This window comes from Medicago sativa, chromosome 7 (genome assembly GCF_051527215.1).
Source record: "Medicago sativa cultivar Bolivia chromosome 7, Bolivia_mono, whole genome shotgun sequence".
Taxonomy (NCBI): Eukaryota; Viridiplantae; Streptophyta; class Magnoliopsida; order Fabales; family Fabaceae; genus Medicago; species Medicago sativa.
Window position 1 is genome coordinate 7,682,023 of NC_140755.1, and position 72,089 is coordinate 7,754,111.

The 72,089-nt window shown below is 35.7% G+C and overlaps 1 long non-coding RNA gene, 1 other non-coding gene and 1 pseudogene across 2 annotated transcripts; 1 reads left to right on the forward strand and 2 right to left on the reverse strand.

Annotated features, from left to right (window-relative positions):
* Window positions 1–10,772: 10,772 nt before the first annotated feature.
* Window positions 10,773–10,880, reverse strand: LOC146903936 (small nucleolar RNA R71). Its single transcript, XR_015020907.1, has one exon. It is a non-coding gene; the product is annotated as a small nucleolar RNA R71 (small nucleolar RNA).
* Window positions 10,881–22,538: 11,658 nt separating this feature from the next.
* On the reverse strand, window positions 22,539–25,444 carry LOC146903937 (uncharacterized). Its single transcript, XR_015018659.1, has 5 exons — window positions 25,118–25,444; window positions 24,944–25,019; window positions 24,562–24,678; window positions 24,276–24,476; window positions 22,539–22,747 (listed from the first exon to the last, which is right to left on the reverse strand). It is a non-coding gene; the product is annotated as an uncharacterized LOC146903937 (long non-coding RNA).
* A 15,153-nt stretch (window positions 25,445–40,597) lies between these two features.
* LOC146903938 (large ribosomal subunit protein eL38z/eL38y pseudogene) lies at window positions 40,598–50,561 on the forward strand (annotated as a pseudogene).
* Window positions 50,562–72,089: the final 21,528 nt, after the last annotated feature.

Below are 72,089 nucleotides of genomic sequence, written 5' to 3' on the forward strand. Positions count from 1 at the left end.
AATGGCCGCCCTTATGGACTCTCAGCTTTCTATGCTCCCAACACCGCGGCTGGTATTTCTGGTATTGCTAATCAATGACAGATTCCTGCAACAACTTTTGCTTCTACATCTACCTCGATGCCTCAAGCAACTACTGTTGTTACCGATCCTGTTGTACACACTATGCAACATGTAATCGATGTTGATACTCCGCGTTGACAGGACCCTATAATGGAAGCTATGAGAGAACAGTTAAGAGAGCTAGCTGGAGAGATTTGCGAGGTCAAAGCTAGCCGTGGGAACGGTGTTCCTGCTAAGGCTCGTGATATGTGCCTGGTATCCCGATTTGAGGTTCCTAAGAAGTTCAAAGTGCCAGATTTTGACAAATACAATGGATCCTCTTGTCCACATAGCCATGTCATTCGGTACGTCCGGAAGATGGCCAACTACGCGGATAATGATGCGCTAATGATCCACTGCTTCCAGGAAAGCTTGACGGAAGATGCAGCAGATTGGTACACTGGCTTGAGTAAAGACAATATCCATACTTTTGAGGAACTCGCTGATGCTTTTAAGAGTCATTATGAGTTCAACACCCGCTTGAACCCGAATAGAGATTCTCTTAAGTCTTTGTCTCAGAAGTCAGATGAAACCTTCCGTGAATATGCTCAGAGATGGAGGGGGCAGCTGCCCGTGTTTCTCCTCGGCTCGATGAGGAATAACTGACACAGACATTCTTGAAAACTTTGAAGAAAGAATATGTTGAAAGAATGATAGTCTCTGCACCAAATAATTTCTCCGACATGGTTACTATAGGGACTCGTCTAGAGGAGGCTGTCAGAGAAGGCATCATCATTCTTGAAAAAGGTGAGTCCTCAGCTAGTGCGCCAAAGAAGTATGGTAATGGCCACCATAAGAAGAAACAATCTGAAGTAGGGATGGTGTCCGGTAACCAGTCTACAACTGCTATCGCTTCTATTAATGCTGCTCTGTTACCCCTACCCTACCAATATATGCAGTACTCTCAACATCCTTTCTTCCCACCATTCTACCAGCAATATCCTCTGCCACCGGGTCAACCACCAGTACCCGTCAATGCCATTGCTCAGCAGGTACAACAGCAGCCTCCTGCTCAACAGCAACCTCCGCAACAACAGGGCCCTCGGCCCAGGCCTTATTTTCCACCAATACCAATGTGGTATGCTGATCTGCTCCAAACTCTACTAGCTAAAGGGCACTGCGTCACCAGGCCAGGCAAGCCTCCGCCTACGTCATTGCCTCCTAGGTTCCGACAGGACCTCAGATGTGAATTTCATCAGGGCGCGCAGGGCCACGATGTTGAAGGGTGCTATGCTTTGAAGTACGTTGTAAAGGATCTAATAGACAGAGAAGGATTGCCTTTTGAAAATAGTGTTCTACACGTTCTTGACAACCCGCTTCCAGATCATGCAGCTGTTAACATGATTGAGGCTTTTGATAAAGTTGAAACATCTCAGGTTCTTCGAGAAGTCCCCGCTTTAGATGTCCGTAATGTTGCTACTCCTTTGGTGCCACTACATGTCAAGCTTTGCCAAGATTCCTTGTTTAACCACAACCCTGCTTCCTGTTCAAAGTGTCTTCAGAATCCTATGGGTTGTTGTACTGTACAGGGTGACATACAGAGCCTAATGGACAATAAGTACTTGGTTGTCGGCGACGTTTGTATGATTGTGCCGGTGTTTCACGATTCTCCTGCCAAAAGTGAACCTCAGACAAGGAAGGACGAACCCTTGGTGATCAGGCTACCTGGCCCGGTATCTTATGCCTCCACTAAGGCAATCCCTTACAAGTATGATGCGACTATGATTGAGAATGGGGTAGAAGTGCCTCTGGTATCCCCAGCTGCGGTTAGTAACATTGCTGAAGAAACTACAACTCTGAGAAGTGGAAGGGTCCGTCCACCCTTGTTTCAGAAGAAGGCTGTTGCACCTGCTGCCACAGTAACTCCACCGGTTGCTCCTCCTGTTGACAAGAATGCCAGCCCATCGGGCCAGTCTATTGAAGAGTCTAATCTGGACGAGATTTTAAGGCTCATCAAAAAAAGAGATTATAAGATTGTAGACCAACTGCTGCAAACTCCATCAAAAATATCCATCTTGTCTTTACTCCTAAGCTCAGAAGCTCATAGGAAAGTGTTGATGAAAGTGCAGGAACAGGCCTATGTTGATCATGAAGTCTTCGTGGATCAGTTCGATAGAATAGTGGGTAACATTACTGCTTGTAATAACTTGTGGTTTAGTGACGATGAACTTCCTGAAGCAGGGAAATACCACAACTTAGCTTTGCATATCTCAGTGCACTGCAAGTCTGACATGATATCCAACGTGTTGGTGGACACTGGATCATCCTTAAATGTAATGCCTGAGTCTACACTGAGACAGTTGAGTCATCATGGAATTTCTCTGAGGGGGAGTAGTTATTTGGTTAAGGCTTACGACGAATCTCGTAAAGATGTTCTTGGAGAAGTAGATCTGCCAATCACCATTGGTCCGGAGACGTTCCAGATCACTTTCCAGTTCATGGACATCAATGCTTCTTACAGTTGCCTCCTCGGAAGACCGTGGATTCACGATGCTGGGGCAGTAACTTCCACTCTGCATCAAAAGCTCAAGTTTGTGAGGAATGGTAAGCTTGTCACCATACATGGTGAAGAAGTGTATCTGGTTAGCCAAGTGTCATCTTTATCTTGTGTTGAAGCAGGGTCCGCTAAAGGGACGTCATTTCAAGGCTTGATTGTTGAAGGTGCAGAACCCCGAAGAGGTAGTACTACTATGGCTTCATTAAAAGACGCCCAGAAAGCTGTTCAAGAAGGGCAAGCTGCTGGCTGGGGCAAAGTGATACAGGTTTTGGAGAATAAGCGCAGAGAAGGCCTCGGTTTCTCCCCGACCTCGGGAGTTTCAACAGGAACTTTCTACAGTGATGGGTTTATTAACGCTATTGCTGAAGATGTTGTTGAAAGTAGTTATGTGCCTACGTTTGTTGTACCAGGAGGCACCGTGAGAAATTGGGAGGTCGTTGATATTCCTTTAGTCATGCATAATTCCATGTAATGTGTCTTGTTGCTCATGCTTTTCTTTGTTTTCAAAATAAAAATCCTTTCGCTCTGCCCCAGGGTGAAAGTGATGTCTTTGTAAGGGCATGTTTGTTTCAGCATTCCCGTTATCAATAAAAGTTGTCGTCTTTTCCGCGACTCTTTGTTTTTTACTTTTTAGTGCCTTTTTTCTTGGAAATAATGGTAATGACAGAAAAAACCAAAACGTCTTTATTTTCTTATTAATTTCAAAAACAAATATGCATAAAAAACCTTTTTCTAAAATCATCCCAATCATATTATACAGATTGAACCATAACAAACCCATTGAACACAGTGACCCTACAGTTCCTCCAAATTTTGAATTCCCTGTATACGAAGCTGAAGATGAGGAGGATGACGAAGGGATACCGTATGAGATCACTCGACTGCTTGAGCAAGAAAGAAGAGCCATTCAGCCTCACCAGGAAGAGATTGAGCTCGTTAATCTAGGTACTAAAGAGAACAAGCGGGAGATCAAAATTGGTGCTGCACTTGAGCCAGAAGTGAAAAAGAAGATTACTCAGCTTCTCCATGATTATCCAGATGTCTTTGCATGGTCCTATGAAATATGCCGGGTCTAGCTCCCAAGATTGTGGAACATCGGATACCAACAAGACCTGAATGCCCTCCCGTCAAACAGAAATTGAGAAGGTCTCGTCCATACATGGCTCTTAAGATCAAGGCTGATGTGCAAAAGCAAATTGACGCGGGTTTCCTCATGACAGCTGAATATCCTGAGTGGATTGCCAATATTGTACCAGTGCCAAAGAAAGATGGGAAAGTACGAATGTGTGTTGATTACAGAGATTTGAATAAAGCCAGTCCAAAAGATAACTTCCCATTGCCTCATATTGATGTGCTCGTTGACAGTACTGCTCAATCCAAAGTGTTCTCCTTTATGGATGGTTTCTCTGGCTATAACCAGATACGAATGTCACCTGAAGATAGAGAAAAAACTTCTTTCATTACTCCATGGGGAACATTCTGTTATAAAGTGATGCCGTTTGGTTTGATAAATGCCGGTGCAACGTATCAGAGAGGTATGACTACTCTGTTCCATGATATGTTTCACAAAGAGATTGAAGTATATGTTGATCACACGATTGTGAAGTCAAGTGATGAAGAGCAGCATGTTGTGTATTTGAAAAAGATGTTTGAAAGATTAAGAAAGTATAAATTGCGGTTGAATCCCAACAAATGTACGTTCGGTGTAAGATCTAAAAAGTTGCTAGGCTTCATTGTCAGCCAAAGAGGCATTGAAGTTGATCCTGACAAAGTCCAAGCTATCAGAGAGATGTCGGTCCCTCAAACTGAAAAGCAAGTCAGAGGCTTCCTCGGGCGCCTGAATTACATTTCAAGATTTATATCTCACATGACTGCTACCTGTGGACCAATTTTCAAATTGCTCAGAAAGAATCAGCCTGTTGTATGGAATGATGAATGCCAGGAAGCTTTTGATAGCATTAAAGAATACTTGTTGGAACCACCTATCCTTGTCCCGCCAGTGGAAGGAAGACCTTTGATTATGTATCTGTCAGTGTTAGATGAATCCATGGGTTGTGTTCTCGGTCAACAAGACGAGACTGGAAAGAAAGAGCATGCTATCTACTATCTGAGCAAGAAATTCACCGACTGTGAGACTCGGTATACAATGCTTGAAAAGACTTGTTATGCTTTAGCCTGGGCTGCCAAATGCCTGCGTCATTATATGGTGAATCATACAACTTGGTTTATATCCCGAATGGATCCAATCAAGTACATCTTTGAAAAGTCTGTTGTTACTGGAAAGATTGCACGTTGGCAAATGTTGTTGTCTGAATATGACATTGTGTATAAAGCTCAGAAAGCAATCAAAGGAAGCATCCTTGCTGAGCATCTTGCTTGTCAACCTCTTGATGATTACCAACCAATTAAGTTTGAGTTCCCTGGTGAAGAGATTATGTATCTGAAAGCAAAAGACTGTGAAGAACCACTGATCAATGAAGGGCCGGATCCCAATAGCAAATGGGGGTTGGTATTTGATGGTGCTGTCAATGGTTATGGTAAAGGAATTGGGGCCATTATTGTAACTCCGCAGGGGCACCACATTCCTTTCACTGCTCGAATAACTTTTGAATGCACGAACAACATGACTGAATATGAAGCATGCATCTTGGGCATTGAAGAAGCCATTGATATGAGAATCAAGCATCTTGACATCTACGGTGATTTCGCGCTTGTCATTAATCAGATAAAAGGTGAATGGGAGACTCATCATGAGAAGCTGATCCCTTACCGTGACTATGCAACACGTCTGTTGACATACTTTACAAAGGTTGAGCTGCACCATATCCCTCGTGATGAAAACCAGATGGCTGATGCTCTTGCTACTTTGTCTTCCATGTTTCGTGTGAACCACTGGAATGATGTGCCCATAATCAAAGTGCAGCGTCTTGATAGACCCGCTCATGTGTTTACTATTGAAAAAGCACCTAGTCAGACTGACGAAGATGTGAATGATGGAAAACCTTGGTATTATAATATCAAACAGTTCTTGCAGAATCATGAATATTCACCTGGTGCTTCCAATAGGGATAAAAAGACCTTGAGGAGATGGGCTAGTAGATTCCTTCTGGACGAGGAAATCCTATACAAGAGGAAATATGATATGGTCTTGTTGAGATGTGTTGATGAACAAGAAGCTGAGAAATTGATGCATGGTGTACATGACGGTAATTTTGGGACCCATGCTACGGGTCACACTATGTCAAGAAAACTGTTAAGAGCCGGCTATTACTGGATGACTATGGAACGTGACTGCTACAAACATGCCAAGAGATGCCACAAATGTCAAATCTATGCTGACAAGATACATGTGCCTCCACATGCCCTCAATGTTATCTCTTCCCCATGGCCTTTCTCTATGTGGGGCATCGACATGATCGGAAGAATTGAACCAAAAGCTTCCAATGGGCATCGTTTCATTTTAGTGGCAATTGACTACTTCACCAAATGGGTAGAAGCCGCTTCCTATGCTAATGTGACCAAACAAGTGGTAGTGAAATTTATCAAGAATAACATCATCTGCCGATACGGTGTTCCCAGCAAGATTATCACTTACAATGGTTCCAATCTGAATAATAACATGATGTAAGCTTTATGTGAAGAATTCAAGATTGAACATCACAACTCTACTCCTTATAGACCTCAGATGAATGGTGCAGTCGAGGCCGCTAACAAGAACATCAAGAAGATTGTTCAAAAGATGGTCACTACTTACAAAGACTGGCTTGAGATGCTACCTTTTGCCTTGCATGGTTACCGTACTACAGTGCACAGTTAACCTGGGGCAACACCCTTTTCTCTGGTATATGGCATAGAAGCAGTTCTCCCCCTGGAAGTGGAGATTCCATCTCTTCGAGTGATCATGGAAGCAAGATTAACTGAGGCTGAACGGTGTCAAAGTCGGTATGACCAGTTGAATTTGATCGAAGAGAAACGCATGGATGCTATGGCTCATGGACAGTTGTATCAAGTGCGAATGAAGAATGTTTTTGACAAGAAAGTTCGGCCTCGTGAATTCAAGGAAGGCGAACTTGTATTGAAAAGAAGGATAAGTCAGCAACCCGACGCAAGGGGCAAGTGGACACCTAACTATGAAGGTCCTTATGTTGTCAAGAAGGCTTTCTCTAGCGGTGCTTTGATCCTTACACACATGGATGGTGTTGAACTTCCGAATCCTGTAAATGCCGATATAGTCAAGAAATACTTTGTCTAAAAATATGAAAAGAACAGCGTGGTAGGTTGAAAACCCGAAAGGGCGGCCTAGGCAAAAATGCGCTTCCCGGTGGATCGAAAACCCGAAAGGGCGATCCAGGAAAAAGTTAGGGACAAAAAAATGAATATGAAAAAGCTCGCTGAGATTGTACGCAACTCAGGCAAAAATGAGCGTCTCGATGAGCCGAAAACCCGAAAGGGCGGTTCATGCAAAAATGAGATTGATAATGAAAGACAAGTAACTATATCCGGCAAATCACCATCACCCCTTGGGGCATCTTCAACTGTCAATGATCGTCTTCATTAGAAGCTTCTGTACTTGTGAATTCAAAATTTCTATGAAATGTAGCGGTCATCGTGTTCAATGTACCACCAACCAATAAAATTACCATTTTCCAAGCTTTGTAAATCCGTGGAGTTATGCCTTTGGCTGACTCTCACTCTGCTACATCAATTTGAGTATGTGCTCTTGTTTGAAATTCTATTTTCTTTCAATTTTCAATGCTATATACAAAATATTTTCTTTCTATTTGACAATGTCAATGTCTGAAACAAACATCTTTGAAAATTGAAAAACCTTTTTCTGTCTATTTTGAAAGCAAACCTGAGCAATAGGGTACATTACAGTGAAACATGCATGAATAAATGTGTGTCAATGTCTATTTCAATACTTGTTACAAGCAGGTTGTTCCCTAGAATGGTCTGTGGTCAATGGCAAGATTGAAAAAACAGAACGAAAGTAAAAAATGAAAATAAAAATGAAAGGCTCGCTAAGTCGAAAACCCGAAAGGGTGGCTTAGGCAAAAATGAGCACCCCGCTGATTGACAACCTGTGAAGGCAATTCAGGCAAAAATGGGGCAATGAAAAGAATTTATTCCCGGTGAATCGAAAACCCGAAAGGGCGGTTCAGGCAAAAATGGGATTGAAAAATGAAAGAATGAAAAATGAAAGAATGGGAAATGATGTAAAAGCATTGACCACAGATGCGAACATCAAATGTTTACCCAACACTGACACGCCTAGCAATGGCAATCTGTCTCAAGGAATCTTCCAAGGTTCCCTCTTCTGCAAGTTTTTGTATATGTAATGTGATATATTGCCCTCAGCCATGGTTTCGATACGTCTCTCAACGACGGTCTCTCCAAAGAGGATTCCATGTGTATATGTTATAGCACGAGCCACCACGTGCCCAATCTTCCAATGTTTTGTCTGTCTCTGTGAAACTTCTCTGCCAAATTGTAAACCAATCATGCATTTCCAAGCATTCATACATGCATAATTATGCATTCTATGTGCTCATGCATTTGTAAAATTGTTATACCATACATACATGTTGCATTTTCTATCTCAACTTTCAAATCAATTCAATGCCTATGTTTCTTTCAATCTCAATTTTCGATTCAATGTCTCTGATAATGTCTCTGTTAATGTCTCTGTTAAAGTCTCTGTTTATGTCTATGTGAAAACTCCTGCGAAATTTCCGTGAGCCAACGTTACTTGGCCATGTTTCTACTTGCAAATTTGATGTCTATGATAAAATCTCTGTGAAAATTTCTTCTGGGCCAACGATAATGGTCATGTCCATTTTCAAGTCAAGTCAAGGTCGATCTACTCTCAATGTGTATCTTGCTAAATCAAGTTTCCCATGTATCCTGCTATATGTTTTGTTATTGATCAAGTGGCTAGTTCGATCCAAAGAACAACTTGTACCTGCTTATATGCCTGTGTTTCCGGTCAAACGACAAGTTCGATCCAAAGAACAGTTTGTACCCTGCTTATGTTTTGTTATCGGTCAAACAGCAAGTTCGATCCAAAGAACAGTTTGTACCTGCCTGCATGTTGTGATATTGATCAAGTAGCAAGTTCGATCCAAAGAACAGCTTGTATCTTCCTATATGTCTATGTTTCCGATCAAGTGACAAGTTCGATCCAAAGAACAGCTTGTACCCACCTTTTGTTCGTATTACTTGGTCAAGTGGCTAGTTCGCTCCAAAGAACAGCTTGTACCTACCTTTTGTCCCCTGGTTTGTCTACCCTGTTAATGTCTACCTTGATTCCCAGTGATATGACATGCTGATGAGTCATAGATAGTATTATTTATTGCCTTATTTAGTTTAGTTTTATTTTATTTTAGATTTTATTTTATTGCATTTTATTTTAGTTTAGAATATTTTACTTCAAATTGTCTTTTATTTTATTTTAGGAATAAATATATGGTGGAAGATGCCTTGGAGCAAAAGAAAGAGGACTGGAGCAAATACAGCGCAAGAATACGAAGATACGGGACAAAAATAAGTTCCCCCAAACTCAGAAGCTTGGCACGGCCCGTGCCAACATGTGGCACGGCCGTGCCCGTCCCCAGGATACTCTTTTGCTGCTTTTCTTCAAGCCCAAGTTACCCTGTTGCAGCTTTACTGTTTTACCCTTTTAGTTGCTTAGTTTCTAAGTCGATTGTAAAGCTATAAATAGAGTAGCTCTCCACCATAAACAATCATGCTTTACTTTGTTTATTTTCAATTGCTATTTTAATAAAAGTCTTTATTTTCCCTTTTACTTTCTTTGCAATTTACTTTACTGTTATTTTCTCTCTTCTTCCCCCATGACTACGATGAACATGAGTGAGTAGACTTCTTAGTCTTAGGATTATTGGGGAGTCTAATGACTCAATCCTAAACAAAACATGTCTAAACCCTAATTTCTATGTAACCCTAATTTCTAATCTAGATTCACCGTCTTAACGTGGATTAACAATTATCAAACTGTGGAAGCGAAAGCGGAGGGTTTGATAATCGTTAATCCATCATCCCAAACATCAATTCATAAAGGGAGAGCGGAGTCTTGATGTTGGAACAAGTGAATCTAGACAATAATTGCAAAACAGTGAAATAGTCTTTGCAATTATTGAGACAAAGAGTAGTTTCAATCCTCTATGCATCTTCTAGTAATCATGTCAGCAAAATAGGCTTGGTTGCTAGAAGTAAACTCTCACCGGACTTTCATCGGAAAGGTGAGGGGCTAAGGGAAACCGGTCTTTAGAAATTAGTGTGTAAATCATGAAATTAGATGTTTAGGTTTTGTCTAGTGAAGGATTAGTTATTAAGATGAACCAATGATCCTAAGGCCCTTTATTATTATTGTTTTTACCTTCAGCAATCAAACTCTTTCTTATCAACTTTCTCTCCTCTAATCATTCATTAAAAGTTAATTAAGTTGAACAACTCCCTAGCGGGAACGATAACTCTACTTACTACTATTACTTCAATAGGCCGTGCACTTGCGGTTTGGCCCTATCAAGTTTTTGGCGCCGTTGCCGGGGAGTTGTTGAAATTTGATTAACTTTTTAATAGTGATTAGACTAAAAAAAAAAATCTTTTTCGTTGTTTTATTTTATTTTATATTATTGTTTCTTTCAAAAAAAAAAATCTTTATTTGATTCTATTTTATTTTATTTACTTCAAAAAAAAAAAATCTTTCTCTTTATCTTATTTTATTTTATATATAAAAAAAAAAATCTTTTTCTATTTCTTCTTTTGCCTTTAACTTCTTGGGAAGATAATAACGATATGGCTAAGGAATGCACTCTCATAGAGTATGCAATCCCATTTTCAAATGAGTCATACGATGCTATTGTGTACCCAACGGTTGATGACAATTTTGAAATAGAACCTGCACTTATTGAGTTAGTGCAGAAAATCAATTTTTCGGATCACCCACTGAGGATCCGAATCTTCATATTTCAATTTTTTTAAGACTCAGTGGAACTGTGAATGCAAACCAAGAGGTCGTAAGGCTGCACTACTTTCCTTTTTCCTTAGGGGGAAAAGCTAGTGCTTGGTTTAATTCATTGAAACTTGGTTCTATCACTTCATGGCATCAAATGAAGCAAGACTTTCTTGCCCAATTCTTTCCTCATTCTAAAATTGTTCACTTAAGAAAACAAATCATACAATTCACTCAAAAAGATAGAGAATCTCTTTACAATGCGTGGGAGCGTTTCAAAGAAATGCTTAGACTTTATCCCCATCATGGTTTAGAAAATTGGCTTACTATGCACACTTTTTATAATGGCCTTTTGTATCCCACAAAAATTTATGTTGATGCAGCTGCAGGTGGAGCTTTGATGAACAAAACATACACAGAAGCATATGCTTTGATCGAGGACATGGCACAAAACCACTATCAGTGGACCTACGGAAGGGACACCACTAATGTTGCTCCTTCACCCTCTCAGAAAGAGGTAGGTATGTATGAAAATTCTTCCCTTGATCATCTAGCTGCTAAAGTTGACGCACTCACACAAAAATTTGATAAAATAAATACTAGTGCTGTCACACCTCCCCCTGTATCACCTCTTTGTGAAGTTTGTGGTGTATTTGGCCATATTGGCATTGATTGCCAACTAGGTAGTGTTGTTAGAAGTCCTGAGCAAGTAAACTATGCTCAAGTAAACTATGCAAACAACCAAGGAGTTCCTCAAAAATCCAGCTTGGAAATTTTACTAGAAAAATGTGTTATTGATCAATCCAAGCAGCTCCAAGAGCTTAAAAATCAAACTGAATTTTTGAAGGACTCTCTTGCCAAACATACATCAAACATAGACTCCATAGTTACTCACAGTAAGATGATAGAGACTCAGACTTCTCAAGTACCCCAACAGGTGGCTAATCCCTCTCAAACCTCCGAAGTCCTTCTAGGCCAAATTGAAACCAACCCCAAAGACCATATAAGTGCTATTATTTTTAGGGATGGTAACCAATTAGAGGACCTCGTTGGTAAAATTCATAGCAATGAAGAAGAGATAGGAAGTGATGAGCCTCAAAGTGAGAAAGCTATAGGAGAGAATGACAAGCCATTTGTTTCACCATCTCATGAGCCTAAAATTCATTTAACACAAGAGTTTGCTAAATCCAAGTTAGATGAGCAGTTTAGAAATTTTATTGAAATACTTCCAAACAAATTGCCACCTAAACTTAAGGATCCAGAGAGATTTTCCATACCTTGTGTCATAGGATATAAAACATTTGAGAAAGCCATGTGTGATTTGGGAGAGCATGTTAGTTTGTTGCCATTATCCCTTTCTGAGAGATTGGGTATAGGATAGATAAACCACCTTCTAACCGTCAAGCTAGTGACTCTAAACAAGCGCTTCGTGGGAGGCAACCCATGATTTTTTATTGCTTTTATTTTTGTTTGTTTTGTGTTATTTTAATTTATTTTGTAGGTATTTGTCCAATATTATACAAAAAAGTGAAAGAAAATTGAAGTCATTGACCTGAAACAAACAAAAAAAAAATGTTTTTCAAAAAAAAAAAATTTTTTAAAAAAAAAAATAAAAAAAAAAAAAAACTCCTTCTCTCCTCCAGAAGCTTGGCACGGCCCGTGCCGGTGGTGGCACGGCCGTGCCAACTTTTCAGCCAAAAAAAAAATAATTTTTAAAAAAAAAATTTAAAAAAAAAAAATTTATTTTTTTCCCTCATTCAAAATAATCTCTTTCATCCTTTATCCATAACCCTCTAAACCAAATTAATACACCATTAAACCATAACCCAAAAACCAAAACTTCTTCACCAATCTCCATCATTCAACTCTTAAACTTCACTTAAACCACAACCCCATCACTAAACCAACTCTTCCCAACCAAAACCTTGCCTAACCCTAACCTTCACCCAAAATCCACACCAAGTCAAGTTAAGGTCAATGACATCAATGAAGAAAGTAAGAAGATTGAAGCCTCTGGAGGTGGTGCAAGCAAGAAGCAATCATCAGCCCGCAATCATGAGATCCAATTCAAGGATTCTGAGCAATTAAATAGGTATAAATCTCTAAATCTCTAGAAATATCTCTCCTTGCAGGTACCCTGATGATAATGTTATGGATAGACTAGAAATAGATGAACATGTGATTAGGTTGTTGAATAACACAACCCTGTGCTTAGGTACCTTCAAAGGGTTATGGCTTGCACCGTATAGAGTAGGAAAGAGGTAGGGAATGATGAGAGCTGTTTATGTCGTGGGCTATGCTTTATAACCATCATATTACCATTTACTATTATTTGCTTGATTATCTTGTTTCAATTGTTAAAACGAAACCGGACGATAAGGGTGATATAATGGTAGGTGGAATCATCACTTTTATTGCTAGGAAGTTTGGGGTGAGTGTAAATCAAGGGATCAAGAGGATAGAGGGGAACTATTATCTAGACTTATATACTACTTTCTCCTTCCTTAGAACCCATGGCCTACTCACAATTACCAATATGAATGGAGAATTATTAGAGCTTATTGTTTGATTATTCTACCTAATCCGGACTTAACTATTCTGGAGGTGGTGGAAAATTTCTAACCCACAGGTACATAATGATGGTGATGATGATGGTAATAAAGAGGAGGTAGGTGCAAACTTGCACCATGAACAAGAAGCCGGTGGAAGTTATAATGATGAACGGCGGGCATGGATCGCAAACCAAAGTTCAAAGAATAAGCACCGAGCATCAAAGATAAGGTGTTGAAAGGAACAATGTCCAAAGGAGCAATAAAATAAATGAAGAAAACAATCAAATGCTCCGAAACATGATGCAACACCTTCACATCCAAAGTCCACTTCTTCTTCTTCTTCTTCTTCTTCTTCTTCTTCTTCTTCTTCTTCTTCTTCTTCTTCTTCTTCTTCTTCTTCTTCTCTTCTTCTTCTTCTTCTTCTTCTTCTTCTTCTTCTTCTCTTCTTCTTCTTCTTCTTCTTCTTCTTCTTCTCTTCTTCTTCTTCTTCTTCTTCTTCTTCTTCTTCTTCTTCTTCTTCTTCTTCTTCTTCTTCTTCTTCTTCTTCTTCTTCTTCTTCTTCTTCTTCTTCTTCTTCTTCTTCTTCTTCTTCTTCTTCTTCTTCTTCTTCTTCTTCTTCTTCTTCTTCTTCTTCTTCTTCTCTTCTTCTTCTTCTTCTTCTTCTTCTTCTTCTTCTTCTTCTTCTTCTTCTTCTTCTTCTTCTTCTTCTTCTCTTCTTCTTCTTCTTCTTCTTCTTCTTCTTCTTCTTCTTCTTCTTCTTCTTCTTCTTCTTCTTCTTCTTCTTCTTCTTCTTCTTCTTCTTCTTCTTCTTCTTCTTCTTCTTCTTCTTCTTCTTCTTCTTCTTCTTCTTCTTCTTCTTCTTCTTCTTTCTTCTTCTTCTTCTTCTTCTTCTTCTTCTTCTTCTTCTTCTTCTTCTTCTTCTCTTCTTCTTCTTCTTCTTCTTCTTCTTCTTCTTCTTCTTCTTCTTCTTCTTCTTCTTCTTCTTCTTCTTCTTCTTCTTCTTTCTTCTTCTTCTTCTTCTTCTCTTCTTCTTCTTCTTCTTCTTCTTCTTCTTCTTCTTCTTCTTTCTTCTTCTTCTTCTTCTCTTCTTCTTCTTCTTCTTCTTCTTCTTCTTCTTCTTCTTCTTCTTCTTCTTCTTTCTTCTTCTTCTTTCTTCTTCTTTCTCTTCTTCTTCTTCTTCTTCTTTTCTTCTTCTTCTTCTTCTTCTTCTTCTTCTTCTTCTCTTCTTCTTCTTCTTCTTCTTCTTCTTCTTCTCTTCTTCTTCTTCTTCTTCTTCTTCTCTTCTTCTTCTTCTTCTTCTTCTTCTTCTTCTTCTTCTTCTTCTTCTTCTTCTTCTTCTTCTTCTTCTTCTTCTTCTTCTTTCTTCTTCTTCTTCTTCTTCTCTTCTTTCTTCTTCTTCTTCTTCTCTTCTTCTTCTTTCTTCTTCTTCTTCTTCTTCTTCTTCTTCTTCTTCTTCTTCTTCTTCTTCTTCTTCTTCTTCTTCTCTTCTTCTTCTTTCTTCTTCTTCTTCTTCTTCTTCTTCTTCTTCTTCTTCTTCTTCTTCTCTTCTTCTTCTTCTTCTTCTCTTCTCTTCTTCTTCTTCTTCTTCTTCTTCTTCTTCTTCTTCTTCTTCTTCTTCTTCTTCTTCTTCTTCTTCTTCTTCTTCTTCTTCTTCTTCTTCTTCTTCTTCTTCTTCTTCTTCTTCTTCTTCTTCTCTTCTTCTTTCTTCTTCTTTTCTTCTTCTTCTTCTTCTTCTTCTTCTTCTTCTTCTTCTTCTTCTTCTCTTCTTCTTCTTCTTCTTCTTCTTCTTCTTCTTCTTCTTCTTCTTCTCTTCTTCTTCTTCTTCTTCTTCTTCTTCTTCTTCTTCTCTTCTTCTTCTTCTTCTTCTTCTTCTTCTTCTTCTCTTCTTCTTTTCTTCTTCTTCTTCTTCTTCTTCTTCTTCTTCTTCTTCTTCTTCTTCCTTCTTCTTCTTCTTCTTCTTCCTTCTTCTTCTTCTTCTTCTTCTTCTTCTTCTTCTTCTTCTTCTTCTTCTTCTTCTTCTTCTTCTTCTTCTTCTTCTTCTTCTTTCTTCTTCTTCTTCTTCTTCTTCTTCTTCTTCTTCTTCTTCTTCTTCTTCTTCTTCTTCTTCTTCTTCTTCTTCTTCTTCTTCTTCTTCTTCTTCTTCTTCTTCTTCTCTTCTTCTTCTTCTTCTTCTTCTTCTTCTTCTTCTTCTTCTTTCTTTCTTCTTCTTCTTCTTCTTCTTCTTCTCTTTCTTTTTGAATCATTGAGGACAATGCTTCCCCTAAGTGTGGGGGGGCCTAATAAAGTGTCTAGAGTCGTAGTGTTCCCAAACTCCCTTGAACTTTATTCTTTTGTTTTGTTTTTATAGCAAGAGGCATGACTAGTAGCTTGTTTTTAATGTAAAATATGGCATAAAATTTTGTTTTGTCTCTTCTCTAAAGGTTGTTTCTTGTACATAAAAGTAGTTTCTTGTGTTTCTTTTGTACTTGCTATACCATGTCTTGTTTTATTGTGAAATTCTCCAATGAGAAAAGCACCCGGTTGCAATCCCTTGAGCAAATGTATGAATAGGTATTTTAAGGAACACGTTCTATCTTTAGTGTTAACTTAGACCCTTTAAAGTCTTAAGAGTAAAAGTAGTATAAGTTTGTGTGGGAAATTAATCAAATTGTTCTTAATTGTTATATTCTTATTAATTTGTTAATGTTAAATGGGGTGGGAGAATGGCACCAACATGTGGGGGAAAGGACAATCCCTAACTTCCTAATTGTGGTGGTGACTCCTAATTTGAACTTAAAGTGAAAACAAATTCATCAATGCTAGGGGGAAAGGACAATTACATCCGAGAAGACTTCCTACGCGGAGATGAAATAAAAGAAAATTTTGCAGCACTACTTAGGGTGATTTTGAATCTAGGAGGAAAGGACAATTACATCCGAGAAGACTTCCTACGAGGATAGATAGCCCCTAAGTATCTGCAGCCCCTTGTGCTTAATTGTTAATCTTAATTTTAAACTTAAATTCCCATCACTCTTATATGAAATGAAGAAAGGACTTTTCTCGATTACTTTAGCATTAAGGATAGAACCTATTCCTCATAATATCTGTCTTATACAGGAGCAAGAAAAGGGTTGGACTGCACACACACACTCACTTGAGACTTGATGTTGGGTAGAATAGGTTCATGAGAAGTATTTGAAATTGTAATTAGTGTACTTGAAGCAAAGCCTTTTTTTGAGACATGTGTTCTTAATATTGCCATAATAATATTTTGATGCTGCTATGTCTGTTGCCTTTTGCTTGAGGACAAGCAAAGATTCAAGTGTGGGGGAGTTTGATGAGTCATAGATAGTATTATTTATTGCCTTATTTAGTTTAGTTTTATTTTATTTTAGATTTTATTTTATTGCATTTTATTTTAGTTTAGAATATTTTACTTCAAATTGTCTTTTATTTTATTTTAGGAATAAATATATGGTGGAAGGTGCCTTGGAGCAAAAGAAAGAGGACTGGAGCAAATACAGCGCAAGAATACGAAGATACGGGACAAAAATAAGTTCCCCCAAACTCAGAAGCTTGGCACGGCCCGTGCCAACATGTGGCACGGCCGTGCCCGTCCCCAGGATACTCTTTTGCTGCTTTTCTTCAAGCCCAAGTTACCCTGTTGCAGCTTTACTGTTTTACCCTTTTAGTTGCTTAGTTTCTAAGTCGATTGTAAAGCTATAAATAGAGTAGCTCTCCACCATAAACAATCATGCTTTACTTTGTTTATTTTCAATTGCTATTTTAATAAAAGTCTTTATTTTCCCTTTTACTTTCTTTGCAATTTACTTTACTGTTATTTTCTCTCTTCTTCCCCCATGTCTACGATGAACATGAGTGAGTAGACTTCTTAGTCTTAGGATTATTGGGGAGTCTAATGACTCAATCCTAAACAAAACATGTCTAAACCCTAATTTCTATGTAACCCTAATTTCTAATCTAGATTCACCGTCTTAACGTGGATTAACAATTATCAAACTGTGGAAGCGAAAGCGGAGGGTTTGATAATCGTTAATCCATCATCCCAAACATCAATTCATAAAGCGAGAGCGGAGTCTTGATGTTGGAACAAGTGAATCTAGACAATAATTGCAAAACAGTGAAATAGTCTTTGCAATTATTGAGAATCTAGACAATAATTGCAAAACAGTGAAATAGTCTTTGCAATTATTGAGACAAAGAGTAGTTTCAATCCTCTGTGCATCTTCTAGTAATCATGTCAGCGAAATAGGCTTGGTTGCTAGAAGTAAACTCTCACCGGACTTTCATCGGAAAGGTGAGGGGCTAAGGGAAACCGGTCTTTAGAAATTAGTGTGTAAATCATGAAATTAGATGTTTAGGTTTTGTCTAGTGAAGGATTAGTTATTAAGATGAACCAATGATCCTAAGGCCCTTTATTATTATTGTTTTTACCTTCAGCAATCAAACTCTTTCTTATCAACTTTCTCTCCTCTAATCATTCATTAAAAGTTAATTAAGTTGAACAACTCCCTAGCGGAACGATAACTCTACTTACTACTATTACTTCGATAGGCCGTGCACTTGCGGTTTGGCCCTATCACATGCTCTGTAGACTCCAGTTGTTTGTCTTGCATTCATAATCAAAATGTTGCATGGCATTCATGTTTTTGAAAATGTAAGAGTGTATTTTTATGTCCAAAAACAGTGCAAATGTTAATATTTAAGTATCTTCGTCCCGTCAAATCAAAGACTTCGTCTCTTGACCCTCCAGACAAAGAAACTTAAATAGGGGCAGCTGTCATACCCTAATTTTGGACCTAAAAATACTTGTTCAAAATGTTTTTCCATCTTTGATATACGTCTATTACTCTTGAGAGATTGCCAACTTGATATTGTTTTACCCTGATATTTCACCATGCTTTATCTGCATATGTTACTGTCTTTGTTTTGAAAATATTTTCAATTGTGATTTTGTCTGTGGTTTTCTTGCATTTCAAGCCATCCAAAAGGGTTTTCTTGCATTCCAAGTCATTTGAAGTTGTCTCTAATCAATTGCATCTTTCTCTGCATTTTATTTCAATGTTATTTGCAAAAATTCATAAAAAGGGCATTTTAGTCATTTCCTGTGTTCAAACTCATTTTAGTCCCTGAAAATTGTCTCTGAGTCTTTTCAATTTGTTGTATAAGTCTTTGTTTCAATTCCATGTTAAAATCCATTTCAAAAAAATTGCATCTGAGTCATTTTGAGTCAGTTTAGTCCCTAGGGGCATTTTGGTCATTTCACATAAAATTTTGACAGAGAGAGGTTACTTTGAAGTACCTCATTTTTGTAGTTGGTTCATTTTAGTCCTTCTTGTGTTTTATTGGTTTCACTTTACGTTATTTTCAATTTACCAATTTTAAACCAAATTTTATTTTATTTTCACTTTAGTCCTTTTTCCATTTTGTTTTCCTTTCAAGTCTTTTTCAATTTAGTCCCCTGATTGTTTAAAATTGTTTCTTTAGTCCTTTCTTAAAATTGTAGATTGGTCCCTTTAGTTTTTAAAATTGCAGAAAGGTCCCTATGTCCAAATCAGTCCAAGGCCGAGCCATTTTCAATCCAGTCCAGGTGTCTACATCTCACTGGCTTACAAGTACACATGTCACCTATATAAAGGCCACATCACCAATTGCACAGTAACAACACCACTCATTACGAGCCAAATCATCACAAACACCGTTCCACATTTTCTCTTTCTTCTAACCGAATCTAAATCTGCATTCTCAAAAACAGAGATGAAGATTCATCTTCATCACACATAAACCCTAATTCTCCAGCAACAAAATTCAACAATTTCAACGAATTCAAAGTGGTTCTCAGAGATTCACCGAGGAATCATCATCATCGAACACTAGCCTCTGCAATTCTAGCATAAATTCGCCACCGAAGTGACGAATCGTACGATCACAGAGAAGAGGTGAGAAGAAGAGGAATCGAAGTGAGAAGAACCGGTTCGACGAATTCACAGAGAAGAAGCAGAAAACGAAGAAGAAGAGAAGATTTCTCCGATTTATTTTCGGAATCAAGAGAAGCAGTGAAGTTTTCCTCTCATTTTCTTCTCGAATCTCCGATTAAAACCGAGGTAAGAACTCTTTCCTTCTGTCTTTTCTTTTTCGTTTCAAGTTTTGGCCGAATCAAAGAATCGTAGATCTACTCCGATCTAAGCTTCTCTGAAAAATAATTTCAAAATCGTAAAGAGGAAGAGGAGGCGAACTCAACGATGTAAAAAGCTTTGAAAACCACTCCGGTACGGTGGCGCCACCGGCGAACCACTGTACCGGCGCCGTTGAGGTCACCGGAGAAGAAGATCGGAGAAGATGAGAGAATTTCAGAGCATCTCTCTCTAGAAAAACCTAGAGAGAGTGGAGAGTGAGGAATGAAGCGAACCGGTCCCTTCGTCCTTTTATAGACACTTTTGAACCGAGCGGCTCACCTGAACCACACCGGTCCGGTTCGTCTTCACTTGTCATAATCCTAACCGTCTGATCTGGGATTCGCTGATGTGTACGGCTGACATGCAACGTTTCTGTGTGCCTGTTTGTGCTTACCATACGCCTTTCGTTTGTAACCATCAGATCTAGGGCTTTGATGGAGCTGGATCAATCCAACGTCTCTGAGGCGTTTGGATAGTCCAGATCCATCAGTGACTTTGGGCTTGGGCTTTGTTTGTATATAGACTTCGTTTTATTTGTTTTCTTACTATTTCAACACCGTGTTTTGATATTTGCACCTCTGTGATGCCAAAATTTTGTGAAAAAATTCTAAATAATTTCTTACATGTTTCTTGATACAGTTGTGAAGTTTTGTGATGATTTTTACCCGTTGAAAAGTGATAAAAAATTTGCGTGATAATTTGTTGCCTTATTTGTGATGTTTTGTGTGAAAATTTGTGAAACTTGCATGTTCTTGATCTCTAATCTTGATGTATGATAATGAATTGTGATATGTGAATTTGTGATGAGTTTATCTCTGTTTTGATGTGTTTTTTACTATTTGTGAAAGTGTTATTGTGAGTTACTTGTTTTACAAGTTATATAAACAATTGTTTGTGAAAATAAAGTGCCAAATGTGTCTAAAAGTGTTGCATAACTCTTGGCTTGAATATGTTCCTATAATTTCCACATTGTGGCTGCCATAAAGTCTTTTGAAAATTGCTATGATGAAAGAATTATAGGCCATATGCATATTGAGAAGTTATGGTAAATTCTTAGTGTATTTTGACACTTTATTCTTGTTGATTTTACCACTTTTGTTTAGCACTTTCTTGCCTTATCTCTTTACCCTATTACATCTTATTCTACTAACATTTTCATCTCATGTTTCATACATTCCATAAGCATATTTCATCCTTTAGCTCTAGTTTTACTTCTTGCACTTTAATTTTCATGCCAAGACTTAGCATGTAAAAAACCTAGGGATTTTTGTACTTTACTTTATGCTTTTAATTCCTTGCAAGACCATAGAATGTAAACTAGGGCCAACGTAAAGGACAATGGACTCTAATGATGTACACCGACACAAGCACCGACACATGCACACACATCACATGGATACTTTAGATGTATGTTTAGGGAATGTATGCTTTAGATGTATGCTTAGGAATCACGATACTTAGAAAAATTCTCTTTTCAAAAAAAAACATGAACAACTTCATTCAAATAATTTTCCAAAGAAACCTTGGGATCAAAATCCCATTGAATTTTCCCTTTATTTTCTTAAACAAAAACCTTAATGAACATTAATCATACTTAGACTTTCTTTGCAAAATAACTAATTTCACCTCACATTTTCCAAGTCTTATGCCCTTGAGGCCTCTCTCTCTCATTCTTCAAAACTCCATTTTCAAAATTAAAATCAACCAACAAAAACAAAAACATTTTTTTGGAAGAGAACTACATGGAGTTTGATCCCTTAAAAGGGTATGTAGGCAAGAAGTCAAAACTTCTCCAAGTCCAATAAAACAAAAATTCAAACACATTCCTCTCCCTCCAATTCTTAACCTAGCAAACCCTTCGGTGTAAATAACACTTTCAGATAGCATTTAAAAATAAGGCCCGCGCGTAGAAAGTAAAGACGGTTCCTATAGGATACTATAGTCGTTATGGGTGCCTAACACCTTCCCGTAACGAAAACAACTCCCGGACCTCGATTCTCAAGGGTTTTTTCTTATTTTTCCCTTCCCAAGAAAAAAATGAGATATCAAAGGTTAAAGAGGTTCAAACTTAATCAATGTTTGACACCCGAAAAACCAAGATAAAACAAATCCCGCAACTTATTATTATTAAATCTTTAATTTTTTTTTCGTTTCGATCGAATAATTACATCTTGTCTCTTACCGCTACTGGAACCTCTTTCTACTTACTGCTATGCTTGCGTTTCTTAGTCCATGACAACTTAATAACTCATGATAGAAGCAGGGGTCTGATACAATTTCCTTAGTGGACAACTCTTGTTAGCTTAGTTTCTCTGCAATTCCTTGCTAATAAAAAAATACATCCAAATCGTGCTCTAATCCGTAAGGATCTTTCCACTACTATTTATTCATCCTTCTTGACTCTTACGCTGCATAGCATCTTCACTTTACTGATTCATAAATCTAGCACTTTAGATTTCGGGAGGTGCGACTAATCCAACATAGTTTATCTGACTTACGCTGTCCATTCTTTGCTCACATCGAGGGGTTTCCTTGTCTGCCCCAAAATAATTTTCTTATTCCTTAATTAGTCCACTTAACAGTTCAAGCATCAAAATCCAGCTTGTCCCGGGCGTTCGAGTCCTTTTCTTCTTACACACTCTACAACCACCGAGAGCTTATAGATTTCATAGTTCGTCTGATAATTTTCTCAAATCAAGTTCTTCTTTTGATCCCTCGGTCTTCGTTACACCCTCATCAATATTTCTTTCTTCTATGTCTTACTTATGCTTCTTATACTACGACTCATGTTAAGGTTACAATCATCCCTTAATAATCTTGAATCTTACTTCTTCGGTATCCACATAAAAGTGTCGTTCAACAACATCAGAATACTTCGTCTTAATCTTAACATTTCACTTATGTCCTCGAAAAATCTTCAGTTTCATAGTTTATCAGCCACCATCTGGCATCGAAGACTTCCTTATCAAAATCCACTATAAAACCTGACATCCGGACTTTCCTCCTTCGTACGCTTCATTCCTCCGAGGTCCTATTCAGCTCTCAGACATTTATTCTAACTGTCATATACTAGTTTGAGTTGATCAGGCTCAGCTAGATACGACATTTAGAATAAATATCCGGAACCCAATGGTCCCACTATATTTTATTGAATTCTAATGACCCAAGGCATGATCTAAATCGACCTGCTCTGATACCAAATTGTAACGCTCATACTAAACTTATCTAGAATATTTAGAACGTGCGTTAAATTTAGTACTGGATACATTAAAATTACAATAATAAAAATTTTCAACTGAATAAATATATACATCACTGCAGGATCGTACATTTGCTATCTGAATACATGTCTGGAACCGTAATAAATAATCTAAACTAGTACGACACGAGCATGTGAAAATATATCATTAAGCCTCCTGTATTGTCTCCTTGCCACGTACAACCTGCTGATCTGAAAAAAAAATAAAAGGGATTGGGGTGAGACGGGATGTCTCAGTGAGTTCCACCTATCCTAGACTGTAGGCAATCACAGAGAACCTAGGATCGCCATCTGTCTCTAAACTCAACCCATTCCGGGTTTATACTGTTTTATCATGCATAACTGAGCGATCGGGGGATAACTAGGATCGCTATCTGAATTACTAATTCAGCTCTGATACTAATGCTGAAATCATAATCATAATTATATTCATAATGTCTATCATATTATGTTAGAAATGTTAGCGTTGAACAAACAATATTATCTGAGTTGATTTTACGAATAAACCCAGGTGGAGTAACCCCGGAATTTATTCCTCTGCTAACCGGTATATATATAAATATTTCCAACTGGCGGGAACCCAACTGACGGGGATACCAGACTCCTCTGATTATTGTGGGGTCATCCTCACGGATAGTGCCCGTTCCAACTGACGGGAACCTTTCGATCCAACTGGCGGGATAGCGAAAGCCACAACTTAAACATGTTTTAATATTATAACTTGAACTGATTTCTGATAACTGAGTTAATCCTCAACTCCACTACTGACGGAGAGCTAAAGAGGAATAACTTATCTTAACTGATTTCCTTATAATGATAATAACATTCTGAGTCTAATAATAAAGACGTAGTAAATTCGTCTTTATTCTGAAATTAATTCTGATACTAACCTATTCAGGTTCTAGGCATATCGTTGTCATATGCCATTCCTAAAAGGTTATAAAATTTTCTCATATCCTGATAAACTAAACTCGACTAATTAATTCGAACTTCCATAACTATGATTCTTTACTTCCATTGATTGGAAATATACCCAATGAATTGCTTACATGACATGCTCGTTCTAAATACATCTCTTATGTCAATGTGCAATAATTATGTAATGACACCTAAGTTGGAGGATTGTTAAATATTCTGTCACATAGTAAGAAAATATGCATTAATGTCAATTTGAACATATTTATGTTACTATTCATGTTGGAGTATCTTAAAATATTCCTGGTTACATAATTGAATGAAAATGAGTGTTTAAAATTCTAGCCGAACAATGACTATATTTATGCGTGATAATTCTTGTAAAATTATTTAAGAAAATGTAATCATCTCTAGTAACCAAGGCAAGTGTTATTCCAATATTTTTCTCAATCATTTACATAAGTAAATTCATCATTGGCCTTGTTTAAACAATTTCCTCCAACATCAACACTATCATAAACATATTCATAACATAAAAGAGAATTTAGAGTAAACTAGTAACTAAACATGTGTCAATTCAATTTTCCAAATTATATGTATATCAAACTTCCATTCAAATTCTATCCTCCAACTTTAGGACTAAAGTAGTATTGCACAATAACATAAGAAATTTTAGAACAAAATAATGGAAATCTAGCATCGATACGATTATGCCAACATATTCTAATAATTCATAATCACATATTAGCATTTTAATGGAATAATTCACTACCCAAAGGTGGGTTTACTAACTAAAGGAACTCACCTCTAAATCGAACATTATGCTGAGTTTGGGTTTACACAAAGTCCACTTCAATATCTACTTCGGAACCTCCATACTAGGCGAGGCTTCATGCTCGCTTCGGCAAGCTATCGCAAAAGAACCCAAATTCTGCACAAAATCTGCATCTGGTCCCTTACTTCAAAGTTGTCTACAGACCTCAATACTTGACCAAAATTCGTGAAACTGATGCCAAAACGACGGCAATTTCGTTAGCTAACCATAGCATCAAGAACCACCTGATTCGGAGTTACAGAGAGAAATTTATTACCATTTTAGTGGAGCTCTGTCCCAGAACCCGTAACCAAATTCCAGCAGGATTTTACCAACTTCAATTGCATTTTCCGAATTCGTTTCTACTCCGAATCATATGAAATTTGTGTCCAAACTGTAGGGAATTGAATGAGGAATCCAAAAATCCAATTATTACTCAATTATGGGTTACACAACAGTATGTACAAGTCAGGGAAAACCATACGAATTTTGTCTCAAAATCATGAATTCAAGTGTAATCACTTATATCAACATTTACCATTCAAAATTCACCACAATTCATCAAAGTTACTAAATCACTTTTCCATAATCATTTTCTTAATTTTCCAAACTATGATTCCAATCCATTCTCCAAAATTTCAAACTTACTAACAACTCACCTTAAGTGTGCTTCCTTAGCCCCTTATGTATCAACCAAGTCACTAGCCATGATCACCCTCAACATAATTAGCATCCCTATAGCATAAAATTAAACAATTTCAACAACAAAGAAGGTAGTGATGGGTGGTTAGAACACCACAAGGAATGGAGAAGGGAGTGGACTTGATGCTTACCTTATGTTCATTCCTTCATGGGTATCTCCTATAATCAAGCTTACAAGTGATTTCCAATGGATTAGAGTGAAAAAATGAAAGATTGGAAAAAAAGATGAGAGGGGCGGTTTGCTTTAAGGAGAGGGAAGAATGAATTTTTGTTTGCTAAACACTTGTATTAGCACCACAAGGAACCTATTGGTTGCTTAATTTTGATGATTCCATGAAGAAATGAAAGTTTGTGATGAAGAGGGTTGAGGGAAGAAGAGGCCGATGGTGTTCTTGGGAGAGAAGGGAAGGTAATGATGAAAATGTTTTTGAGAAATAGTGAATGGAAGTGTGTGGATTTTCCTCTTTAAAAATAGGGTTAATTATGTTTCTAGTCCCTATAAAATAGCGACCTTGTAAGTTTAGTCCCTACTTAATTTTAATAGCATTTTTAGTCCCTATAAAAAAAATTTACTTATAATTTTAGTCCCTGCTAAAACAAAGTTTGATTAATTATCCTTAAACTCTTAAATTTTTGAACGATTTTTTTGAGACAAGATTAGAACACTATGAAAGGTTCGTTTACTAAAATTTAGAATTTTCTGACATGAAATGAATTAAATATGAATTTTTTAAAACGACAAAAGTTAAAGATAAAAAGTAATAAAATCTGGATATAGAAATCAAATTTTGCAATAATTTTTTGCGGACGAACTTTTAGTAATGTTCTAAACATGTCTGCAAAAAATTGTTCAAAAATTTAAGAGTAGGGACTAATACTCAGTGCAGAAAAACAAAATTAGGGACTAAAAATGCTATTAAAATTAAGTAGGGACTAAACTTACAAGGTCGCTATTTTATAGGGACTAGAAACATAATTAACCCTTAAAAATATCTCTTGGATGGTAAATGCCCATTTTGCCCTTGGTTCAATAAAATCTCATAGATAATTTGAAAAATAGCTGACACATATAAATGACAAATGACAGTGTTGTTAAGCGGGATATTACAGGATTGGTCCTCTAACTAAAAATTGATTTATTTTGGTCCTCTAAGTTTCTCAGTGTTATTACATTTAGTCCTTTCTGTTAGTTTTATTCAAATAAACGTTAGGGTTTGTGTTATGTGGGTCCTCTAACTTCATTTATTAGTATCATTTTGGTCCTATGTCTTGTTAAGGTATTATGATTAAATAGTGACTGATATTATTAGTAACTGTTATGATTCATATGTATGTGTGAAACAAGAGGTCAGGTATCCACATAACACAAACGCTAACGTTTATTTGAATAAAACTAACAGAAAGGACTAAATGTAGTAACGGTGAGAAACTTAGAGGACCGAAGTAAATCGATTTTTAGTTAGAGGACCAATCCGATACCAATTAAATAGTTAGAGGACCAAAAAGGTAATTAAGCCTTACTTTTTTATTCTTTCATGATAGTAAAGGGAAAAAAAATATTTTGACCATCGTAAAATTATCTACGGATATAATGTACCATTGGTAATGAGACCATATTTATGCACAAGTAGAATGTATGTAGGTGAGGCCTAGATTACCCTCTCTTGTTTAGGGGATAGTTACTCTTTCAAGATATCAACCATTCAAAATGTAATATACAAATGTAGCATTAAATGTCAAATAAATGAGTCAATTTTTTCATAAAAAAAAATCAATTTTAATAAGGTAACTTTTAATTTTTATTTAATTATATTTAGGTATACAATCTTAATTAATTTACACTATAGGGCTTGTGACAATTAAAATTTCACATCAAATTCAACCCATCATATACGTTCATAAAATTTGTTCCACTCTAAAACCTAGAACACACATAACGTGTAATTTCTTCTTCACTCTTCTTCCCATCTTGATTGTTCAATTCTCTCGTTCCAGAATTGCCGTTGTTTCCAATTATCGTGAGAATCGTTGCCGTCCATTTGATTCCAGACATCGTTAAATCGCTGTTGTTTCCAAAAGCTATATCCACGAATTGCTCACGAATTAACGCTCACCTTATGAAATTCATGTTTGTATTAGCATTATTTATTATTTATTTATTTCACTTTGTCTTCTCTTCCATAGCGTTAACCGACCTCACACCGTGTTCACAATCTCAACAAATGTTCATTTCGGCAACGCAAAATTCACCAGGAACATAAACAACATAACAACACAATATAATGATTTGAATAAAACAAATTTCAAAAGTAAATTTAATAATCAATATTGTACCAAAAATAAAATTAATAATCAACACATTGAAGATCCATTTATCTTAATCAAACGAAAAATTTGTGTGATAAAATACATTTTATATAATCTCAAACAACTCAATCAAACTCAAAACCCAAATAAAAATGGAAGCATCGTTGGAATTCATGCCAAAGTTGAAAGTCACCACTGTCGCAATATAAGTGTGAAACAATTGCAATCAAGTCACAATAGCAGTGAGAAAGAAACGGAAATGAAAAATCAAATCAAGAAAAAAAAATCAAGTCAAGATACCTGATGTGATTATGGAAACAACACTGATTCTCACAATGTCTGGAATCAAAAGGACGCCAGCGATTCTCACGATAATTGGAAACGACAGCAATTCTGGAACGAGAGAATTGAACAATCATGATGGGAAGAAGAAAGAAGAAGAAATTGCACGTTATGTGTGTTCTAGGTTTTGGAATGAAACAAAATTTATGAAAAAGGTTGTCCGTTGATTAATTTTAAGAAAATGATTTGTGGATTTAATGATTTTTCTAAAAAAAAAAATAATTGTCGATTTGATGAAAAAAAGACACTGAATACGGGTTTGTGGATTTATTTTTAAAAGTGAGTTTAAGAACGTTTATGTTGTATAACTTTTGTAATGATAACTTGAGGATTAAAGTTAAACTAACAATATATATATATATATATATATATATATATATATATATATATATATATATATATATATATAGGGTTTTGTTACAAGCCACCCTTTGGTGGTGTCTTTTAACAAGTCACACCTTAAGGTGTGATTTTCACTTTTTAGTTATAACTTTGCTAAAAGACACCTTCATAAAAGTAAGTTGGTGTCTTTTCGCAAATGCTCATAGAGTAACTTGATAAAAGACACCTTCATAAAAAGGTGTCTTCTATCATAACCCATATATTCAAATGACACCAAGGTGTCAAATTAAATATGACACCAAATCTTAACCATTAATTCAACCTTAATCCGACGTCTCTCATCAATTCATTAAATGCTCACATGCTTTCAATTGATCCAAAATTTAATTTTAGAAATAATTTATTCTATCTTCTTTTGATTAATTATTTACCAAAAATTCTATGATGGTATTATTACGATTTCTTTACACTATTCATTGTTATCTTTTTTTTTTTTGAAGGGCTTATCATCCTTGTATCTTTATTTCTATTAACCTTTTTTATTTTTATTTTTCTTAGAAGAACCTAAAGAAAATTGATTTATAAAGAGCACCAAGGATAATGAATGGACGATTGGACCCAAAATTATAAAAGAACATATGCTACTAAACGAAAGCAAAACAAAAATGGTAAAACACCCGATACAAGAATATTAGCAGCATTTTGTCAGCAAAAAAAAATAGCAGCATGAACTCAAGAATCATACATACGATCCACCAATGAAAGAGTAGCCAATATAACGAAAATGGTAAGTAATTAACCAAGAGAAGAAAGAATAAATTATTTCTAAAATTAAAAAAAAATAGCAGCATGAACTCAAGAATCATACATACGATCCACCAATGAAAGAGTAGCCAATATAACGAAAATGGTAAGTAATTAACCAAGAGAAGAAAGAATAAATTATATCTAAAATTAAAACTTGGCTCATTTGATCAAACATTTGAGAATTTAATGAATTGATGAGAGACGTTAGATTAAAGTTGGATTAATGGTTAGGATTTGGTGTCAAATTTAATTTGACACCTTGGTGTCATTTGATCCTATCCCATATATATATATATATATATATATATATATATTGGGTTTGCTAGGATACACCCATTAGTTTTTATTAAGGTGTGTTTTAGCAAAGATATAACTAAAAAGTTGTTAAATACACCTTAAGATGAATGTTGCTAAAACACTCCTTCTAAAAAATAAGTGGGTGTATGTTAGCAACTTCTATAGGCATTTGCTAGAATACACCCACTTATTTTTTAGAAGGTGTGTTTTAGCAAGTTATAACTAAAAAGTAGTTAAATACACCTTAAGGTGTAGCTTGCTAAAACACTCCCGCATAAAAACTAGTGGGTGTGTTCTAGCAAATCCCTATATATATATATATATATATATATATGGTAGAGGTGAGATTGTTGGTGACAGAATGAATCTGAAGCCATGAAGCCACAGTAAATGAAATCACAACTTTCATTGTTGGAGAAAAAACTACGATGAGGAAGGGAAAAGAATGAGCCGTGTTCCAGGATCCAATTTATTTATATAATAAGATTTGATGTAAGTTTAAAGACTTACACCTGATGTCAATAGATCTTGATTTATATATATATATATATATATATATATATATATATATATATATATATATATATATATAAAAGAGTAAGATAAAAATTAATTATAACTTAACTATCAAAGTTATTCTTTTAGGTGGTGGAGTTGGAAAAAATGTGTGATATATCTGAAATTCAGGTCATATGTTGATATCGTCTAATATACGAGATAAGGATAAACTATATATATAAAAAATTCCATCTTATTTAATTTTTTCCTTGCGAACATCTTAGAGTACAATATCATAACTTCAAGGTCCATAAAATTTGGAAAAGTAAAACAAAAAATACAATTATTTAGTGCATGCACAAAAACCAAATTACAGCTCCTCGAATATTCCAACATAAAGTATAATCTACAATTCTTTTGCTAGAGCAGGAACTCATTTATCTACGTGGGCGCTGTTGACAGATGCCTTTACGGCACCTAGCAATATAATTTCTCACTTGTAGACAATCTTTATCTGTTATGCAAGTTCGAGAACGTGGTAAAAAAGCAGAATGACATACTATTATGACAAGAAATATTGAAATAAATAGAATCAAAACATAAACAAACTTCATATTTTCAGCCATATTTTTCGCTCTATGCATCTAAAAAATAGGATAAGATTTAATATATTTATAGTGTACAAAATTTATGCTCTGATAAAAATAATTAAATAGTTTGGGTATTTCAAAAATTTTAAAAACCCTTCATAAAATTATAATCATAAGTCTCTTTAGTACATTAGTGCGTTGTGTTTGTCCTTTCCACACTTAGAAAGAAGCTCAAATAATAAACTTGATAATCATAAGAATTGAATATTATGTAGCTAACTTTTAGGTGTACTATAACCTTCAAAAAAAGGTTCATTGCTTATTTATCCTTTCATGATAGTAAAGGGGAAAAAAAAATTTAACCATCGTAAAATTATCTACGGATATAATGTACCATTGGCAATGAGACCATATTTATGTACAAGTATAATGTATGTACAATATTATTTTTTTAAATTTAATCATTGGATCATAAAGAATCTGAGATATTTCTTAAAATCATGTGTCTGAATAGTGGAAGTTCTTTTATACATGGGATAACATGATTACGAAAATTAAATAGGAAAGGCATATGATATGGTAAAAAGCTTCTATAGAACCAGTGAAACCCAACAAATTTGCAATCAAATGCTGGGAAACAGAGCCTGTGTAAATAGTAGACTTGCTTAGATTAATAATTGTCATTGTGCTTGAGCATATATAACAAAACAATTCTTGAGAATATTCATATTAGCAAGAGTACCTTTACAAAAAATCAATAAATCATATGCATGCATCACATGAGAGGGGACTAAGGAACCTCTACGAACTCTAATAATAAAAAGCTCACCTTCTTGCACTAACTTAAGAATACCTCTAACAAGAATACCATTTGGACAAATGTTATTGTTAGGAATGTAATCATCAATAATACATTGTTTATACAATTGTTCTTATTATTATAAAAATGCCTTCAGAAAAATTAACAAAGAGTTTCTCAATTTCATCAAGATCATCCATCCACTAGAATATCTTCAGGAATCTCTTGTAATAGATTTTTTTGTGCATTTAATCTTGTCTATTTTGTAAAAGAATGTAGTATTTTTTCCTTCTGATTAAACAAATGGACTATAAAAATTATGGTTCCTAAAATGATACATATTAGACAACATAAGATGGCGACCACCCTAGTATGATAGTGTCTCCCTTGCACGACCCTATTATTGACTATAAGCCATTAAGGTTGATATTTTCAATATCTACTAGATTATGTTTTCATTGAGGCATTAATTATTGATACTCAGCTGTAATATGGCCTCTAGGGTTAATATAAATAAGGTCACTTTTTAGTTTCTACATGTATCCTCGTCTTTGAAATATATAAATTGTGAGTTTCTTATTTAAGAATTAGAGATATGATTCTCTTTTGGTTTTTGAGCAATTTTAGAATTAGAGCAATGTTCCAAATTTGGAATTAAGTCTGAGTGAGAGAATCAAGGAAAGTTTGAGTTTTCTAATGGGGTTCTTAGTTCAAAAGCGCTGCCACCATCAAAACTCTAATTTGCCACCATTTTTTTTTCTAAAAACTAACGCTTTCTCTTTCCCTTTCACTTCACATCTCTTGTTGCATCTGCTTGTCGTTTTTAGGTGCCCATGTCTTCAAAATCTTGATTAAATTTGAATATATATATATATATATATATATATATATATATATATATATATATATATATATATAGGGATAGGATCAAATGACACCAAGGTGTCAAATTAAATTTGACACCAAATCCTAACCATTAATCCAACACTGATCCAATGTCTCTCATCAATTCATTAAATGTTCACATACTTGATCAAATGATGCAAATTTTAATTTTAGAAATAAAATATTCTTTCTTCTCTTGGTTAAGTATTAACTAAAATTATATGATAGTATTATTATGGTTTCGTTACATTATTCACTGCCATCTTTTTTGAAGGGCTTATCATCTTTATTTCTTTATTCATATTAACCTTTTTTATTTTTTATTTTTCTTACAAGAACCCAAAGAAAATTGATTTATAAAGAGTGCCTGAGATAATGAATGAACGATTGGTTTCAAAATTAAAAAGAACATATGCTACTAAACGAAAGCAAAGCACAAATGCTAAAACACACGACACAATAATATTAGCAGCATTTTGTCAAAAAAAAAAATTAGCACCATGAACTCAAGAATAATACCATACAACAAATGAAAGCGTAGCCAATATAAACATGATACAAAGATAAGCATACAAAAATTAGTAATTAGAATCTCTAAAAAATAGTAGGGAGAAATCAAATGACAATCATCTATCTATTGATGCAAAATATAACAAAAATGGGAACTAATCAACCAAGAAAAGAAAGAATATATTATTTCTAAAATTAAAATTTGGATCAATTCATCAAGCATGTGAGCATTTAATGAATTGATAAGAGACGTTGGATTAATGTTGGATTAATGGTTTGGTGTCAAATTTAATTTGACACCTTGGTGTCATTTGATCCTATCCCATATATATATATATATATATATATATATATATATATATATATATATTGAAAAAAGAGTAAGATAAAAATTAATTTTAACTTAACAATTAAAGTGAGTCTTAGGTGGTGGAGTTGGAAAAAATGTGTGATATGTATGAAATTCAGGCTATGGTGATACCGTCAAATATACGAGATAAGGATACACTATATATAAAACAATTTTCCGCTAAATTTCATTTCGTTGCTAAAATCTTAGAGTGTAAAATCATAAATTCAAGGTCCACAAAATTTGGAAAAGAAAAAAGAAAATACAATTATTTTGTGCATGCACGAAAACCAAATGACAGCTCCTCCAATATTATAGCATAAAGTATAGTCTACCATTCTTTTGCTAGAGTAGGAACTCATTCATCTCAGTGTGCTATATTGGCAGTTGCCTTTACGACACCTAGGAATATATTTTCTCACTCTTGGACAATCTTTTTCGGTTATACAAGGTCGAGAGTTTGTTAAATAAGCAGAATCACATACTATTATGACAAGAAATATGGAAATAACTAGAATCAAAACATAAACAAACTTCAAAGTTTCAGCCATATTTTTCTCTCTTTGAATCTAAAAAATAGGATAAGATTTGATATATTTTTGGTGTATAAAATTTATTCTCTCATAAAAATAGTTAATAGTTTAGGTTATTTAAAAAAACCTTCATAAAATTATAATACTTAATAAATGTCCCTTGAGTATATCAGTGCGTTGTGTTTGTCCTTTTCACACTTAGAAAGAAGTTCAAATAACAAACTTGATAATATAAGAATTTCGTTTTATTTAACTAACTTTTCGGTGTACTTTTTCCTTCAACCTTTCGAGACGTGAAAGGGAAAAACTATATTTTTAAGCAACGTAAAATTATCTACGGATATAATGCATCGTTGGTATAAGACCATATTTATGCACAACTTCAATGTATGTAGGATCGATTTATTTTTTTATTTAATCATTGAATCATAAAGAATCAGAGACATTTGCTAAAATCGTGTGTCTGAATAGTACCACGAAATATTTTTTATACATGGGATGACATAATTAAGAGAATTAATTAGAAAAGGAATGTGATATGCTGAGAAGCTTCTATAGAACCTAGAGAGAAACCCAAAAAGTTTGCAATCAAATGCTCCCAACTTTGAGAAATAGAGCCTTTGAAAATAATAGACTTGCTTAGATTAATAATTTGTCATGATGCTTGAGCATACATGTCAAAACAATTCTTGAAAATATTCATATTAGCAAAAGTAGCTTTACAGAAAATCATTAAATCTGTTGTGAATTCTGTCAAAATCCAAACTTCACATCAATGAAATTTAGATTCGTGGAGCAAGTATCAATGACAACCAATAACCAAAATAACTACAATGGAATCAAAGAATAAACAAGATAAAGAGAGTAGAGGAAAAATAACAACACCAAGAAATGTTTACCCAGTTCGGTCCAACAATGACCTACTATGGGGGAGATATTAATCTCTCAAATCTACTATCAATGAGTTCTTTACAAAGAGATACAAAAGAGTTACAAGAAATTAGCTTCAACAAGCTCACAAAGAACAAACTCTAATTTATACCTTTTTCCCAATCTTACCAAAGAACAAGATACTCAATGATTTCACTCTCCCAAAATGTTTACAATTGTTTCCCAACTCTAGAATCTAACCATAAAAGAGAACCAACTCTTAGCTTTGATTTCCTAAGGATCTTCTCTTTTGGTTTCACAAGACTCACCCAAGTTGCTCACAAATTGACTCTCCACTCGTGTGTTTTCCAATCCCATTAATCTCTCCCCAAAAGGCACCAACCCTTTCCCAAAAGCCCCCTCTTTTGGTTCTTCAAGATTCACATCTTGAAGCTTTGAACCTCACCCAAAGACCCTTAACCTTTAGTATCTAAAACCCTAAAAGTTCCCTCCTTTGCTTTCCATGAGATATATTCACCAAGCTTTTTCAACAAATGGGTCATGGAGTGCTTAAATAGTGTTTTAGATCTGTCAAAATCATGTCATGATTTACCAAATCTTATCACGATTTATCTTCCAAAAACACACCGACAGCCTCAAAATCATGACATGGTGCCAAAATCGTATCATGATTTCAGACTTCAGGCACACTAATTTTGAGTCATTTCTCAACAGAATCATATGCATACATCACGTCGACTAAGGAACCTCTCTACGACCTCTAATCAAAAAAAGTTCACCATCTTCCACTAGCTTAATAATACATCTAATAAGGACCTCCTTGACTATATAAAATGGTAGATGGGACAAGGGATCACCTTTCTTAACCCCTCTTTAACAGGGAAAAAAAACTATCAAATTTACCTTTAACCGGTATTAACAACCTAGAGGCATGCAAGATAGTACTAATCTAGTGGAAAAATTTATCATCAAAACTGAAGCAATTCAGCAAGTAGAAATATCCAATCTGATGTCTCAAAGGCCTTCCAAATGTAAATTTTTAGAACTTTTATTATGCATGTTAACTGATAACTTCAAAAGTCAGACAAATGCCATCACTAATGTTTCTGCTTTGATTAAATCCCCTATAGGCTGCTATAGTGAGTATATATATTTTTAGGCATGATAGAAGCAAGTCCATAGGCTAACAATTGTGTGAAAATATTGAATTTGAATTTTGCCAAGGTTATTGGTCTACAATGTTCCATATTAGTGGCTTCAATATACTTTTAGGAATCAAAACCACATTGTTGGAATCGTAGTTATGAAGTTGACTATCTATTTTAAAAAGTGAGAAACTGCATTGAAGACATTAGTTACAGTGTCTCCTTATTTTTCAAAGAATAAGGCTCCCAAACCATTTAGAGTTGGTACTCCTTCCCTATTGATGTCAAAAAATGCGTTCATAATGTTGTCAACAATGTTTAGAATGTAATAATCAATGATACATTGTCAATACAATTGATACTTTTGTTAAAAATGCCTTCAGGAAAGTTAACAACGATTTCTCAATTTCATCTGGATCATCCACTAGATTATATATCTTCCTGAATCTCTTGTATTAATTTTACTTGTGCATACTTGACTATTTTGTGAAAGAATGTAGTATTTCTTTCCTCCTAATTAAACAAATGGACTCTAAAATTCTGGTTCCTAAAATGATACATATTGGACAACATAACATGGCATAATATGGTGACCACCCTAGTATGCTAGTGTCTCCCTTGCACCATCCTATTATTTTTTTTGCACCATCCTATTATTGACTCTAAGCCATTATGTTTGACATTTTAAATATCTACAAGATTAGTTATTGATACTATTTCAGCTGCAATCTGGCCTTTAATTAGGATTGCTGCAAATAAGGCCACTTCCTGCATGTATTCTCATTTCTAATCATTGAAATATATAATATTGTGAGTTTCGCACTTAAGAATTAGAGATTGAATTCTCTCTTGGTTTCTAAGCCATTTTGACATCAGGTACCAAATTCGAAGTTCAGTTTGTGTGACTTGAAGTCACTCAAAGTAAAGGTGCACCGATGCGCATCCATAACTGATGCAATAGTGGGCTTTTTGCTTCAAAACTCACCATCAGCAAACGTTGACATCATAGATTGATTAAGGTTAGATGTGCATTCGACTTTTTAACAGAATTTTTTGGTTTGGTAAATTTGTTTGCATACTTCGGTTTTTGTGTTTCTGTTTCCCTCAATGTATGTGTCTATAACTTACTTTCAGTAGATAAATTACAAAACCCTTGTTTAGAGTAACAAATTGTACATGTATACTAACATTACATGATACTATTCCGCACCACTTAAATAGATGTTATATTGAAAAGATTGGATTGCTTTAATTGACTGAAATAAGAAAGAGACATTTTAACAAATTAAAGGGTGACATGGATGAATGTTTTTTTTATGTATACTAACATTACATGACATAAAGCATTTATCCATGTCACCCTGAATTTTCAACGGTCAAAAACATCCAATTAGAAAGAACTAAGAAAGAGACATTTATTTTGTTCTATTTCTAGCTAGTTGCTTATTCCATGCTACCAACGGAACATTTGACCTCACAAGATTTTGCAACATTTTTAGATCTAAGACTTGAAACCTTCAATAAGCACCCAAAATTGGCCTAATGCAAATATTAACTTCTTTAAATTGTATTATTGGTTTGAAGTATCCATCCGTTTTGCCAATAATTATATCTGCCAGAAAATTGGCTAACCACCTTTAATGAATTCCTTGCAACCATGTTTTTTAATCTAAAATATTCGAATTTGAGACTATACTTAAAAGATTCAGGCTCAATTCCACCCAAACAAACATGTTACGGATTTCACTATAAATTAATAATGTTAGGACCGGAGAAATTTATTAATTTAGAGAGTTATTAATTTATCGATAAATTAATAATTATTAATTTAAAGAGTTTTTAAGTAATTATACTGTACATACCAAACAAAAAGACAAATTAGTCTATGCCTCTTAGAATTACGTTGCACCGAACCTTGGGACTCAACGTAAATTAGTAACTACTGTGTTCATATGCATTGGAAATCAATAATGACTTTTGAAGTACAGTAAATGTAAACAAGAGGAACAAATGTGTTCAATGTATTCATAATATATTTTTTTCAGTTTCTATGAATTATTAATTTATGATTTTCTTGGGACCGAAAATTATAAAGGGATCTCCCGAAAAATTATTATCTTATTATTTTATCGATTTTTTCAATTTTTTACATTGGCCCAAGTCGGGACTGGACAAATTTATTATTTTAGAGAGTTTATTAATTTACCGAGTATTAATTCAAAGAGTTTCTACTGTATATAAATTTTAATTTAACAGGGACCAACACATACTTTTAGTCCATGTAAAATGAAAATTTGCTTAATTAAACTTTTTAATTCTCTCAATGGTTTTTAAAATTTTTTATTCTCTCAATGGTTGGGAAAATACTGTGATATATCTGAAATTTAGGCCAAGTTGATATCGTCAAATATACTATAGATAAGGATACATTATAAATAAAACAATTTTCCGCTTTATTGCATTTTGTTGCCAACATCTTAGAGTACAAAATTATAACTTCAAGGTACATAAAATTGGAAAAAGAAAAAAGAAAATACAATATTTGGTGCATGCATAAAAACCAATGACAACTCCTCGAATATTCAATCATAAAGTATAATCTACGATTCTTTTGCTAGAGCAGAAACTCATTCATCTCACTGGGCTTTGTAGGCACTGGCCTTTACGACACCTAGCAATATAATTTCTCACTTGTCGACAATCTTTATCTGTTATACAATTTCGAGAAGTTGGTAAAAAAGCAAAATCACATACTATTATAGCATTACATATTGAAATAAATAAAATCAAAACGTAAACAAACTTCAGACTTTCAGCCATATTCTTTTCACTTTTTGCATCTAAAAAATAGTATAAGTTATGATATATTTACAGTGTATTAAAATTTATGCTCTCATAAAAATAATTAAATAGTTTAGGCATTTTTAAAATTTTAAAAACCCTTCATAAAATTATAACAATAAATGTCTCTTAGAGTATATTAGTGTGGTGTTTTTGTCCTTTTCACACCCAGAAAGAAGTTCAAATACTCAACTTGATAATATAAAAATTTAATTTTATGTAACTAACTTTTTGGGGGTACTTTTTTCTTAAAAAAAAAAAAAAATTCATAACTTTTTCAACCTTTCGTGACAGTAAAGGGAAAAAAATATATTTTTGACCATCGTAAAATTATCTATGGATATAATGTACGGTTGGTATGAGACCATATTTATGCACAAGTAAAATGTATGTAGGATCGATTTATTTTCCTATTTAATCGTTGGATCATAAAGATTGTGAGACATTTCCTAAAATAGTGTGTCTGGATAGTACGTATGACATAAGATCTTTTATACATAGGATTAAATAATTAAGAGAATTAATTAGAAAACGCATATGATATTCTAAGAAGCTTCTATAGAATCTATAGAGAAACCCAACAAACTTTCAATCAAATGCTCCCATCGTTGAGAAAAAGAGCCTGTGTATATAGTAGACTTGCTTAGATTAATAATTTGCCATGGTGCTTGAGCATATATATTAAAACAAATCTTGAAAATATTCATGTTAGCAAGTGTAACTTTACCGAAAATCATTAAATCATATGCATACATCACTTGAGAGGGGACTAAGGAACCTCTACGACCTCTAATCAAAAAATCTCACCATCTTCCACCTGCTTAAGATGGGACAAGGGATCAACTTTCTTAACCCCTTTACCTTTAACCAGTATTAACTACCATCCACTTGGGTTGGTCTAATGGTATTGACTTAAGATCTAGGAACGTGCTTTTCCTCGAGGTCTCAAATTCGATTCTCCACGTTGTCAATTTGGATGAGCTAATTTACCTTCTTCAAAAAAAAAAAAAGCAGTATTAACAACCTAGAGGCATGCAAAATAGTACTAATCTAGTTACAAAATTAATCATCAAAAGCAATTCAACAAGTAGAAATTTCCAATTTGATCTGTCAAAGGCCTTCCGAATCTTAAATCCCCTCTGGTGAGTATATATACTTTTAGGTATGATATAAGCAAGTCTATTATAGGCTAACAATTGTGTGAGAATATTGAATTTGAATTTTGTCAAGGTTATAGGTCTAAAACAATGTTCCATATTAGTGGCTTGAAGACTTTTAGGAATCAAAAGCACATTGTTGGAATTATAGTTAGGAAGTAACCTATCAATTTTGAAGAAGTGAGAAACTGCATTGAAGACATTAGTTCTCACAATGTCTCCCCATATCTCTCAAAGAATAAGGCTCCCAAACCATTTGAAATTGGTGCTCTCAAAGCATTACGTTCATAATGTTGTCCACATATTTATCAAAGTATAAGGTTCCCAAACCATTTGGAGTTGGTGCTCCTTCTCTATTGATATCAAATATTGCTTGCTTTACTTCTTCGCAACTGGGGAGATTAGTAGGCATTGCATTCATAATGTTGTCAACAATGTTAAGAATGTAATCATCAATAATACATTGTGTATACAATTGTTCCTATTATAAAAAATGCCTTCAGAAAAGTTAACAAAGAGTTTCTCAATTTCATCTGGCTCATCCACTAGATTATCTTCATGAATCTCTTGTAATAAAATTTATTTGTGCATTTAATCTTGGCTATTTTGTGAAAGAATGTAGTATTTCTTTCCTCCTGATTAAATAAACGGACTCTAAAAAGTCTGGTTCCTAAAATGATACATATCAGACAACATAATATGGCGACCACCCAGTGGCGGAGCTGGAAATAATCTGGAGGGTGGGCCGATTTTCTGGAAATTTATATTTTTTTTATGGAAGGTGTAAATTTAAATTTTTTTTTTAATTAATTCGAGGGACTATTAATTTTTTTTTTCTATAGAACATAATTTAAATCGATGTCTTAAGAATATTTTAATATAATTATCATATAATTTTTACTTTATTACACATATACTTTTAATTGAAAAATAATTGTGCATTATTTATTGTTGAGCGATATAATATTCAAAATCAAATTATCTTACTACAAAGAAAGTTGTTGTCCAAATGGTAAAGAACTTGTTGTTTCAAGTGCTTGTGCACCAGATCAAACCCCACCCGTACATTTTTTTTTTGTGTAGTAAATCTTTAAAAAAAAGAAAAAGGATAAGAAATTAAAAAGAATGGAAGGCAGGAGGGAGTCGAAGAACTCTGAACAAGACAAGAATGGAAGGCAGGAGGGAGTCGAACTCTGAAACTCTGAAACTCTGAACATTTTTTTTTTTGTGTAGTAAATCTTTAAAAAAAAGAAAAAGGATAAGAAATTAAAAAGAATGGAAGGCAGGAGGGAGTCGAAGAACTCTGAACAAGACAAGAATGGAAGGCAGGAGGGAGTCGAACTCTGAAACTCTGAACAACTCTGAAACTCTGAACAAGAACAAGCTGGTACAAAACATCTCACCTAAACCGCTGGAACATACTTGCAAACTTGTTATGTTAGACGCAACAGATTATATATATAATATATTTTCATATTCTAATATGTGTATATACCTATTAAAAATGATTGTTTTTAGGGTTGCGGTGGGTCGTGGCCCACCTTGGCCCATAGGCAGCTCCGCCTCTACGACCACCCTAGCATGATAGTGTCTCCCTTGTACCACCCTATGTTTGACATTTTCAATATCTACAAGATTATGTTTTAATTGATGGATTAGTTATTGATACTATTTCAGCTGCAATATGGCCTTTAATTAGGATTGCTACAAACAAGGTCACTTCCTGCAAGTATTCTCATTTCTCATCATTGAAATATAAAAAATGGTGAGTTTCTCATTTAAGAATTAGGGATTGAATTGTCTCTTGGTTTCTAAGCCATTTGGGAATCAGAGCATGGTTCCAAATTCGTAGTTCAGTTTGTGTGACTTGAAGTCACTCAAAGTAAAGGTGCACCGATGCGCATCCATAACTGATGCAATAGTAGGCTTTTGCTTCAAAACTCACCATCAGCAAATGTTGACATCATATATTGATTAGGGTTAGATGTGCATTCAACTTTTTAACAGAATTTTTTGGTTTCGTAAATTTGTTTGCATCCTTCGGTTTTTGTGTTTTTGTTTCCCACAATGTCTGTGTCTATAACTTACTTTCAGTAAATAAATTACAAAACCCTTGTTTAGAGTAACAAATTGTACATGTATACTAATGTTACATGATTCCCTAAAAAAAAAAAAAATTCTATTCTGTCACAACTTGTTTCCCACTTCAATTTGTTTGAAATTGTGCCCTTCCTTGAGCTGCATTTGATTTCAACACCTTAAAACAACTTCTTTATGAACATACATAGTTGGAGGGGAGATGGAAAAAGTTTACAACCATTGTTATAATATAAGTTTTAACCTGCAAGTGTATACGAATTCGTAGAGTAAGATCATGTGCCAACCTATTTCATGTCACTCAATAAATATGATTTTTTTTTTCTTTTAGCATTGATAGCGTCCCTACAACGAGCAAGACATTGTCGAACGAAAAGGTCCCTGAAGACAGACGAAGCACGGAGCAAGAAGTATGCAGCCTCATTTGACCTTGCAAGAAGAGCGTTCCTCAGCACTAGTTGACTCATTTGCAAGGTCAGGTTTGGTGAAGCAGTCGATCAGCCCTAACGATGCAGTAACGTGCATGGCCCCCGAGAGCGAGTTGTTGCATGAGTCGTCTTTGCCCCGCGTTGGGCGAAGGAAGAAGAAGGAGGCGTAAACAGTCATCAGAAACAACCTTGAGCACTTCAACGACTTCATATAGTCATTGGTGGAGTTTTGCAGACACCCTAAAAGATATCAAGTCTCTGAAACTCGAGGCATCAATCTTTTTGGCGATGAAGATTTGGAGCTCTGGGGGAAACACTTCCATGGTACAAAGTTAATGTTTTTTCCTTGCAAGAGAAGGGAAAATACAAAGGGAGAAGGTTTGTTGGAAAAGCAGCTTTTTATAATGACAAACGTGGTTAATGGGACTATCTCGTCATCTTCAATTTCTTCGTAGTTGCCATGTGGATAAAAGAAGGTAAAGATGCCTTGGGATTGGAGATAATTAATTGTCTTGAGAGGCATAAAACCTTTGAAATCTTGTAGTGAAAGGCAATCCAATGATGAGGATAAGAAATTGCAAAGGAAGTGAATATGAAGAGTTCAATCAATGACAAATGGCGCATTAGAGTCATAAATAATTTTCTAGGTGGTTTCCAAGTGAAGAAATGTGGCCCACTCAAAGTCTAAAATGATCAAGGGGGCAAAAACTCAAAAGATCATGTTTGTAGTATAATGAGTGGGGTGACATCATTCTTTTCAAAATAACATTATTAAAAAATGCCAATGTTCTCCTCTCTTGAGTCATATCATCGAAAATGGCATTTTTAGGGGGCATTTTGTTAGCCTCTAAACTCAACAGGCTCATTTAATATGGTCAACATTTGTTTGACCTTTAACTTTGTAGGAATCGAATGCTTTCTCATCTCAAGTTGAGGATTTTGACAAGATAACAAGTTAGCTCGCGTGATTTGAAGTTCGAAAGAACAAAGACGAAGGAAGATCGCGTCGCAGCCAAGCAATGAAGGCGGGAAAACACGATTTCAAGCTTGGAAACGGTTTCCTTAGTGGAAACGTGGGGCAAACGGTTGCCCAAGATGGAGGAAGTATTGATCAAGGGATTAGTGGTTCACTAGTTAATTAGTTATTTTAGTATAAATAAGTGTTTCCAAGCCGGAAAATGGGTCGCAAATCATTTATAGAATTCTACAACACTCAAACTACCATCGTCTAGGGAAACGAGTTATTCAAAATGTATGTAAAATGATTTGTAGACCACCTTTATTTTAATGCAATACATTTTACCTTTCCTTTAAGTTTACGTGCTTAAAGCCTTTATCTTTTCTTTTTTACTTTATATTGCTTTTATTTGCAATCTCAAACCTGTCGAGAGACGGTGCCTTTTGTTTACAAACCCGTTCTGCTCTCTAAGTAACCTGAGTCCATCTCGTGACTCTTTTTAAAACCTTTTTTCAATCAAAACCTTTGCACAACATGCTCCTGAGATCTCTAGTTCGATCTCGCTTGTAATAATCATAACTAGCCTGTAGTTTGCCGAAAACACAGGCAAATAATCATATAATCACAGGGTGTGTGATTGAGTGGAAATGAGATGGGATCTCAGATCTAGGAGTTCTTATGTTAAAGTCAGTACGGGTAGATCCTACGTCTTAAATTGTAAACTTGGAGTTTGCTAAAAACTTAGAATAAGGACTACACCAGTAGATTTTCTTCCTGGCTTGGTAGCCCCAGAGTAGATGTGTTTGTCAGCGAACTGGGTTATCAACTTAGTTGTGCCTTTTACGTTTCTGTCATTTTCTTTTACCTTGTGATGTTTGTTTTTCTCGATTTAAAAGTTTAAACATTAATCTAAACATTCCCGGTGTTGAAACATTGCATAGAACATTATATTAATAAGGTGTCAGAATTTCAAATAGAACCGCTCAATCCTCAATTCTGAGCAGCAAGTGGCAAATATAGAACTTAAATTAGCATCAAATTATTTTTGTTAGTTCTATCTACTTCTTTTCATTTTGATTTTTTTGATTGGGAAATGGATGTTGGCTTAAATAAGTTTTATGGTTGTATGAACTAACAACTAAATTATACAACATTTTTGTTAGTTCTTCCTCGTACTGATTGTGTTTGTTCATCCATTTTAAAATAAAACAACTTCAATTCTCAATCATATCTTTTAGAAGAAGTCGTAAGTAAGTTGAATGACGAGACTATGAATGTAAGACAACATACAATTGAGAAAATACATGGAAATTGAATAAAGAGAGCAGATTGAGTCATGCACCCCCATAAGAGAGTAAAACTGTAAAGAATTAAGCAGTTTAATAAACTGCAAAAATTAACAACCATTGTTTGGAAACCAAAAATTTACTTGACCAAAAAAAAGTTAGAAGTATCTTTTGTATATTTCAATCGTGAAGTTGAAAAGCCATAGATTTAATTTTGTTAGACATGGTTTTTTTTTTTTTTTTTTGTTGAAAATGCTTTTAGACATGATTTAATTTGTCAATTGGTGGTAACAGTAGACTATTGTAAGGTTAGGCGTTGAAAAATGAGGAAGTTGGACTAAAAATCTCCTCACATGATTAACAATATTTTTTTAGTTAAAAGAAGGAAATCATAATCATAATTAATATTGTGTGAATGATTAGTTAGATGAGATCAAGTGATTATATATATAGACACATGTACACACACCAAAAAAAAGAGTAAGATAAAAATTAATTTTTAACTTAATTATTAAAGTGATTCTCTTAGGTGGTGGAGTTGGGAAAATATTGTGATATATCTGAAATTTAGGCCCTGATGATATTTACTAGATAAGGATACAATATAAATAAAACAATTTTCCGCCTTATTACATTTTGTTGCCAACATCTTAGAGTACAAAATTATAACTTCAAGGTGCATAAAATTGGAAAAAGAAAAAAAGAAAATACAATATTTGGTGCATGCATAAAAACCAATGACAACTCCTCGAATATTCAATCATAAAGTATAATCTACGATTCTTTTGCTAGAGCAGAAACTCATTCATCTCACTGGGCTCTGTAGGCACTGGCCTTTACGACACCTAACAATATAATTTCTCACTTGTCGACAATCTTTATCTGTTATACAATTTCGAGAAGTTGGTAAAAAAGCAAAATCACATACTATTATGACATTAAATATTGAAATAAATAAAATCAAAACGTATACAAACTTTAGACTTTCAGCCATATTCTTTTCACTCTTTGCATCTAAAAAATAGTATAAGTTATGATATATTTATAGTGTATTTAAATTTATGCTCTCATAAAAATAATTAAATAGTTTAGGCGGTTTTAAAAATCCTTCATAAAATTATAACAATAAATGTTTCTTAGAGTATATCAGTCTGTTGTTTTTGTCCTTTTCACACCCAGAAAGAAGTTCAAATACTCAACTTGATAATATAAGAATTTTATTTTATTTAACAAACTTTTTGGGTGTACTTTTTTCATAAAAAATAACTTTTTCAACCATTCGTGATAGTAAAGGGAAAAAATATATTTTTTACCATCGTAAAATTATCTACGGATATAATGTACCGTTGGTATATGACCATATTCAAGCATAAGTAAAATGTATGTAGGATCAATTTATTTTCTTATTTAATCGTTGGATCATAAAGATTGTGACACATTTGCTAAAATCGTGTGTTTGGATAGTACGTATGACATAAGTTCTTTTATACATAGGATTAAATAATTAAGAGAATTAATTAGAAAACGCATATGATATTCTAAGAAGCTTCTATAGAATCTAGAGAGAAACCCAACAAATTTTCAATCAAATGCTCCCATCTTTGAGAAAAAGAGCCTGTGTATATAGTAGACTTGCTTAGATTAATAATTTGCCATGGTGCTTGAGCATATATATTAAAACAATTCTTGAAAATATTCATGTTAGCAAGTGTAACTTTACAGAAAATCATTAAATCATATGCATACATCACTTGAGAGGGGACTACGGAACCTCTACGACCTCTAATAAAAAAATCTCACCATCTTCCACTAGCTTAAGATGGGAAAAGGGATCACCTTTCTTAACCCCGCTTTAACAGGGAAAAAACTAGCAAATTTACCTTTAACCGGTATTAACAACTACCCACTTGGGTTCGCCTAATGGTATTGGTTTGGAATCTGGGAGTGTACTTCTCTCAAGGTCCTTGATTCGACTCTCCCCGATGTAAATTTGGGTGAGCTAATTTACCTTCTTCAAAAAAAAAAAAAACAGTATTAACAACCTAGAAGTATGCAAAATAGTACTAATCTAGTTGCAAAATTTATCATTAAAACTGAAGCAATTCAACAAGTAGAAATTTCCAATCTGATGTGTCAAAGGCCTTCCGAATGTTAAATCCCCTCTGGTGAGTATATATACTTTTAGGTATGATATAAGCAAGTCTATTATAGGCTAACAATTGTGTGAGAATATTGAATTTGAATTTTGTCAAGGTTATAGGTCTACAACAATGTTCCATATTAGTGGCTTGAAGACTTTTAGGAATCAAAAGCACATTGTTGGAAGAGCAATGCTATTTATCAAGAAAGATTTTATCAAGAAATTGTCCCGAAATTAATGTTAGCCAATAAAATCTCAGTCTGGCCGGAAATCATGGGGTGGTGGGTGTTATGTATTTTTTTTTTATGAAACTTTAATAAATAAGATTAAAATCTAAGGGTGATTATTCTGCCATGTCATTCTTGAATTCATCAAGAAAATCCATTCTTGATATCTAGCATTTTCCTTGTTGGAATTATAGTTAGGAAGTAACCTATCAATTTTGAAGTGAGAAACTGCATTGAAGACATTAGTTCTCACAATGTCTCCCCATATCTCTCAAAGAATAAGGCTCCCAAACCATTTGAAATTGGTGCTCTCAAAGCATTACGTTCATAATGTTGTCCACATATTTATCAAAGTATAAGGTTCCCAAACCATTTGGAGTTGGTGCTCCTTCTCTATTGATATCAAATATTGCTTGCTTTACTTCTTCGCAACTGGGGAGATTAGTAGGCATTGCATTCATAATGTTGTCAACAATGTTAAGAATGTAATCATCAATATTACATTGTCTATACAATTGTTCCTATTATTAAAAATGCCTTCAGAAAACTTAACAAAGAGTTTCTCAATTTCATCTGGATCATCCACTAGAGTATCTTCATGAATCTCTTGTGATAAATTTATTTGTGCTTTTAATCTTGGCTATTTTGTGAAAGAATGTAGTATTTCTTTCCTGCTGATTAATTAAACAAATGGACTCTAAAATTCTGGTTCCTATAAAATGATACATATGAGACAACATAACATGGCATAATATGGCGACCTCCCTAGTATGCTAGTGTCTCTCTTGCACCACCCTATTGTTGACTCTAAGCCATTATGTTTGACATTTCCAATATCTACAAGATTATGTTTTAATTGATGGATTAGTTATTGATACTATTTCAGCAGCAATATGGCATTTAATTAGGATTGCCACAAACAAGGTCACTTCCCGCATGTATTCTCATTTCTCATCATTGAAATATAAAAAATTATGAGTTTCTCATTTAAGAATTAGAGATTGATTTCTCTCTTGATTTCTAAGCCATTTTGGCATCAGAGCGAGGTTCCAAATTCATAGTTTAGTTTGTGTGACTTGAAGTCACTCAAAGTAAAGGTGCACCGATGCACATCCATAACTGATGCAATAGTGGGCTTTTTCTTCAAAAGTCATCCCTCAACAAACGTTGACATCATAGATTGATTAAGGTTAGATGTGCATTTGATAGGATAAAACCGCAAGTGCACGGTCCTACCGAAGTAGTAAAAAATAGAGTATCGTTCTGACAGGGAGTTGTTTAATTTAACTAACTTTTAGAAGATGATTAGAAGAAAGTTCAGTTGAAAAGGTTTGATTTTTAACGGAAGAAAATAATAATAAAAAGAGCCTTGGCATTATTGGTTCATCGTAATAACGAATCCTTCACAAACAAACCCTAAACCTTAAACTTTATATTTGACCTACTTTTTAAAAACAAGTTTCTCTTTAGCATATATCAAAGCTTCTCTCAAAGTCTGTGAGTGTGTTCCTCTAGCAACCACGCCTATTCTCATGGTTGATTGCTATTAGAATCCTTGAAGAACGTAACTTTATATGTCTCAAGGTTTGCTAGACTATTCTCATGTTTCGGAACCCTTGTCTAATTTCACTTGTTCCAATATCAAAGCTCCGCGTTCTCTTTATGAATTAATATTTGAGATGATGAATTAACAATTATTAAACCCTCCGCATTCGCTTCTTAGTTTGATAATTGTTAATTCATTATAAAAACGGTGAAATTAGATTAGAAAGTAGATTTATATAAAATTAGGATTTACGTCATTAGACTTATCCAACAATCCCAAGACAAGAAGAGTCTACTCACTCATGTTCATCATAGACATGGAGAAGAAGAAGAAAAGCATAAAGTAAATAACAATAAAGAAATAAAGAAAGAACTTTTATTAAGAAAGACAATTGTCACTTATTGAATTCCAAGAACAAAAGATGAATTGTAATGATATAGCTAGCTACTCTATTTATAGTCTTATGTCGACTTAAAACCTAAGCAACTAATCATTAGAATGTTCCACAAGAAACCACGGGCTTTTCGGTCAAAATAGGTAGCTTGTTTCCGAAGCAAAAGCAGCAAAAGAGAACCCTGAAGCTTGGCACAACCGTGCTGCTGGTGGCACGGGCCGTGCCTCCTCTCTGACTTCGGGAGTGACATATTTTTATCCCATATTTCATATTTTCATCTCGAATCAGCTTCTAATCCTCTTTCTTTTGCTCTAAGACACAATCTATCAAACATTCGTTCCTAAAATATAATAATATGCAATTGAATTAAAATAGTTCTAAAAGGAAAAATAAATTTAAATAAAATAAACTTAAATCTAAATAAAACGAAATCAAATATTATATTAAAACTACTAATTATTGACTCATCAGCATTCTACGTTTTAACAAAAAAATTAGGTTTGGTAAATTTGTTTGCATCCTTCAGTTTTTGTGTTTCTGTTTCCCACAATGTCTGTGTCTATAACTTACTTTCAGTAGATAAATTACAAAACCCCTGTTTAGAGTAACAAATTGTACATGTATACTAGCGTTACATGATTCCCTCAAAAAAAAAAAATGATTCTATTATGTCACAACTTGTTTCCCACTTCAACTTGTCTGAAATTGTGCCCTTCCTTGAGCTGCATTTGATTTCAACACCTTAAAACAACTTGTTTATGAACATAAATAGTTAGAGGGGAGATGGAAAAAGTTTACAACCATTGTTATAATATAAGTTTTAAGCTGCAAGTCTATACGAATTTGTAGAGTAAGATCATGTGCAAACTTATTTTATGCCACTCAATAAATATTATCTTTTTTTATATTTTTTATTCACTCTAGGGCTGACAATGAACCGAACCAACTCGAATATAGTTCGGAACTCGACTAGACAAATAACTCGTTGAGTTCGGTTCATGAGCTGAAAATTATGCTCGTTAACTAAATAAGTTGAACTTAAGCTATACATAGTTCAGCTCGTTTGGTTCATGAGTTGGCTCATATATATATATAATTCTCTTAATTCTTTTCTCTAGATTTTTTCTCAATATATCTATAATGGCAGCCATTGATTTTCTTAATTATTTGATATTGATTGATAAAACTAAATCGAGATATGTGATTTTGATGAATTTTTCTGAATTTTGAATTAAATACTTGTAATGTTAGGTTTTAGAATTGAAATGTTAGTGTGTTTGTCAATGAAGATTATGAGATCTTGCTGTTGTTTGATACTTTGACTTTGTTAATGACTTTTTCGGTGGATTTAGTTTTGTTACTTAGTTGCTTTGATTTAGTTTTATCAATCAATATGATTCCCTAAATATACATGTTTGACGGTCATATAGACAATTTTCCTTGGAAAACAACTTAAACTGTACAATATCTTGGAGTGCATACTGAGATTTTCGCAGACATAGGCTTATGTTTTTACTTTTAAATATACCATGAAGATGAAGCTCCAAGGATAAGTTTGGTTATAGCATCCATAGCTACTTCCTCTGCTATTGTAGTTGCTACATCACGTGATTCAATCACTAAAACATCTACATGCTACACCTTTCTTTGCTCACACAAACTATTAGGAGCATTAGGAGCGTTCCGATTGTGATTTTTGTGGAGGAAGAGGAAATAGCAGCGAAGACAAAAATTGCCTAAGCAAATTAATGGGATTAAGGACTTCCTGCTTACTGCTAGGACAAGCAAAGATATGGTCATGTTCAAGGTTCGATGCTCCAAGTATCTGTGCACACTTTGCGTGTTTGATACTGAGAAAGCTGATAAGTTGAAGCAATCACTTCCTCCACGTTTGAATATGCAAGACTTATAATTCTATCCAGTTAAATGTGTATTGAGTGAAGATCAAGTGTTGCTTTGGAGTCATGATTTACCAATATATTTTTGTATTGTTGTTTTGTTTTTTATTACCGGCTTATGATTCTCATTACAGTAATGCTATACAGCGCGAGAGTTTTCTTGCGAATACCTCAAGAATAAAAAACTGCAGTTGTAATTGAACTCTATTTTCTTGTCGTATTGCAGTAAGCATCATTGATGTAATTACTTTTTAAGATTTTTTTTGTCTTAACTTAGTGATTTATTAATTGAAACGATTTGATACGTACTTGCTGAATTTGTCATCATCTACAAATTTGATTATTTTAATCGTACTTTTTTTTTATAAAAAGTAAGATAAAAATTAATTTTCAACTAAACTATTAAATTGATTATTTTAGATGGTTCGGTTGAAAAAAAGTGTGATATGTCTAGAATGCAAATCATGGCGATACTTTCAAATTTATGAGATAAGAAGACATCTATAAATAAAATTATTTGATGTCTTATTTCATATCATTGCAATCATCTTAGAGTATAAAATCATAACTTTAAAAATACAATTATTTGGTACATACGCAAATACTAAATGACAGCTTCACGGATATTCTAGCATACAATATATTGTACAATTCTTTTGCTAGAGCAAAAACTCGTTCATCTCACCCAGCTACTTATACAATAGCCTTTCCGACATCTACCTATATAATTTTGCGTGTTTGGACAATCTTTATCTGTTATACAAGAACGAGAAAAAGGTAAATACGTGGAATCACACACTATTAAGACAAGAAATATGGAAATAAATATAATCAACACATAAACAAACTTCAGAGTTTCAGCCATATTTTTCACTCTTTGAATCTAATGTAGGATAAGATTTGATCTATTTATAGTGTATAAAGTTCATGCTCTCATAATCATTAAATTGTTAATTAAACATTTATAAAATTTAAAAATCTCATAATAAACTTATAATAATACTAAATACCTCTTAAGTATATCCATGTGTTGTATTGGTCCTTTTCACTCTAAGAAATGAGTTCAAATCATAAAATTGATAATAATAAGAATTACATTATCAATTTTATTGTGAATGCGAAGAAAAAAGTAAATAAAAGTTATATGTTAAATAATATTCAATTCTAATCATAATCAATTTTATGATTTGAACTCCTTTCCAAGTGCGTAAGGGACAACACAACAATTTGATATATTTAAGAGGTGTTTAGGAAATATTCTAATTTATTGATGTGTTTTTTTTTTTTTTTGTCAAGTAGTCTAGTGGTTAGAAATTTACCACATAAAATGAATAAGTGGGGAATCAGGTTCGAACCCCGACCCCGACATATATAATATGATATCTTTACCAACTAAAAAAAAAGTTATGCTCACGAGGACAAATGATAACCAACATAATTGTAGGTTATTACATTGCATTTATGCCCCATAATCCATTAAAAATAGAGTAATTGCATGGCCTATAACATATAATTAGTGACTATTTAGGAGATTAGGAGTTTAATTAGTGTTTATAGTTGTTTAGTCATTATGAACTAGTAATGCTCGTTGTTGTTTTATGGAATAGATTAAGATTTGCAGTATTGATACAAGACAAGAAGATACAATGTTGATGTTTTGAAGAAGTTAAATTAGTCCATCCAAAGTTAAATTAGTCCATCCAAATTGGTACGGGAGGGAATCATCCAAAATTAAAAATTAAATTAGTCCATCCAAATTGGTACGGGAGGGAATCGAACTTGAGACCAGTATTGATACAAGAAGATACAATGTTGATGTTTTGAAGAAGTTAAATTAGTCCATCCAAAGTTAAATTAGTCCATCCAAATTGGTACGGGAGGGAATCATCCAAAATTAAAAATTATTTTGAAGAAGTTAAATTAGTTCATCCAAAGTTAAATTAGTCCATCCAAATTGGTACGGGAGGGAATCATCCAAAATTAAAAATTAAATTAGTCCATCCAAATTGGTACGGAAGGGAATCGAACTTGAGACCTTGAGGAGGAGCACACTTTCAGGTCTCAAGCCATTACCATCAGTCCAACTCAAGTGGGTTTCAACTCATCTAAAGTTGTCTAATATATATTATAGATAGTGGATTCTCTCTTAGTTCCTCTTTTTGATTATTTCTTGAGTTAAAATAATTACTGTAACAAATCACCATATCAAATCACTTTTCGGTGTGTGCTAAACCACCCTTGCCATTACTCCAAGTAAATTGTGCATCCACAGTAGATAAATGAATCTATGACAGTTGTGATTAGTTCAAGTCCTCCATAGTCAATCTTGAAGGGCTATAAAGCCCTCTATATTCACAAACTCCTAAACCGGTGTTGATATCTCCCATGAAACACAAAGGAATAATATAGTTCTTATTTATTGTTGATAAAAGTCCATAATATTTTTCTAGTAATGTAGTTATTGGTGGATGCATAAGGTTTCAAGTAAATGAAATGTGTTTTTTTTTTCAAGGAATAAATGAAATGTGTTGAATAGAATTACTAATGACAATAGGATAAATAATATGGTTAGCACAAAAACCTCATATATTAGGAAGCAAATCACCTATATTGTCAAAATAAAAAGAACTTGGCATGCAAGTTATTGAAAAAAATATAGTTTTTTGATTGAAACATAACCTTTTGGAATCAAATTATGACGAGAAATTGCCAATACCCCACCAACCTCATTACAGGTAATAGAATTCCCAACATTGTTGCCATTGTGTTTTTTTTTTTTTTTTGTCAAGTAGATTAGTGGCTAGAGCTCACACAATTTAATTGTGGAGAAGTGGGGTCACCGGGGTTCGAACTCCGACCTCTGCATATAATATGCGATATCCCTACCAGCTGAGCTAAGCGCACGGAGATTTTTTTTCCTATCCTCTAAGATTTAAAAATAAATAGACTAAAATTTGAATTAACTTCATCATCTTCAATCTTGTTATTAATGTTAGACTAAAATTTTCAGCTCATGCTTCTTTGTGGCCGCAATTACCTCTTTGTCTAGTTTGCTGAGTTTCATTCAATGTAACTATGTAAGCATATGTGTTTTGATGAAGTTTTGTGTGGTTTTGGCGATATAACGCTCTTTTGTTTCTCCCATTTGTTAAACTAATAATTTCTTACTATGTACTTAACTTGTTGCGCAAGTTTTCTATGCTGCCCTAGGGTTATTATTGTGTTCCTTCTCTAGACTACAAAACCCTAGATAGAAATTAGTTAGAGTTTGTTAGATTCTTATTGTACTATATATAGAGACTCTGTAACAAACTCATGAATCTATCAATCAAAAAGCATAGAATTTTCTCTCTCTTCTCTTTTCTTCTTCTCCAAGTTTCTGGTTTTCTCCATCTTCCTCCATGGAAATGGTGAAGTTTATGATGGTATCAGAGCTTCTCTAAGCTCTGTTGCGCATCGTTTCTTTACTCTGATCTTCGTTCCATTTTTCTTTCGCTTCCCTGTTTTCTTCCTTTTTTCACCATGGTTCGTGGTAACGCTGGTGCAAATGGTGGTGTTAATGGCGGTGGTGTGGTTGCACCGGTTCTAGATCCTTCGCAACAACCTGGTAACGTGTACTATGTTCATCCTTCTGATGGACCTTCTTCCGTCGCTATTACACCGGTGCTTAGTCATTCAAACTACCATTCTTGGGCGTGTTCTATGCGAAAAGCTCTCGGAGGGAAGAACAAGTTTGATTTCATGGATGGTTCTATCCCTCTTCCAACGGAGTTTGATCCAAATTTCAAAGCTTGGAATCGTTGCAATATGCTTGTCCATTCTTGCATTATGAATTCTGTTGAGGATTCAATTGCACAAAGCATTGTTTTTCTAGAAAACGCCATTGATGTCTGGAATGAGCTCAAAGAACGCTTCTCCCAAGGTGATTTTATTCATATCTCTAAATTACAATGTGAGATATTCAGTTTGAAGCAAGATTCACGTTCAGTTACAATTTTTTTTACTACTTTGATAGTTTTGTGGGAAGAACTTTAAGCTTATCTTCCTACCCCTGTTTGCGCTTGTCCTCATCATTGCATGTGTATCACTGATGTGATGAATGCCAAACATCAACATGAGATCACGTGTTCTATTCGCTTTCTTACTGGATTGAATGATTCATTTGATTTTGTTCGTTCTCAGATTCTATTGATGAATCCTTTACCAACTATGAATAAGATTTTCTCCATGGTTATGCAACATGAGAGACAGTTTAAGCTTTTCCTTCCTGTTGATGAGTCTAAAATCCTAGTGAACTCAGTGGGAAAATCACAAGGAAGAGGACGTGGTAATGGTAACCCTGTAATTCTGCTTCTAATTCTGGTCAGAAGCGTTCTTGTTCATTTTGTGGAAGAGAAGGCCACACTATTGATACTTGTTACAGGAAACATGGTTTTCCTCCAAATTATGGAAAGAAGAATTCTGCAATGGTCAATAACTCTTCTCTGGAAACCAATGAAGAAAGAGAGGATTTGGAAGACTCAAAGAGTTGCAAAGGGAATAGCAACTCTAAACCATCTTTTGGAATCACTAAGGAGCAATATGAACAACTTGTTAATCTTCTTCAGTCTCATCAAGCTTCAACTAGCAAGGTGAATCATGTGACTTCAGGTATAACTAGAATCTCATATTCTTTGAATCATTCAAGTTTTGGAACTTGGATAGTTGATTTTGGTGTGCTAGTGATCATATAGGCTCCTCCATCAATTTTTTTGATTCATATGCATCTATTATAGCTGTGCATATCAAGTTACCCAATGGTAATATGGCAATAGTAAAGTTCTCTGGTACAGTGACCTTTTCACCAGGACTTGTTGCTAACGTACTATATGTTGCAGAATTCAAACTAAATTTGTTATCTGTTCCTAAACTATGCATGGATAATAATTGCATAGTGACATTTGATAATGATAAATGTTTTATACAGGACAAGAGCAATTTGATAATGATTGAAGGATTGTACTTTCTCAACCTTAACCCACAAGCTCACCAATCTGTCATAGCTTCATCTCAAGCCATCTTCTCCACCACTTTCCTACCTCAAGAAGCCTTGTGGCACTTTAGACTAGGGCATTTATCAGATGATAAGTTGCTTTAGGGGTGTAAGTGGTTCGGACAAAACCAACGAAACCGAAAGTCCAAACCGAACCAAACCGAAAAAATATCCCATCTTGTTTGGTTCGGTTTGAAACCGATCCGATCCAATCAAAACCGATCTAGTTTGGTTTGGTTCATGGTTTTTTATTTCAAGATCCGTGAAACCGATGAACCATTCCGATGATAACCATACTCCTTATTTTACTAATATTATCCTACCTTACACAAATTTATGGTTAGGCTCGAAGTTAAAGTCCAACATAAAATACTTCTTAATCCGTTCACTTTCTCTCATCATCATCTTCATCTCATCAGTCAAACTCTTTCATTTCTACTAAAAAAGAAACCCTAGTCATCAACCACACCAAACCCATTGTTCATCACCACCGGTCACCACTGAGATCGTTCATCTCTTGGTTAGTTTTATCATGTTTATGTCATTGATTTATACTCATTATATTTCATTGTTTTCTATGTTCATTTTCTATGTCATTGATTTATACGCGTGTTATACCCTAATTTTGGACCTAAAAATATTAGTCAATTTTTCTTTTCTTGCATTATAAGTCATTTGAACTGTCTCTGATCAATTGCATCTCTCTCTGCATTTTATTTCAATGTTATTTGCAAAATTCACATGCAAGGGTATTTTAGTCATTTCCTGTGTCAAATTTCTCTCAGTCTTTCAAAATTTTGTTTGAGTCCTTTCAAGTAGTGTGAGTATGTCTCTGTTTCATTCTATGTCAAAATCCATTTTAAAAATTGCATTTGAAATCATTCTGAGTCAGTTTTTGCCCCTAGGGGCATTTTAGTCATTTCAAGTGTCAAGTTACTGCTTTAATCCTAAAAATTGTCTCTGAGTCTGTTAATTTTGCTTGAATAAGTCTTTGCTTCAATTCCTTGTTAAAAAATCCATTTTAAAATTCGCATCTGAGTCATTTTTAGTCGTTTTAGCCCTAGGGGCATTTTGGTCATTTCACACGAAATTTCGGCAGAGAGAGGTTACTTTAAAGTACCTCATTTAGGCCATTGGTTCGTTTTAGTCCGTTTTGTCAATTTTATTCGTTCCACTTTACGTTTATTTCCAAATTACGTTTTTTACCAATTTTATTATTAGTTATTTTTTTAGTCTCTTTGTCATTTTTGCATTTCAGTCCTTTTTTATTAATCATTTGCAGTTTAGTCCAAAAATCAGTTGCAAGTCTAGGTCCAGGTGTCATCGTCCTATTGGTCCAGATGTTACAGTCACCACCTATAAATATCTGCCACATCACAAAGGTTCAGGAGGCCAATCATTTTCTTTTTGACACGTTTCCAAAGAGAGAAGAATCCAGAAACTTCTTCTCTCACTCTCCTCTGCCCCACGCGCCACCCTCATCACAGGGTTCCTTTCCCTGTAACTAACTCACAACCACCGTAACAAACACAGAACCACCACATTGCCACCGTAATCACTACCTTCATCTACAATCACACAAATTCCTCAGCAAGAAAATCAACAACAACAATCATAAACCCTAGTTTCTCCAGAATTGAAATCAAAGAGGAATTGAGTGAATTTCTTCGCAATTCTCAGAGATTCAATCATCATTGAATTGCTTCTCTCTGCAATTCCAGCACGGATTTTCCGTACGATCACAGAGAAAGAAGGTGGAGAAGAGAAAAAGAGAGAAATCGAAGAAGAATCTGATCAGAGAGTACGAAGAGAAAGCCAGCACCAAAACTGAATCAAGATGCTCAATGGAACCAGATAAAGACTCGGTTAAAGTCAATCCAAAACCCTAGGGTTTCGAATCAAACATCACAAAGATTCAACAACTCAGTTTTTGCCAGAAGATCAAAGAACGAAGTGAAGCTTCCTCCAAATCGTTCCCGCAGGTAAGCTCTTCGTCCTCTCTCGTTTTCTTTCCAAAACCTCAGCCAAAAGTGCATGAATAACATGTATCCATGAATCAACATAGATCTACGAGTTTTAACTCGTTTTTTTTCATCAAAAAGATTAAAGAAAAACTGAAAATGTTTCGAAAATCAAAGATCTCATGCTCGATCTATAAAGATTCATGGATATGTTTACGTTTTAAGTGTTGGATCCATGTTTGTGGCGAGAAGAGGAGTGAAATAGGTCTTAGAACTAAGAAAGAGGACGACGGAACCTTCGCCGACGGCGGTGAATCCCGCCGGCGATGTAGAGAGAAGAGAGAGTACCAATTTGACCTAGAGAGAGAAAGAATGGGTTAAAGTGATGCATTGGACCGGTTCAAGGCCTTATATAGGCCAATGAACCGGTTCAAACCGTTTCCTGACCCTACCCGACCCATACCACTTGGATTTGGGCCCGTTGTTCATGCCTGTTGACTGCTTGCTGTTCAAACCCCCCTGTTTCCTACGTTTTTGCTGAAAATTGCTATGTACACCCCTGCTTGTCCAAAAACTTTGTTAAAAAAATTCCTGAATCTTGTTTCTATGTGTTCTTGATATTCTCTTTAACTTTTTTGTGATATTTTTTGTGCTAAAGCCTGTGAAAAATATTTGAAGTTTTTTTCTTATTTTTTTTAGAATTAATAATTTTTCTTGCACTTTTTAGTCCAAAAAACCTCTAAAAAATTTCCAAAAAATTCATGTAGGTTTCTTGATATTTTTGTAGCATTTTGTGATAATTTTCATATATTAAAAGTGGTTAAAAAAAATAAGGTGTTGATTTTCTTGCTATCTTTGTCATATTTTGTGCTAAAAATGAATGAGACTTGGCTTGATTTTAATCCAAATAGCTTGATGAATGTTGGTGACCTATACTACTTGAGTTCATAGGATTTTAGCTACTGTTTGTGTTTAATATTGTTGCATAATTGTGAGTCTTGGTAGGTTACTTAGCTTACAAGTCATTGTGTAGTTAAATAATGTAAATATGCTTGAAGTTGGTTTTAAAATGCCAAGTAAATCATGTGGCCTTAATTCCCATTCCAAGGCTTGATTCTAAACCTTTAAGAATATATTGGAATGTGAGAATTATAGGTCATTTGGTTCTTGCATTTTATGAACAAATTTTAGCTATATTTGCACTCATTTTCTATCCTTTATATTCTAGTGTTTCTCTTGCTTCATTTCCTTTGATATTGTCATGTGCTACTAACTCCTTTCATTTCATGCCTCATCATTTCATAAGCATCATCATTTCATACCATATTCATCTCTATTTCTTTCTTGCAACTTAATTTGTACAAAAATTAGAATGTAAACACTTAGGAATTCTTGTAATATTTTACTTTCATGCTTTTAATTTTCTTGGCAAAGAGGCCATAGAATGTATCTAGGGTATGATGTAAAGGACAATGGACTCTAATGATGTACACCGACACAAACACCGACACATGCACACACACCACTATAGCTAGAATATGCATGTTTAGATGTATGTTTAGGATTGTATGTTTAGATGAATGCCTAGGACTTACACCTAGAAAAAACCAATTTTTCAAAAAAATGTGTGAACAACTTCACTCAAACCTTTTCCAAATAAACCTTGGGATCCAACATCCCATTGTATTTTCTTTTCCATTTTCTTAATCAAATTTCAATGAAAATAATCAAACTTTGACTCCTTTTGCAAATCACTAATCAAACCTCACAATTTCCTAATCTCATGCCCTTGAGGCCTCTTTCTATTCTTCAAAATCCATTTTCAAACTTAAAATCAACCAACAAAAACAAAAACATTTTTTGGAAGAGAACTACGGTGGATTTGATCCCTTAAACGGGTACGTAGGCAAGGAACAAAATTCCTTCAATTCAACTAAAATAAAAATCCAAAAAACATTCTTCTCCCTCCAATTCTTCACTTAGAAAATTTTTAGGTGTAAATAACATTTCAAAATAGCATTTAAAAAATAAAGCGCGCGCGTAGAAATTAAAGACGGTTCCTATAGGTTACTATAGTCGTTATGGGTGCCTAACACCTTCCCGTAGCGAAAACAACTCCCGGACCTCGATTCTCAAGGGTTTTGCTTACTTTTTCCCTTCCCAAGAAAAAATGAGATATCACCGGTTTAAAAGGTTCAAACGTAATCAATGTTTGACACCCGAAAACCAAGATAAAACAGCTGGCGACTCCGCTGGGGAAAATTCGAGAGTTACGCCTAGTCTTTATTTCCACGCTTGCGCTTGTATTTTTACTTGCTTCTTTTACTTGTTTTCTTATGTGAATAAATGTTTAATTTCTTGCAAACGTGTGGGGTGAGAATATCAAAAGTCCTGCACCCGGGCTGAGTGAACTTAGGATTTAGGAGGGATATAATCGACAATTCATTCCGGGGGTTGCCTCGTGTTTTGGATTATGCGATCAATCCCACATAGCTGAGGCATTTTGGGGGTGATGTTGTCGGCGCGTGTTGTCGCGTTTAGGCACTTTACCTCTAATTGTTTTATGACGCTATGAACCGTAGATAACCGAACCCATCCATGGCCATTTTTCTAGGATGTAGTGTGGAGGCTAAACCGAGTGTTGTCTCGAATTTTAGTCGTCACGCGATGCTACACTCAAGTTAGACCTTCCACGTATAATCATGGAGCGAGTGTTGTCTCGTGACACCATGAGGTACGTCGGAGAGGTTGCAACTTGGGAACTTTTTTAGAACCCGGTTACTATTATCCTAAAGCCCTAGTTCCACCATGTTTTCTCCGAACTTGAACATAATCATGCATTCATGCATACATGCATACATGCATAAACTTTTGTCATGCATTGTTATCAAAGGGCTTAGACAAGTTGAATTTGTAAACATTGTAGGAATGAAGATGACTAAGTCCTACAAGTTCAAGGAAGTGGATTTGGCTAGTTTGAGGGATTTGGCACTCAAGATCGAGGATCCAACTGGTTTCCGACGTCGTTACGGGGCTTTACTTCCTATTCTTCATACTAATGTGGATGAGAAGCTTGTGCACACTCTAGTGCAATTCTATGACCCGGACCATCGGTGCTTCACTTTTCCGGACTTTCAGCTGGTGCCTACTCTAGAGGCTTATTCTTCCTTGATGGGTTTATCTATTGCTAAGGGGATACCTTTCTCAGGACCTGAAAATCCTCCTCCTCCATTGGTTATTGCTAAAGATCTCTATCTCAGGACCACCGATGTCTCCAAGAATCTTGTCACTAAGGCACGCATCCGAGGGTTCACTTCAGAGTATCTTCTTTGGAAAGCCAACCTCAATACCACTTGTCAGGACACTCTTGAGGCTATTCTTGCACTTCTCATCTATGGGCTTATTCTCTTTCCGAATCTTTATGGCTTCGTGGACATGAATGCTATTATGATCTTCCACTCCAAGAATCCGGTTCCTACTTTGCTAGCTGACACATACCATGCCATTCACGATCGTTCCGACAAGGGTCGTGGATACATTCTTTGTTGTGTGCCTCTCCTCTATAGGTGGTTCATTTCGCACCTTCCGAAGTCTTTCCACGACAATCCGGAGAATTGGTCTATTTCACAGAGGATTATGGCTCTCACTCCTAATGAAGTGGTTTGGCTCACTCCCGCTTCTAGGGTTAAGGAAATTATCTTTGGTGGTGGAAAGTTTCTTAATGTACCTCTTCTTGGTACCCGAGGTGGAATCAACTATAACCCGGAACTTGCTTTGCGACAATTTGGTTTTCCGATGAAAGATAAGCCCATCAATCTCGCTACAGCTCCTTACTTCTTTCACTACTCCAATGCTCCCACTGGAATTAGAGAAGATTTCATGCAAGCTTGGACTAAGCTTCGGAAGAAAGAGGTGAAGCATATGGGTGTAAGGTCTGGTATTGCTCATGAGGCCTATACACAGTGGGTGATAAACCAAGCTGAGGAGATTGGTATGCCTTACCCCTCCATGAGATATGTGTCTGCAACTGTTCCTACCATGCCTTTGCCTCTACTCCCACCTACCCAGGAGATGTATCAGGAGCATCTAGCTATGGAGAGTCGGGAGAAGCATCAGTGGAGAGCTAGATACTATGAGGCTGAGAACTTGATCATGACTTTGGATGGAAAAGGTGAGCAGCAGACTCATGAGGTCTTGACACTGAAGAAAGAGTTAGCTAAGGCTAAGAGAGAGATTGAGGAGAAAGATAGGCTGCTTATGAGGGACTCCAAGAGGGCTAGGAGTGCCCATGACTTCTATGCACGATACTGTGACTATGAGTCTGAGTCTGAGGATGACGCTTCCACTTCCTATGCTTGAGGATTTCCATTTCCTGTTGTTATTTCCATTTGTTCATGTTGGATCTGTCTTGTAAAACTATATGTTAGTTGTTTGATTCCTGTTTATGTTAATTGTTGTTTAGTAATGTTTACAAGTTTATAATTTGTCTAAAACCCTTCGATAACCTAAAAAGAGTCTTTTTTGCATATACATTAACACATTTCATGCATCATATGCATCTATTGGTCACAAAAAACTTCTCTCGTGCTCATTGCCTCCTGGTTTTGTCCGCCGCAGTCTGAAAAGTGGCTCGTGTTCGCAAAGTCTACCAACCAGATAGAATTCATCAGACAAGATTTCACAAGAGAAGGATAATGGCTAACTTTGACGAAGAAAATGCTCAGCTCCGTGCCGAATTGGCCGCTATGAAAGAAGACTTGGCTAAGGCTCATGACGCTATGTCCACTATGATGGCTGCACAGGAACAACCAGCCACATCTATTCCAGCTACTACTGAAACAATTCCCTCTATCCCACTGTCTACTGTGGCTACTGATGCTCGTTTTGTTATGCCCAATGGCCGTCCTTATGGCCTCTCAGCTTACTACTCTCCTAATACTGCTGCTGGTGTTTCTGGTGTTGCTGGTCAAGGACAGATTCCTGTGTCCACTGCTATGCCACAGGTGACTACTGTTGTTACCGACCCTATTGTACACACTGTGCAACAGGTGATTGATATTGACACTCCGCGTGGACAAGATCCCGCAATGGAAGCTATGAAGAGACAGTTGAGGGAGTTGGCTGGAGAACTCCGTGAGGTCAAGGCTAGCCGGGGAAACAATAGTGCTCCTGCTAAAGCTTGTGATCTATGCTTGGTGTCCCGATTTGAGGTTCCTAAGAAATTCAAAGAGCCAGAATTTGACAAATACAATGGGACTTCTTGTCCACACAACCATGTTATCCGGTATGTCCGAAAGATGGCTAACTACGCCGACAATGATGCACTAATGATCCATTGCTTCCAGAGTAGCTTGACAGATGATGCAGCAGATTGGTACACTAGTTTGAGTAAGGACAACATCCATACTTTTGAGGATCTGGCTGCTGCTTTTGAGAGTCAATATGAATTCAATACCCGTCTGAGGCCAAATAGAGACTCTCTTAAAGCCTTGTCTCAGAAATCAGATGAAACCTTCCGAGAATATGCTCAGAGGTGGAGAGGGGCAGCTGCCCGTGTTTCTCCTCGACTTGATGAGGAAGAGTTAACACAGACATTCCTGAAGACTCTAAAGAAGGAATATAAGGAGAGAATGATAGTCTCTGCCCCAAACAACTTCTCTGATATGGTTACAATGGGAACGCGTCTAGAGGAGGCCGTCCGAGATGGTATTATTGTCCTAGAGAAAGGTGAATCTTCAAACAGTGCATCAAAGAAGTATGGTAATGGTCATCATAAGAAGAAAGAATCTGATGTGGGGATGGTGTCTGGTAACCCATCTGCAGCTGCCACACAATTACCTATGCCTTATCATTACATGCAGTACTCTCAGCATCCTTTCTTCCCGCCATTCTACCAACAATATCCTCTGCCACCGGGCCAACCACCAGTGCCCGTCAATGCCATCGCTCAGCAAGTGCAACAACAGCCTCCTGCTCAACAGCAACAGCAGCAGCAACAGGGTCCCCGACCCAAACCTTCCTTTCCACCAATACCAATGCGGTATGGTGAGCTGCTCCCAACTCTACTGGCCAAGGGACACTGTGTCACTAGACCAGGCAAGCCTCCGCCTAATCCATTGCCTCCCAGGTTCCGACAGGATCTAACATGTGAATTTCATCAGGGTGCTCAAGGCCATGATGTTGAGGGTTGCCTTGCTCCGAAGTATATTGTGAAAGACCTAATAGAAAAGGGACGGTTGACTTTTGAGAACAATGCTCCTCATGTCCTCGGCAATCCACTTCCAAACCATGCTGCTGTTAATATGATTGAGGCTTTTGAAAGGATTCCCGCTCCTCAAGAGGATCCCACGTTGGATGTCCGCAATGTCGTTACTCCCTTGGTGCCATTACATGTCAAACTTTGCCAGGCTTCTCTGTTCAAACATGATCATACTTCTTGTTCAGAATGTCTTCGGAATCCTATGGGCTGTTGTGTCGTGCAAGGTGATATCCAGGGTCTGATGGATGACAAATACTTGATTGCCAGTGATGTATGTGTGATTGTGCCAGTGCTTCAGGATTCTCCGGTTCAAGCAGGGCAAGCTGCTGGCTGGGGCAAAGTAATTCAGATTCTGGAAAACAAGCGTAAAGAGGGCCTTGGATTCTCTCCAACTTCTGGTGTTTCAAAGGGAACCTTCTACAGTGCTGGGTTCATCAATGCTATTGCTGAAGATGCTGCTGAAAGAGGTCATGTGCCTACATTTGTTATACCAGGAGGCACTGTGAGAAATTGGGAGGCCATTGATGTTCCCTTAGTCATGCATGCTTCCATGTAATGTGTCTTGTTGCTCATGTTTTCTTTGTTTTCAAAATAACAATCCTTTCGCTCTGCCCAAGGCGAAAGTGATATCATTGTAAGGGCATGTTTGTTTCGGCATTGCCGTTATCAATAAAAGTTGTCGTTTTTCTCGCGACTCTTTGTTTTTTTACTTTTTAGTGCTTTTTTTCTTGGAAATAATGGTAATGCCAGAAAAAACCAAAACATCTGTATTTTCTTATTAATTTCAAAAATCTGCATAGAAAACATTTTTCTAAAATCATCCCAATCATATTATGCAGATTGAACCATAATAAACCCGTTGAACACAGTGACCCTATGGTTCCTCCAAATTTTGAATTCCCTGTATATGAAGCTGAAGATGAGGATGATGATGAAGAGATACCGTACGAGATCACTCGACTGCTTGAGCAAGAAAGAAGAGCCATTCAGCCTCACCAGGAAGAGATTGAGCTTATCAACCTGGGTACCGAAGAGAACAAGCGAGAGATCAAGATCGGTGCTGCACTTGAGCCAGAAGTGAAAAAGAAGATCACTCAGCTTCTCCATGATTATCCAGATGTCTTTGCATGGTCCTATGAAGATATGCCGGGTCTAGATCCCAAGATTGTGGAGCATCGGATACCGACAAGACCTGAATGTCCTCCTGTCAAACAGAAATTGAGAAGGTCTCGTCCAGACATGGCTCTTAAGATCAAGGCTGAGGTACAAAAGCAAATTGATGCGGGTTTCCTCATGACAGCTGAATATCCTGAGTGGGAAAGTTCGAATGTGTGTTGATTACAGAGATCTGAACAAAGCCAGTCCGAAAGATAACTTCCCATTGCCTCATATTGATGTGCTTGTTGACAGTACTGCTCAATCCAAAGTGTTCTCCTTTATGGATGGTTTCTCTGGTTATAATCAGATACGAATGTCACCTGAAGATAGAGAAAAGACATCCTTCATCACCCCGTGGGGAACGTTCTGTTATAAAGTGATGCCGTTTGGCTTGATAAATGCTGGTGCTACCTATCAAAGAGGTATGACCACTCTGTTCCATGATATGATTCACAAAGAGATTGAAGTATATGTTGATGATATGATTGTGAAGTCAAGTGATGAAGAGCAGCATGTTGTGTATTTGAAAAAGATGTTTGAAAGATTAAGAAAGTACAAGCTGCGGTTGAATCCTAACAAATGCACATTTGGTGTAAGATCTGGAAAGTTGCTAGGCTTCATTGTCAGCCAAAGAGGCATCGAAGTTGATCCTGACAAAGTCCGAGCCATCAGAGAGATGCCGGCCCCTCAAACTGAGAAGCAAGTCAGAGGTTTCCTCGGACGTCTGAATTATATTTCAAGATTTATATCTCACATGACTACTACTTGTGGTCCAATTTTCAAATTGCTCAGAAAGAATCAGCCTGTTGTATGGAATGATGAATGCCAGGAAGCTTTTGATAGCATTAAAGAATACCTGTTAGAGCCACCTATCCTTGTCCCACCAGTGGAAGGAAGGCCTTTGATTATGTATCTGTCAGTGTTAGACGATTCAGTGGGCTGTGTTCTCGGTCAACAAGATGAGACTGGTAAGAAAGAGCATGCTATCTACTATCTGAGCAAGAAGTTCACCGACTGCGAGACTCGGTATACGATGCTTGAAAAGACTTGTTGTGCTTTAGCCTGGGCTGCCAAACGCCTGCGTCATTATATGGTGAATCATACAACTTGGTTGATATCCCGAATGGATCCAATCAAGTACATCTTTGAAAAGCCTGCTGTTACCGGAAAGATTGCGCGTTGGCAGATGTTGTTGTCTGAATATGATATTGTGTACAAAGCTCAGAAAGCAATCAAAGGGAGTGTCCTTGCTGAGCATCTTGCTTGTCAACCTCTTGATGATTACCAGCCAATTAAGTTTGATTTCCCTGATGAAGAGATTATGTATCTGAAAGCAAAAGACTGTGAAGAGCCACTGATCAATGAAGGGCCAGATCCCAATAGCAAGTGGGGATTGGTGTTTGATGGTGCTGTTAATGCTTACGGTAAAGGAATTGGAGCCATCATTGTAACCCCGCAGGGGCACCACATTCCTTTCACTGCACGAATAACTTTTGAATGCACAAACAACATAGCTGAATATGAAGCATGCATCTTGGGCATTGAAGAAGCCCTTGACCTGAGAATCAAACACCTTGACATCTATGAAGATTCCGCACTTGTTATTAATCAGATAAAGGGTGAATGGGAGACTCATCATGAGAAGCTGATCCCATACCGCGACTATGCAAGACGTCTGTTGACATACTTTACCAAGGTTGAGCTGCACCACATCCCTCGGGATGAAAATCAGATGGCTGACGCTCTTGCTACTCTGTCTTCCATGTTTCGTGTCAATCACTGGAATGATGTGCCCGTAATCAAAGTGCAACGTCTTGATAGACCCGCTCATGTATTTACTATTGAAAATATGCCAGATCAAGCTGATAGAGACGTGAATGATAAAAAGCCTTGGTATTACAACATCAAACAATTCTTGCAGAATCGTGAATATCCACCTGGTGCTTCCAACAGGGATAAGAAGACTTTGAGACGATGGGCTAGCAGATTCCTTCTGGACGGGGAAATCCTGTACAAGAGGAACTATGACATGGTCTTGCTGAGATGTGTTGACAAGCAAGAAGCTGAGAAATTGATGCATGATGTACATGATGGTACTTTTGGGACCCATGCTTCGGGTCACGCCATGTCAAGAAAACTGTTAAGAGCCGGTTATTACTGGATAACTATGGAGCGTGACTGCCACAAACATGCTAAGAGATGCCACAAGTGTCAAATTTATGCTGACAAGATTCATGTGCCTCCACATGCCCTCAATGTTATATCTTCCCCATGGCCTTTCTCTATGTGGGGCATTGACATGATCGGAAGAATTGAACCAAAAGCTTCCAATGGACACCGTTTCATTCTAGTGGCAATTGATTATTTCACCAAGTGGGTTGAAGCTGCTTCCTATGCAAATGTGACCAAGCAAGTGGTTGTCAAGTTTATCAAGAATAACATCATTTGTCGATATGGTGTTCCCAACAAAATTATCACTGACAATGGTTCTAATCTGAACAATAGCATGATGCAAGATTTATGTGAAGAATTCAAGATTGAACATCACAACTCTTCTCCTTATAGACCTCAGATGAATGGTGCAGTTGAGGCCGCTAACAAGAACATCAAGAAGATTGTTCAGAAGATGGTCACTACTTACAAAGACTGGCATGAAATGCTACCGTTTGCCTTGCATGGTTACCGTACTACAGTGCGCAGTTCAACCGGGGCAACCCCTTTCTCTCTTGTGTATGGTATGGAAGCAGTTCTCCCTCTGGAAGTGGAGATTCCATCTCTTCGAGTAATCATGGAAGCAAAGTTAACTGAGGCTGAATGGTGTCAAAGTCGGTACGATCAATTGAATTTGATTGAAGAGAAACGTATGGATGCCATGACTCATGGACAGTTGTATCAAGTGCGAATGAAGAATGCTTTTGACAAGAAAGTCCGACCTCGAGAATTCAAGGAAGGCGAACTTGTATTGAAAAGAAGGATAAGTCAGCAACCCGACCCAAGGGGCAAGTGGACACCTAACTATGAAGGTCCTTATGTTGTCAAGAAGGCTTTCTCTGGTGGTGCTTTGATTCTTACACACATGGATGGTGTGGAGCTTCCAAACCCTGTTAATGCCGATATAGTCAAGAAATACTTTGTCTAGAAAGAAAAGAACAGCGTGGTAGGTCGAAAACCCGAAAGGGCGGCCTAGGCAAAAATGCGCTTCCCGGTGGATCGAAAACCCGAAAGGGCGATCCAGGCAAAAGTTAGGGACAAAAAAATGAATATGAAAAAGCTCGCTGAGATTGTACGCAACTCAGGCAAGAATGAGCGCCTCGATGAGCCGAAAACCCGAAAGGGCGGTTCATGCAACAATGAGGTTGACAATAAAAGACAAGTAACTATATCTGGCAAATCACCATCACCCCTTGGGGCATCTGCAACTGTCAATGATCGTCTTCATCAGAGGTTTTTGTACTTGTGAATTCAAAATTTCTATGAAATGTAGCGGTCATCGTGTTCAATGTATCACCAACCAATAAAATTACCATTTTCCAAGCTTTGTAAATCCGTGAAGTCACGCCTTTGGCTGACTTTCACTCTTTTACATCAATTTGAGCCTTTCTATTGTTTGAAACTCTATTTTTCTTTCCACTTTCAATGTTATATACAAAACATTTTCTTTCTATTTGATAACGTCAATGTCTGAAACAAACATCTTTGAAAATTGGAAAATTTTTTATGTCTATTTTGAAAGCAAACCTGAGCAATAAGGTACATTTCAATGAAACATGCATGAATGAATGAGTATCAATGTCAATTCCAATACATGTCACAAGCAGGTTACTCCCCGGGATGATCTGTGGTCAATGGCAAGAATGAAAAACAGAATGAAAATGAAAAAACGAAAAAATGAAAATGAAAAGCTCGCTAAGTTGAAAACCCGAAAGGGCGGCTTAGGCAAAAATGAGCACCCCGCTGATTGACAACCTATGAAGGCAATTCAGGCAAAAATGGGGCAATGAAAAGAATCTATTCCCCGGTGAATCGAAAACCCGAAAGGGCGGTTCAGGCAAAAATGGGGTTTGAAAATGAAAAATGAAAGAATGAAATATTGAAAAAGCATTGACCACAGATGCGAACGTCCAATGTTTACCGAGCACTGACACGCCTAGCAACGGCGACCTGTATCCAAGAACCCTCCAAGGGTCTATCCTTTACAAGTTTTATTGCCCTCAGCCATGGTTTCGATACGTCTCTCAACGACGGTCTTTTCCAAAGAGGTTTTCCCCTGTGAATATGTTGCAGCACGAGCCACTACGTGCCCAATCTTCCAATGTCTTGTCTGCCTTTGTGAACTTTCCCTGTCAAACTACAAACCAATCATGCATTTCAAGCATTCATACATGCATAATCATGCATTTTATGTGCTCATACATCCAATAACCTTGTTATACCATACATACATGTTGCATATCCAACTTTCAACTGTCAAATCCAATCCAAATTTCAACTGTCAAACTCAATTTTCAATTTCAATTTCAATCTCAATTTCAACTGTCAACTGTCAAAATTCAATTTCAATTTCAATTCCAATCCCAATGTCAAGTTCAATTCAATTTCAACTGTCAAATTCGATGCAACTTTCCAATCTCAATTTCAAATCATGTCAAATGTCAAATTCGAAGCAATCTCAATTCCAATTCCAACTGTCAAATTCGAAGCAACTTCCAATCTCCAATTCCAATTCCAATTTCAATGGCAACCTCCAATGCCAATATCCAATTTCAATTCCAATTTCCATAACAATCTCCAATGTCAATATCCAATTTCAATTCCAACTCCAATGTCAATCTTCAATTCCAATTCCAATGTCAAATTCCAATTTCAATCCAATTCCAATGTCAAATTCCAATTTCAATCCAATCTCAATGTCAACTGCAACTCTCCAATATCCAATGTCAATGTCAATTTCAATTGCCGAGCCAATGTCAATGTCAATGTCAATTTTCAATTCAAATCAATGTCAATTTACTCAATTTACTCTTGGGCCAACAAAAAATGGTCATGTCTATTTCCAAATCAAGTCAATAACAATTTACCCTCAATTGGTATCTTGTTAAGCCAGACTTTCAATTTGTATCTTGTTACTGGTCAAGTGCCAGGTTCGATCCAAAAAGAACCACTTGTACCTGCTTGTATACCTGTGCTTCCGGACAAACGGCAAGTTCGATAGAACAGTTTGTACCCAGCTTATGCTTTGTTATTGGTCAAACGGCAAGTTCGATAGAACAGTTTGTACCCAGCTTATGCTCTGTTATCAGTCAGACAGCAAGTTCAATTTGAAGAACAGTTTGTACCCAGCTCATGCTTTGTTATCGATCAAACGACAAGTTCGATCTAAGAGAACAGTCTGCACTCTCCCACATGATGTGGTGATAATCCAACAAGCAAGTTCGATCCAAAGAAACAGCTTGTATCAACCCTTTTGTCTATGTCTCCAGCCAAACAGCAAGTTCAATTTGAAGAACAGTTTGTGTCTGTCTATCTGTTTGTATTTTCAACCAAGTGTCAAGTTCGATCCAAAGAACAACTTGTATCTGCCTATATGTCTGTATTTCCGGTCAAGTGCCAAGTTCAATTCCAAGAACAACTTGCACCCATCTCTTGTTTCGTATTCCTTGGTCAAGTGACTAGTTCGACCCAAAGAACAGCTTGTACCTTATTCTCTATCCCTGGTTGGTCTACCCTGTCAATGTCTATCTGAATCCCCAGTGACATGATAGGTTCCATAGACTCCAATCGTTTGTCTTGCATTCATAATCAAAGTATTGCATAACATTCATATCTTTGAAACTCTGAAAGCGTATTTTTATGTCCAAAAGCAGTGCAAATGTTAATATTTAAGTATCTTCGTCCCGTCAACTCTAAGACTTCGTCTCTTGACTCTCCGGACAAAGAAACTTAAATAGGGGCAGCTGTTATACCCTAATTTTGGACCTAAAAATACTAGTCAATTTTTCTTTTCTTGCATTATAAGTCATTTGAACTGTCTCTGATCAATTGCATCTCTCTCTGCATTTTATTTCAATGTTATTTGCAAAATTCACATGCAAGGGTATTTTAGTCATTTCCTGTGTCAAATTTCTCTCAGTCTTTCAAAATTTTGTTTGAGTCCTTTCAAGTAGTGTGAATATGTCTCTGTTTCATTCTATGTCAAAATCCATTTTAAAAATTGCATTTGAAATCATTCTGAGTCAGTTTTTGCCCCTAGGGGCATTTTAGTCATTTCAAGTGTCAAGTTACTGCTTTAATCCTAAAAATTGTCTCTGAGTCTGTTAATTTTGCTTGAATAAGTCTTTGCTTCAATTCCTTGTTAAAAAATCCATTTTAAAATTCGCATCTGAGTCATTTTTAGTCGTTTTAGCCCTAGGGGCATTTTGGTCATTTCACACGAAATTTCGGCAGAGAGAGGTTACTTTAAAGTACCTCATTTAGGCCATTGGTTCGTTTTAGTCCGTTTTGTCAATTTTATTCGTTCCACTTTACGTTTATTTCCAAATTACGTTTTTTACCAATTTTATTATTAGTTATTTTTTTAGTCTCTTTGTCATTTTTGCATTTCAGTCCTTTTTTATTAATCATTTGCAGTTTAGTCCAAAAATCAGTTGCAAGTCTAGGTCCAGGTGTCATCGTCCTATTGGTCCAGATGTTACAGTCACCACCTATAAATATCTGCCACATCACAAAGGTTCAGGAGGCCAATCATTTTCTTTTTGACACGTTTCCAAAGAGAGAAGAATCCAGAAACTTCTTCTCTCACTCTCCTCTGCCCCACGCGCCACCCTCATCACAGGGTTCCTTTCCCTGTAACTAACTCACAACCACCGTAACAAACACAGAACCACCACATTGCCACCGTAATCACTACCTTCATCTACAATCACACAAATTCCTCAGCAAGAAAATCAACAACAACAATCATAAACCCTAGTTTCTCCAGAATTGAAATCAAAGAGGAATTGAGTGAATTTCTTCGCAATTCTCAGAGATTCAATCATCATTGAATTGCTTCTCTCTGCAATTCCAGCACGGATTTTCCGTACGATCACAGAGAAAGAAGGTGGAGAAGAGAAAAAGAGAGAAATCGAAGAAGAATCTGATCAGAGAGTACGAAGAGAAAGCCAGCACCAAAACTGAATCAAGATGCTCAATGGAACCAGATAAAGACTCGGTTAAAGTCAATAAAAAACCCTAGGGTTTCGAATCAAACATCACAAAGATTCAACAACTCAGTTTTTGCCAGAAGATCAAAGAACGAAGTGAAGCTTCCTCCAAATCGTTCCCGCAGGTAAGCTCTTCGTCCTCTCTTGTTTTCTTTCCAAAACCTCAGCCAAAAGTGCATGAATAACATGTATCCATGAATCAACATAGATCTACGAGTTTTAAC